This window comes from Cyprinodon tularosa, unplaced genomic scaffold, assembly GCF_016077235.1.
Source record: "Cyprinodon tularosa strain WSP-4 unplaced genomic scaffold, ASM1607723v1 ctg31, whole genome shotgun sequence".
NCBI classification, from domain to species: Eukaryota; Metazoa; Chordata; class Actinopteri; order Cyprinodontiformes; family Cyprinodontidae; genus Cyprinodon; species Cyprinodon tularosa.
Genome location: NW_024039019.1, coordinates 2,192,152 through 2,253,901, shown reverse-complemented (window position 1 = coordinate 2,253,901; position 61,750 = coordinate 2,192,152). Strand labels below are relative to the sequence as shown.

The following is a 61,750-nucleotide window of genomic DNA, read 5'->3' as shown; positions in this document are numbered from 1 at the left end:
TCTCATTGAAAAATATGTCAGCTGTGCTTTTGACAGTGTCGTCATAAAAAAAGTTCACAAGAAGAATCTGCACATAAACTATAATTTTTCTTTTTTTTATTCATTGAACAATAACCATGTACCATCTGTAGAGTCCATACTCAAACATTTTTATTCCAAAAAAAGGGCTAACCTGTACACACATACACATTCACACACATATGTAAACTTTATAAATCAATCTGGAAGCAAGCCGCAGCTTCACTTTTGTTGTAAAGACAAAAAAATAAAAATAAATAAATAACATTTTTAAAAGCCTGGTTTTCTAAAAAGTATGGAGAAGGCTATGCAAGGAAAGGGGTCCAGGCAGTGAAGAGAATATGATAGATCTGTAATTCACACGTAGAGAAATACACCAACACTTCAACAGCTATGCCAAAATATTACGTACAGCACTCTAAAATAGATTACCAAGAAACTGTGAATCTGAGTACGTGCAAAAGTAAACACACTGAGTCTTTCACAAAACTCCCACACACAATGTTAATCTTTTACATGGTATACAATGAATCATTAATGTTTATATTGATTACACAAGCATGTTTTGTCCTTCTCAGTCCATCATATTGTGACAAAGTGCGATGTAACCTCATCCCATGCACCAACTTTCATTTTTCATCCTTTAGCTCCCATTAAGGAATATTGGATCTCCATGTCAAGATTAAGCAAACTTATTCAGGAATCTACACAGAAGAGGAAAAATATGCTAAAAGCTGTAAATGTCAAGCAGCGGAGTAGGTTTGGTGGAGCTGAAGCCCAGACTGATCATTATATACAGTGAAAAAATATTTCCCTCCCCACAGTTTTTTTTTTCCTTTTTATTTTTTACTCTTAAATATTTTAGATGCCCAAGCTAATTTTAATCTCTAAGAACCTGATTGAAAACAAAAAGCAGGGTTTAAATGATGGGTTTATTACCAAAGGAATGAAAGTATCAAAAGCATCCTGGTCCTGTTTAAAAAATAATTAACCCTTTTGTTACATCATGATAAACAGCAGTAAACCAGCAGTTTTACTTCACTCTAACAGGCTACACCTAACAGAATAGAACAGAGTAGAAACTTTGCGTAAATTTGACTTTTATCTGACACCAGGGATGACAGAATCTTGCCCCTTGCACACATAAAGTGTTTTATATATTTACTTCTGGTTGTGATGGCAACATTCACATGAAAGGATTCTGCTTGAATTGGAATAGTAGGTTAAAGTCAAATAAGATGCGAAGGCTCTGAGAAATTACTTCTCCTTGGCTTTACATTTCTCATATTCAGGTGTTCAAAAAAAAAAAAAGGTGAGAAACATAGGTGAAGCCCTTGAGAGTTGGTGAAGACTTAAAGGAATAATACACCCAAAACATGATTAGCCTTCATTTTCTACTCACCCCCATGCTGAACAACACTCTGGAGTACTTTTTTGATATCTCATATGCATCTGGAGATCTGGGAGGCTTCTTGCTGTCTGCTGACATTCAAATAATGGAGGTCTATGGTGCCCGAGACAGAAAGGTCCATAAAAGTCCACAAAAAACGTGTCAATATTCCTCCATACTGCTCGTCCAATGTATTCCAAGTGTCCTGAGTGGGTAGCGTCCAGAATTTACTCGAAACGAAGTCATTTAGAATGTTTTTAGAGCATAAACAGCAGTGTATAGGATTTCCTAAAAGCGCGTTCACGAGTCTACGGAAACCGCGGCAGACCAAGCCAGATGAAAGTGCGCATTCAGCTCGGCAAAGAACTCATGCTCTTCCTCAACACTGAAGTCCTCAGACATTTTTCTTTCGTTGTTTCTTTCTTTGCACAGGTAAACAGCACATTTCTTCTTCTACGCTTGCATTATTGGCAGAGCAGACGCTGAAGCGCACTTTCATCTGGTTTGCTCTGCCGGCTTCCGTAGCGTCATGAACGCGCCGGCGCGCGCTTTCAGGAAATCCTATACACTACTGTTTATGCTCTAAAAACATTCTAAATGACTTCGTTTCGAGTACATTCTGGATGCTACCCACTCAGGACACTCGGAATACATTGGACGAGCAGTATGGAGGAATATTGACACGTTTTTTGTGGACTTTTATGGACCTTTCTGCCTCGGGCGCCATGGACCTCCATTATTTGAATGTCAGCAGACAGCAAGAAGCCTCCCAGATCTCCAGAGGCATTTGAGATATCAAAAAAGTACTCCAGAGTGTTGTTCAGCATTGGGGTGAGTAGAAAATGAAGGCTAATCATGTTTTGGGTGTACTATTCCTTTAAGATGGATAAGCGGCTCAGAGGCAACATGGAGGTTGACGCTTTTCTTTCACGAGCAAGTTAATGTTTGCTTATGTTAACCGATGGTTAGCTGGTACCCTAACGTGGCATGGGTGCATTGTTGCAAGTTTGTTCGGTTCTTTTGCAAGCAACCTAGTGTGAAATTACTCTGATGTGTTATTAGTTTTTCACTAACAATGATTTTCTTCATTAATCAAAACTTGGAAATTACTTATCTGCGTTTAACTCATCCAAGGGAACTGACGTGTTTCACAAAAAGATTGTTCCACTGAATAATAGTATTATATAGAAACAATAAGAGGCTTTTAATGAACAATTGATATACCGTGAAAGGCTCCCAACTTGACATTTTTCCTCTCAGCTTACGGTTGGTAGTTGGCAGACCTGGCAACCTGCTGACCAACAGTACAATTGAAGATTGGAACGAGAGTGGTGACTGTGCCACGTGTGGGTGGGGAGGATTTACAGTTGTAGATATCTACTTAAAGGAGCCATCTAAAAAATAGCAGTAGGCAAACCTTTGAAGGATTTAAACAAATACGTAAAAGAAAAAAGTTAAGTAAAGAAAGGCCATGTTAAAGCCTGGACCTAAAATTTATTAGAATTAAGTAGCATGAGCTTAATCAGGTCTGACAGCCCTTCCTCACCAGCAATTTAAAAGACTCATAAGCACTGCAAACTCTTGCAGAGTTATTGTCACTGGTGGTGGTTAGATAGCAAGTTATTAGGTTTAGGTGCCAATTACTTTTTCATTGGTTTTAAAAGCATTTTCCTTTAACATGTAAGTAAAACCATCATTATAAAAACTACTTTTTATATTATCTTGGTGTGATATTAAAAAATATTTTCAGATCTAAAACACAAGTGACAAAATTAGAGGAAACATGTAAGGGGGTAAATACATTTTCACAGTACTGTATATATCTTCTACAAATTAAAGTACTTAAGAGCACAAAAAGAAAAAGTAGATAAGAGTAGTTTCAGAGGCTAAAGCTAGCTTTCACAGCATTATCAGTGGTAACAAAGTCCCAAAGTCCTTAAATACATAATTATTTAGATTTTGTGCCGTATCAATAATACTGATGATACAAATAGTTAGAAATCTTGTGAAAATTGACAAAAACAGTGAGAAACCTGTAAACTGTAAAAACAAGAAGAGGGGTCATGTCTTTACTTTTGCCTTGCATTTAGAACCCCGGCACATGGCAGTACGCCTCTAAGGAGGACAGCAGGATGTAGATGAACCAGAGGGAGATGAAAAAAAAGAAAGTGAGTAGCTTGGCTGTCCGTGGGCCCCCGAGCTCACCGCCTGAAACACTGGGGCGCCTGCGGTAGAGCAGCACGAGCACACACACCAGCGCCATGATGGTGAAGAGGGTGACGGAGAAGGCTAGCGAGCCAGGGTTCACCTTGAATGTCTGACCTTTCGTGTTCCAGTAAACAGCGGCGATGGTCCATGCCACCCCGATGCCCAGGAATACATTCACAGCATTGCTGCCTGTCACATTCCCAATAGAGGCGTCGGCATACTGGTCCTGAATGGCAGCCACTTTACTTGCAAATGTGTCTGTAAAACGAGAAACATGTCAACTTTTTCTATACAGTAGAGAGAGATTGGATGCAAAAATCGGGCTGGAAGAAATTTTACACTTAAATTACCAACTTAAAGTGAACAATGTCAAATGTGGGATAATGGTAACTGATCAGAACAAAAGTACTGGACTACTAGGCTATAAGGTTATTCAATCTGCGACCACAAAAAGTCCTGCAAAAATTAGAGTTGTTAAATCAGATCCTCATTAGGAAACTGACCATCCTCTGATGGTCAGGTGACACAGAACATTATTTGATGACACATCACAGTTCACATTCTTTGGAAAGAGGTACAGTAGAACAGTTCATTTTAATTACCACACTGTTTAAATAATGTTGAAGACTTTCAAGCCGCAAATAGGGAGAGGTTCTGCTAGAATCCTAATTAGATTTATGAAAAGACTGAGGGGAAATAGGGGGATAAACCAGCCATAAATGTAATGTTCCTGCCTCTGAAGCTGGTGCATGCAATCCCATGACATCCCTCCCTGCTACCTCTGCTGCCCTGGCAACCAGGACTTAGCTGTTACACCTGATGCATCTCCTATTATCAGATGTTGCTACACCTTTAATGAACATTACAAATTCCTGGCTCTCCCAATGGATACATTTTTGATTTGTGAAAGCGATGGGTAGACCATCCAGCAATCCTTGTTTTGACCTCCTGATCTCAACCTGTCTTGTTCGTGTTTTTCTATTGCCTGCCTTAACCCTGTCAGATACCGCTGTTGGCCTCTGATCTTTGCGCATTGACTTTGTGACCTAATTCTTGACCAAGTCTGTTTGCCTCTGGCCCTATTTGGATCTTTCTATCAAATCGTGTATGAGCCAAGCCTGGACTTTGGACCTGCCTCTGTCCCTCTGGAAACCTCTGCCTGGTTAGTGTGCCTCAGAGGCTCTCGCTTGAACTCCAGGTTCCCCTTTCGATTAGCCCTCCTGGAAGCCTCTGCTTCTAGGTGCACACCCCTGAACTGACTGCAGGTCCCCTGCTAGCCTTAGCCCTGTATGGCCCCATTAAGATTTGGATCTGTCGATCAATCATCTGAAAACATCCAAACAGAGTCACTAGGATAAATCTTCCAGCTTCTGAGACAGTATGTGGCTTTAATTCAGTGCACTTCAAAACTACTGAGTTGTTATCAGCCCCAAACCCTCCTCTCAGCGATTCCAGTTTCAGTCACTTCCAGTTACTGCAACATTTCTTTACTTTAACTTTTTAATTTCATGCTTACTACTTGTGTTGGCTGAATTATCTATCGGTGTGTCATTCTCAAGACTCTGTCCAGGCATTACAAAAGACAATGTACCTTTTGCCGACTCTTGAGTGGAGTGTCTGTGTTAAAAAATACTGTTTCCAAGTAAGAGACTTGTTTTACAGAGTAAGTTTACCTTGACACTGATGACCGTTCTGATTCACCTGCCTAGCTCTTCCCAGTCCTCATTACCGTTCATCTTATCCACCTGCTTCAGCCCATATTTAACCAGCCATCTACCAGTCACCAGTGCCAGATTATAAGCCTTTTCTGATAGTTTTCTAGCGTACCTGAGTGTTTCTGATTGCCTGATCTTGACCAGTTCTGCCTCTAAACCTCTGAGCCTGACCGTTCCCATTCTGATCTGTTCACCTGACCTGTCCCTGGACTCCTGCTGGATTCTGCCTGTGTACCGAACCTGAAACTGATTCCTGACACCATCCTGGATTTCCTTTCAGTACCTTTTCGGATCTATAATCTCCTGGCCCTGACTCCTGAACACATCCTCGACACCGGCTTTGGCTTTGCCCGCTGGATTTTACTGCTTTCCTTTGTCTGCTCAGTTCTGATCTCCTGCCTGTCCTCCGGACTGTCAGGGCACGGACTGAACTTTAAGACCAGGCAGTTGACTCACATGTTCGTTATAATCCTCCACAGATAGACATGGTCTCTAACCTGTGTTCTCCTCCTGCAAAGGTTGAACGTTGTTCACTGCAGTTCTGTCTTAAATAAACATTTTGTGAAACCTAATTGTCTCTTCCCCTCAAAAACTGGGTCATCTTGTTCTCAGCCTGATATAATCTACTCTAAGGTGTCACTGAAACTTCTGTCAGTCAGACTAGTTCAGCTTCTGCCTTTGTTACCCACCTGTCTGCTCTACAGTCTCTAAGAGAGGGCCTAGACTAATCTTTCTAGATGTGTGTAAAGTAATGCCTCTTCAGTGTTGTTCCTTCCTCACGCAGTTGGAGATACACTTTGAGTTGCAACCTTCCACCTTCCCCTTGAAATGTTCCAAGGTAGCTTCAGTTATATCATTTCTATATGGCAAAAGCCAAAGGTTGGGCCCACCTGACTGGCAGAGAAATAAAACACTCTGTTATTCTTACAATGCTTTTTGCCAGAGAGCTTGTTTGGGTGTTCAATTCAATCCTATCCAGTCAAGAGTCTTCTAGGAGGTTATTTACCATTAGACAGAATGGGCATGCTTTGACAGGTTATTGACTTTTAAATTTTTTTTTAACAATTTATTATATAATTGATTGTTGTACACTGACGGCAGACAGTAATTGGAACAATGAGACTTGGATGGATGTTTTTATCCAAGGGCTCAGAGGATAGGAAAAAGGATCAGCTGGCTACTTATGACATGCCCACATGTCGATGGGGCATGTAATAAGTATGTGAATGATTTGGCTACAAGAAATGATGCAAGATAAAGAGCTTGGTAAGGGACGTTGAAAAGAAGTCTTCCTGTTTCTATGGTTTCTTCTCCTTGCAACTACTCTCAGCAGGAGTGTGGATTTCAGGAGGTGCTTATGAAACTGGGATGCAGCAGACTGCCCACTAAGGACTGAATAAAGGTAAATGTCTGATTCTACTGTGGAGCTAAGGGGCGCACAAAGACAAGATGCACACTGAAAGGAGCAGGCTTAGGAGACAGCAGTGCAGGATCAATTCCTCCCCCATCGATTCTAGAGTTTAGTCAAACCTCAATATGGCTCCTTTTCTGTGGTATTGTTTATTGAATCTGTAGCCTATATGGAGTTCACAGATGAAAGATTTCCTTTCAACCTTAAAATCACAATTCCTGCATAGAGCCTATGTGTTTCTCAGTTGGATGTAACATCATTAATTTATCTAATTTATAATTATAAATTCCCAATTCTAAGCTTTTATAGGAGCCTTCCTTCCTTCCTTCCTTCCTTCCTTCCTTCCTTCCTTCCTTCCTTCCTTCCTTCCTTCCTTCCTTCCTTCCTTCCTTCCTTCCTTCCTTCCTTCCTTCCTTCCTTCCTTCCTTCCTTCCTTCCTTCCTTCCTTCCTTCCTTCCTTCCTTCCTTCCAAGGCAATGTTGCTTCCATTGCTATCATTGCCTTGTTGCCTCTTCAAAGGCACAACATTTTTCTAGGTTTTTGTTCAGTTGTGACCCCATCGTGGAGGAGAACATCTCTTTTGTATACACTCTATATGCTTAAACCTTCGGACTGTTGTAACAGAAGGTTGTCCACACTAAGGCTGTTTCTTGCTTGGCATGAGGAATTGCTGCCGATGGCAGAATGCTGTAACACATTTATTTAGGACTAGTGAGTTCTGCAAATCAATGACTCAAAGACATTTTCTGGGTTCCTTACCTGCAAACATGTCCTAATTAATATGTCTGGAGGATTTTATTAGATTGGCTCTCTTAAGTGCTTTGAGATTAGCTGCTGTTTGTCAAGGAAAACTAATATTGAGATGACAACACAAAGACTAAAAAGCCAAAATATCTACTTTTCATGTTCATGAACTTTGATTAAATCCTATTATTAATCTGTAGGGTCCAACTGATCATTTTTAGTTGAAAATGTCAAGTTCTTTTACCAGTACACTGAAATGTTTTTTTTTAGAAAAATAAAGTGACTAAGGGAGGATCGTATGTTGTTTTGTGATGGACTGCAACCTGGGGTCTACCCTGCCTCTCGTCCATGAGCAGTGAGGATAAGTATAAATATGTTAAGCAGCCATTTAAATAGGAGTGTTTTTTTCTCCAGTTAAAGTGCTGTTTACATCCACCTTGACAAGTGAGTAATTTATTTAAGTCCAGAGGGAGCTATGTACTCTATAGCGGTTTGATTCAGTTCATCTGTAGCTAGATTAAAAAAAAAAAAACTTAATGTTCCTATAGAGCAGTGCTGAGTGACAGCATAGAGTCCTCCCTGTTTTTGTTTGGTCTCACTTTTTAAAGTTGGGTCACATTATATTGTACACTTAATTAATCACATAAATCAAACAGACAGGGTTATACCACATATTCATTGGTGATCTTATCTAATTCTTTTAAACACTGTAATGTGCATCATCTCATCTATTGAGATGGCTTCACCAGAACACCTCTTGTGGTTAATTTGTATTATTTTATCTAAGACTTGTCTTCTGAAAATGGCTGATGTGTTGTTGTTGCTTTAATGTGCAACTTTAAATTGTCTAATTACTAATAAGGCTATAACAAAAGACAAAGTATCTGCTTTCTGCTGGTTGACTGCACTTTTTGTCAGATTAATAGCAGCTAGCTATTTGCATTGGAACTTTGAACTGTCTTGCAACTGAAATGTGTCATACTGCATAAATAGTTGTCTTGCGTGCCTTATCTGATGGCGAGATTACAAAAAACTTAATGAAACAAATTGTACACGGTGAATGTACAAATGAGGATTATATTAGTCTTTAATGTTTTAATATGTATTTAATGGATGTTTTCCCATTTCAGAAGTTATTTGATGTAGCTTTTGCTTAATGGAGGGAGATTCTCTCTTATCTCTCTCTACTTCCATTGGGAAATGTTATCAAAAGTACACCATATATTACTTATACCAGGGTTAATTTTAGGGCAATCCTTGTAATTTATAGATTAGGATTAACCTGGATTCTTACAGGGCTTTATTTAATGACATTTGGGAATGCTGTAATATTGCTTCTAAGACTATACAGTATTACAGCAAATGTTAAAGATATCAGCTTTGTTCAGAATTATTTAAAATTGTCAACTTATTTTATTTTGCACTCATCTCCAAAGCTGAGGACAAAAAGCAGAGTCACCATAAAAAGCCTATCAAAACTTCATTTAGACGCTTTTGTGCTTCAAAGATTTAGGAAATTGTAAGTTGGTTATACAAGCTGACCGTACAAGTGGAACTGTGCTTTCCTTTGTTTACAGCTTGTTAGGGTGCTAAGCAAGAGCTTTGGAGGTAATTCCTCTGACAGCTCAAAAGGAGTTGAGGTTATATAAGTCTCTTCAAGCACCTGTTTCTACACCACAGGCAAAAAAAAACCCCTGAGAGAATAAACAGCAGCTCTTTGGTGTGAGACGATTGTCAGCACTGACACCCACCTGGAACAGAGGTGCCAAGAGCAACAAACACCACAGCGGTGACCGAGTCTTTCAGACCAACGGTGCATCCGAAATGTGAGGCCAGATCGCCCGTCACAGCTGTCAGAACGCCGATAAGAGAAATGGAGACAAAGAAGCAGGCCCAGCCGTTCCAGTACTCAGTTGGAGGGACAAAAGCAAAGAGAACTTTCCAGAAAACTGTCAGGAAGTGCATGATGTAATCGAAGCAGGAGGGCAATCGTTCTTCCCCACTCTCCTCTTCATCATCATCACCTAATAAAAAGAGATAAACAAAAAGCCAAAGATGGCACAAAACATTTTTTTTACTTTCATTGATCTAGTCTTTTTAATACCTTATAGACATAGGTTTAAGCCTACAAGCAGGTAAATATTTCCTAACAAGAAAAACACAATTTAGATGGAAATAGCAGACTGACAATGTTATTTATAAAAAAACTCTCTGCTGCACCATCTAATGAGTGTTTGGCATTAAAACTGAGAATGCAGATCTTCATAACCGGTTCAGGCCTAAGAAGAATAAACTACATTAAGGAGGGTCTCTGTAATAATGTCCATACCAAGTAAATAAACTTTACAATAGCTTAACTACTTTTTTTCATTTTTAATACAGGATAATGTTACTTGTGTGCAGAATTTCCCCATTGTGGGCCAATAAAGGGATTTTTCTATTCAATAACTGCACACAAATTAAAGGTGCAGTTTGTGGATTTTCTTTTTCCGGGCTGATCATCAAAATAAGTGGTCCTCCTAATTGTCAATCATTCTGCTGATATTTTTATTTAAGGCAGTCCTACGTGCTCGTCCCCATAGGGAGCTATTTTTTCTGCACATGCGCACATTCAGGCGTATATTTGTGGTGAGCTACAGTTTCAGCCAGTCATTGCTGCTCGCCTTTCTCACCGCGGTTCTTTGAAAATGGTTGAGGGTCATAAGAGAAAAATTGTCTATGAAGTGTATGAGAAGAAGAGAAAGGCCTCAGAAAAGAGAAGCAAGACCAGAGTGCTTGTGGGAGATTCTTTGACGTGATGGAATACACTGAAAACACAGGTCGGGTTTCCCACTGATGCCTCGGTTACGAAGTTTCTAATCAACAGGTAAAGTTTGGGATGCAATTTTCCATTCTTATCTAAAATTCTTGTTAAAGTAGTTGCCAAACAACTGTGTGAGCACTTACACCATAATGAACTTTTTGAAGAGTTTCAGTCTGGCTTTAGAGCTCATCATAGCACTGAAACAGCTCTGGTAAAAGTCACTAATGATATTCTCATGGCCTTAGATAATGGACTTGTATCTATACTTGTCCTAAGACCTCAGTGCTGCATTAGATCCAGTTGATCATAATATTCTTTTACAAAGACTTGAATATTTTATAGGAATTAAAGGAACAGCACTAGACTGGTTTAAATCGTATCTATCTGATCGATTTCACTTTGTTCACATTAATGACAAATCTTTATCTTGCTCAAAGGTTACCTGTGGAGTACCACAGCGATCAGTGCTAGAACCAATTCTCTTTACTATATAAATGCTCCCAAATGGTAGAATTATTAGACAGCATAGGATTAATATCCACTGTTATGCTGACGATATTCAGCTGCATGTGTCTATAAATCCAGATGAAGTTAACCCGTTACATAGATTACAGGCATGTCTCGAAGACATAAAAACCTGGATTACTCTCAACTTTGTGCTCCTGAAAGCAGACAAAGCAGAAGTTATAGTCTTTGGACCAGAGTCTTTAAAAAATAAGCTGATTCGTCAGTCACTTCTTTTGGATGACATTAAATTGATCTCAGATAACAAAGTAAAAAATCTTGGTGTTATTTTCGTTCAAGACCTGTCATTTAAATCCCATATCAAAGAGCTTTATAGAATTTCCTTCTTACATCTGTGGAATATTGAAAAAATTAGAAATATCCTGTCCAGAGGTGATGCTAATAAACTAGTCAATGCATTTGTTACTTCAAGGCTGGACTATTGTAATTCTTTACTATCAGGAAGTCCACAAACTGTAGTTAAAAGCCTTCAGCTGATCCAAAATGCTGCAGCCAGAGTTCTGATGAAAATTAAAAAGAGAGATCATATCTCTCCTATCTTGGCTTCTCTTCATTGTCCTCCTGTTAAATCCAGAATAGAATTTAAAATACTCCTTCTCACATTTAAAGCCTTAAATGGCCAAGCTCCATCTGATATCAGAGATCTGATTGTTCCTTATGTTCCTAACAGATCACTTTGCTCTCTGCAGGTTTACAAGTGGTTCCTAGAATTTCTAGAAGTAAAATTAAGTTATCGGGCTCCTCTCCTGTGGAACCAACTAACAGTTTAAGTCTGTGAGGAAGACACCCTGTCTACTTTTAAGACTAGGCTTAAAACTTTCCTTTTTGATAAAGCTTATAGTTAGAGTGGCTCAGGTTATTCTGAGCTATCTCTATAGTTATGCTGATATAGGCTTAGACTGCTAGAGGACATAGGGACCCCTTTTTCAACATTCTGCTTAATTCTATTTCTATTATCCCACTGCAGAAATAGTTTAATCTTTAAAATTATTCTCTCTGATTTTCTCATAGTAGTTTCATCTGCTCTGTTCCTGTTTGGCTGTGACTCCATCCTGGAGAGAAATATCAGCTGTGCTGCTCCCATCAACACCTTTGTTTATAGATGTTCGAGATCGGCCAATGAGCAGAAGTTGACTCTCTAGGACACACCCCCTCCCCATTTGCCTAATGAGGCAGAAATGCATACAGAAATGTAAAAAGGGCTAGCAGAAATAAATAGCGGTGAAGAAATATCTAGGGTAAAAAAATACAAAGGAAGAATAAAACACAAAAATATTATAACATGCACATAAATAAATACTTAAAAATATAAGTAATTAAAAATAAAGTTGAAAATTATAAAGGACAAAAAAGAAATAAGCTAAATATTACAAAAGCAAGTAAATAAAGAAGCTAATTAAAAGAGTTATATACATTATGTCTCACTGTATAATTTAATTTCTACTTACATTTATTTGTTAATTGTATTTTTGGTGGCAATTAATTGTATGCTTATTTATTTATTGAGCATTTATTTATTTCTATATTTATTTTTATATATGGCAGAGTCAGTCCTCCATATGGCAACCCCAACCAGGTGATTTGTTGTTCCAATTGGAGCGTACTTTATAACCTGAAGAACAAGCAGTTCACCTTTAAACCAGAGGGTGGCAGTAGTGACACTCTCAGGTGGAACATTATAACTAACTTAATTTTTCAGTTGCTAGGATATCAAAATAAACTGATAACATAATTACAGTAATATTTTAAATAGCCACATAAATATACTAAAGTTGAGGAAATAAACAGAATTTTCACTCTTTTCAGAATCAAATGTTGTTCTTTATGAGGAAGAAGCAAGCGTCATCAAGTAGTCTTCTATAAAATCAGCGATAAAGCAACACTTCTGACTCTATTCCATGTTTATATAATATACAGAATATAACCAATTTAGACAACATGCATGTATAAATATGTGTGAAGATGTATTAGTGAGGACTTCATGAAAATCTAGTCTGTCTTCATTGATCTATTTGGTGAACATGGATGTTTTGCTCATTCAGTTTCCTGTTGGTAGAGTGTGTAGAATGACTAAACTGCTTTTGGTTCCCATCAGTTTTCGGCCACCCCTCAGTGCACGTTGGTCCCTGCCAGCCACCCCTATGAAAATGTTCTTGCTCCGCCACTGCTTAATGTGGTTTGAAAACAAAAACTGCAGACCTGCATTTAGCTTTATTACTTATACCTGGATTGATGTAGCCACACATGTGGAATATTAAATGCTCAAGGAATAAACATTTTATTAAAAGGTTCTGAGTATTTCATTCAGACAAGTCTTAACAAAGTTAAGACTGGTTTTAAAATTGTCTGCTGATTTTCAAAACTCAAACTGTTTTTGATTAAACAGAGCCATGTGGGTCCTGCTGTTTTCCAAGCAGACCTGATCACTCTTAACATACCACATACAGCAGGATTGTATCCCAGATAATTGAGGGAGGGGAAGATTATCTTGCTGTCTGAACCCAGCTTTACAGCAACTGGTTTAAAACTTGTCAACTTTTATGATCCCCTTAGAAGGAGCAGAATCAAGATTTGGATATGAAATCAATACAAGTAATCTGAATCAAAATTGTAATCATTCAAGTTTAAACTGTATACTGTAAAGATGTCAATGTCAAATAGGGGTGTGCAAAATAATCGTCATGGCGATGCATCGCGATTCTAATTTTTGTGATCTGCTGCATCGATTCTTGATGCCAAGTATCGATTCTTAATTAACAAAAAGAAATAAATAAAATACAAGAATGGTTGGCACACATCAGCCAAAAACAAGTGGAATACAACTTTCAGTCCAGTAGACGTCGCTGCGGATACTGCAACGAGTCATTCATAAACAAAACATGGAGACTGAAAAAATTAGCCCAGCTCCATCACATTCCGAATCAGATGTTTGGATGCATTTTTGCTTTAAAAAACAAAGAATTTAAAAACGAAATTGATTTGACACACTTAATTTGCGAAATGGGAAATGTCAAACATTTAAATGTTTCCATTTCATTGGTGTAAAGGACCAGTGAGACCATGCAAACGGCACTTTTATTTTAAGTTTTATAAATCCTAAGCACTTTTTGTCAGTGTGTCCACTCCAGTAACAGTAATATTTGTGTCCAGTATTTGTTTTCATGGCAATACCTTCAAAAGTTGTTTCAATAAATACAGCTATGTATGAATTAAGTTGCGTTCAGTTATGTATCAATTGAAAACACTATCCAGAGGATACAAAGCCGCTGGTAATAGCTGTATTTTTTTCTTACTGTGTTCAGTGAAAATATTGCGATGCATCGCAATATTTCACGGATTGTGATGCATCGTGATAGAATCGCATCGTGGCATGTGAATCATGATTGGAATCGAATCGTGAATTCTTTGGCAATACCCACCCCTAATGTCAAATTAAAGTAGCATTTGGACCTTACTGGAACTATTAGTCATCGGTGGGTAGCAGGAAGTAAGTGATTAGGAGACATTGAGCCTCAGCAATTAAACCAACTCGTCGTTCACACAAACAAATAGATGCTGCAAGATGTTAGTCACTATCCTTTTTTAAAACCATTGTACGTTGAGAACAAAACAAGCAAGAGTTCACAGTAATTACAGTTAGAATGTGACAGAAATCATTTATTTCTCTCTGCCAGGGGTGAAAACCCCATTTTATTTTGAAGAGGTACAAACAGGAAGGTTTTGGAGAGGGTTAAATCATCATGTTAAATAATGTGATTAAAAGTATTAATAGTAGTTACAGCACTGTTCATTATTAGTCCATATTTTACCTGCATGCATGTTTTTCTATGTTCAGCCAGCAATGTCAACAATCTTTACATCTAATGATTTATTTGCGGAATGCTCCAATTTGCACTACAAAGTAGTCAATTAAAGTAGCTTCACAAGAAATTTAAGCTTAGAAAAAGTTCCAAAAATATAAAGGAAATCTTTGAAACACTAAAGCAAAATGTCTGTTAAGTGCACTAACCCCCCTTCACAGAATCTACGGTAAGCATTACCGTTGGTGTCATTGAAGTCAATGAACTATATAGGAACAAATCTAGATGTCAGTAAAGTGCTAATGTATTTAGCTTCTATCTGACATTAACGTCCTGATAGACATTTTAAATCATCTTTTTCCTCCATCCTTAACCTCTCATCTATTTTTTCCTCTGTTTTAAATGTCATCATTCTCTCTGTTCTCATAAATCTCTCTCTGGGAACAGTTTCATCACCTCTGTTTTGTGTATTGTTTTATCCAGCATTTAATTTCATTTTAATTCAACATTACTTTTTTTTTTTTGCATGATGTTGCATTTAAGAGTTACTCAAAATGAATCTTGATCATGAGAGTGTTGCTTCTTTTATTTACTCCCCTCTCTAGCTCTTATGTTTAAAGGGATTATCTTAAAAAAAAAATAAGTTAACTAATATAGTAACTATGATTCCAATTTCTAGAATTGTTTACCAACTTAAGGTAAAATCATTCGTTATAACCGGTCCTTTCTCTCTGTCAAAATGCTTTGTTGTTGTATTTATTATCACTGACTGTCCTTTAGAATAATGTGAATATGCAGTAAATGCTCCAGTTCTATTCTATACAGTGTCAGTGATCAAAGTTAACAATTGACTTGCCTTTGCATTTTCTATTTCTTAAGGGTGTTCTGTGGAAATCCTTACTGTTTTTTTCTTTTAATCCATTTTCTCATTTGTTTTTGCTATTTTTCACAAGACTATCTCCAACCACAAAGGTATCAATAGAGAGTTAGTGTGGGAGTCCAGGACTTGGATTTGTTGTTGATTTGATTTGTTGTAGAAATTCCAGAGGACATGTGAATATTTCTCCCTTTACTATCGAAATTCAAAGTTATCAAAAGCAAATTTTTTTTTTTAATGCAAAATAGATCCTAATTAAATATACATCCACTGTAATGGTTGTTTTAGTATCCAAATGAGCAAAATCAGGCTTATTTGGACATAAACTGAACCATTAGATGAAGTCCTGTTTATTTGATCTTGGTATGCCTTCAATTTGAGCCATAAATTTGGTTTTTGATATTAACATGGGTATTTGCCCAGGGCGACATTAGAAATGGGCGGCACACAACTAGCTGATTAGACATAATGGAGAGCCTTTTTATCTCTTGCTGGGGTATAGCCAGAGCAGTTTGAACAGCAAAACCTAATACTGTGCATTAACAAACAGTAGTAGTATACATCTATGACTGTTTGAGGTGAATTTTTGACAGTAATCTAGCTAACTATAATTTTAACTTTGATTTCTATGTCAATTTGAAATAGTTTTTTGATCTGATTTCCTTTTGTTTGTTTGTTGTTGTTTTTTTAAGGATCTAACTTCAGTCGCCAAACTTATTATTCGATATTTTGGGGCTTCTTAAGCCAACTGCAGTAATAAATGCTTATAATAACAAAAATATTGATAAAAATAAAAAATGCGTTTCGATAATAAACAGCAGTAAAAAGCAGGAACAGCTACCTCTAATTTTCCTAGTTCTACACTTATCTAGTATGGGTAAATAACTAAAAAAGTAAAAACAGGACCTCTACATGGTGTGATTCACTTTGTTGTCACAGTGCTTTTGTTTGAGAACATTTAAGAGTTACAAAGCTCAACAAATGGCTTTCGAAAGAGCTTCTTACTAAGAGTCACATAAATTGTCCGGGCGGTGTTGGCCATTGCCAGAGCAGCTTTAATGGTGGGACTCATAAGGAATTCAGTGAATAATGCATTTTTAATAAGCTGTCTGCTTCACACAGCTGCATCAGATAAACAGAGATTCGCCAAAGGGCATTCAAACGTTAAACTGAAATGTTTGGGATTTTAATTGAAGAAATGTCACGTTAAAAAACAAAAAGCACAGGAGGCAGCTGGTGAACCCGATCCAGACCACATGTTTCTCCATGTAAAGGGCTGCTCCTCACTGAGAGGCACAGATGTTACAGTAGGTTTCAGGACTGAGCCACTCACCTGCGCTGACAGTTACAGCACTGACAAACTGCTCCCTCCAGCTGCTGCTCCCCACCACCAGGGCCAGGTTGGTCTTCTTGATGAGCTTGTCCACTGTGCTCTGGAGACGACCATGCAGACAGAGAGAGCAGCTTTTACAGGTAGAAGACTCACATTATCAGCATAAGCTTAGCAATTAGTGACACAGGGGACACTGATGAGGGCACTGAGGGTACAGTTACCAGCATCCCTCCTTCCACTGTGGTGCACAGTGAGTCACAGAACCAGATTTAGGATCATCTGGGCTTTATGCCAGGATGAAGCAGGCCCACAGGAAACAGAGCCTGAGAGCTGTGCTGGGAGTCTCAGCGCTGTATCATGTAGCAGCTTAAATGCTCTTAAATAGTCTTCAATGAGAACAACAGCCAATTTACGCTAAGGTATCAGTTTACTCTGCAATACAAACCTGTTAACACAATGTATCCTGTGGCTGTAACGTTAGTAAAAATGGGGCTGATGTCATGGTGATGTAATCAGGGGGGTCTCAGGTTGAATTAACAGGGTGCACAGAATACCAGAAGCTGCAGATATAGATTGTCCACCAATTAAACACCTTCTTTCCATGACTGATCATGCCGTATCTGCATTCTGTGCAATAGCTTTTTTTTATTTGCTTAAGTTGTAAAATCCCATCTTCACATTTCTGCATCAAATTCCATATTCAATCAATCAATCAATCAATCAATCAATCAATCAATCAATCAATCAATCAATCAATCAATCAATCAATCAATCAATCAATCAATCAATCAATCAATCAATCAATCAATCAATCAATCAATCTCTTTATTTAGACACAATTATGGTCCATAAACAGACAAAAACAAGAACAATAATAAAAACAGAAAAATATAAAAATATATATATAAAATAATCAATCACTGACATATAAACTAAAGCGCCAATGATTCCACAAGCTGGAGAAGAATCTCACTGAGCTTTGAACAGGATTGGTCAGAGTCTGAATGATGCTGTTTGCAGAGTCTGTTAATCTACACATACATCTGTGCATAATGTTTCGAAGCACAGCAGCGCAGGTTGGTACATTGACATAAACAAACATCTGACTGGCACTACACCATCGGGGCAATCTAAGCAGCATCCTCATGCCATCATCTTATATACACAACAGTTAAGGATTTTGTATTATTCGATCAGATTTTCTCTTTCCAACTTGTTTAAAGGTTCATGGTTTAAATGAGTAAATATGCAGGCAGGGGAACTAGTTAGCAGCACGAAAATGCTTCATAATTCATCACAGATCTGTGGTTGAGTTTAAATATTTATCATTGCTGTCAAAGAGAAAATATGGTAACTTGATGGAAACTGTGATAACAGTCGGAGGCTTTAACTTTTATGTTGTTTAGGATCTCCGACTGTGTCTGTAGATTTCTTCTTAGAAACTTCTGGCTTTAAATAAATTGAAATCTTTTTAATAAGTGCTTTTGTAAGGGCTGTCAGCTGTGTTGTTTATCAGCCAGTTCAGAATTTAAATAGGAAATCTTGTTTTATGAGATAGTGGTTGAACAATGCTTGTTTTAAGTTACCTTGAACTCGTACGATTCCTCGATGATCACCTCCAGCTTAGTGTGCTCTCCTAGAATGGGGCAGCCCATCTTTGACACGTCCTCTGGTCCCACTGCTGTTTTATTATCATTTGTGTCCCCTGCACAGTGTAACAGATGCAGAAGTTTAACATGTTCTAAATGATGTATCATGAAGAGAATAACTGCATTTTAACAAACACAGCTGGATGCTACCATAAAGTAATATCTTAGTCTCTGGTAGTTTAGACAGGTATTCATAAGATTTTTGAGAAGTTGTGATAGATGACACAACCACAAATTTACCAATACTTAACGGTCCACCTAAACTATCAGGCGGGGCAAGAAGAGTTTTAATTCATAGAAGCACCAACAAAGCATATAGGAAACTCTGGAGGAGCTGCAGAGATCCAATTCTAAAGTAGGAGATTCTATGGGCAGGAAAACTTTTCATGCTACATTTTAAAATGTATTCTTAATTGAAGAGTTGCTTGGTGAGAGAAAGCCACAAGACCTCCAGCCCCTATATGCAAAATGTTAAGTGCTGCAAAGAAACAAAGCAACAAACCATCTGGATATACCATCTTGACCATCAAAGATTGAGATAGAATTGAAAAGGTGTAAGGGCTGACTTCTTCTGCAGAAACAAGGATGCTGCTCAGATTTAATTTGAAGACAGATTAAGCTAATTAAAGGGCAATCCAGGATGATAATGTGGTAGGTACTACAAAAGACTGGAGAGTCACCTTCTAGGAGAACAACAACCCTAGAAAAACAGTTAAAGCAACAATGACCTCTATGTTTGATGAAAGTACCTTCCTGTGTTTGAACGGCCTAGTCAAAGTTCTTCTCTAAACATGAGTATAATCTTAGAGAGAATTTGTAGTTAGATTTCAAGGTTGATGACTTCCCATTTCTGTTTAAAAACGTAAAAAGTTGGTAAAGATGAACTTTAAAAATATTACATGTCTTTCTGAAGCAAAATGTCATTCTACTGTTTTTAGTCCCACTTTTCCCTTTTTCTGTAAAAAAATAAAAATAAAACCCCATAAAATTTTCCTTTCACTTTACAGTTGGTTGGTCACACAAGTTCAAGTAAGATTCATTAAAGTTTCTGGCTGGAATAAGACAAAATGTTGAAAAGTTTGTGTCATATAAATACTTGTGCAAGGGCTTTTCGATGAGGAATAGCCCACAGTTATAAGAAATGATCTGAAGGTGGAAATTTGGTATCGGAATATTTAAGTGAAATGTATTGACATGCTGATGGAAGTGTTGCAGACTAGCACTCTGCAGCAGCCAAAAACACTCCTTCTCTCACCATGTCTCTGTCCAACCTCCAGCAGGATCGGTTCTTCCAAAACAATCGTAAATGTCTTGTTTTTCTCATATTCCTCATCATCAATGATCTTCACATTTAGCAGCTTCCTGGAGATAAAAAGGAAATTAAAATGAAAATTAGAGTGAAAATTTTGCTCTTTAAAAAAAAAAGTATCTGGCAGTGTTAGGATATACTTTTAAACACAGATATCAGGCAGAGTTGATGATTTCCATGATTTACTGTTGGGATTTAGATCTAACTAATGTTTTAGCCTACACAATGAATCATGGATGTGTTAGGTAAGAGGATGGACGCTGAAGAGCGTCCTGTAATGCAGAGCAAAGTCAGAGTTTTTTCTCAGCACTCCACAAGAGGGCGGACTCCTTCCACATCATTAAGTCCATTAAAGCACACATGTAGTGAAATAGCCTACACCCCTCCCACACACTTCAAATCTTAATTTAGATGATCAGATAAGTTTCTCTGTGGAAATAAAAAGCTGCCTCCAAAGAAAACCCATCAAGTAGGAGCAAACTCCAACAGCTAACTCAGAGATATTTTACCTACATCTGAATGCAGCAAAAAAAAAAAAAAACAAGGTGTCAAGCTGTGACCACCATATTTTTTATTCATCCCGCTTCACTCTCCTACGCTGTCACAGTCCGTCTCTCCTCCTCTCTCTCCCTGCATCTCCCTAATGATATGTGGGTGGCTGTCTATTTCTGTCTACGCACATACACTCAGGGTCTGACAATGCGCAGGGAGAGCGCTCGCTTGCAGAACACAAGATTTTTATATTTTAAACTCCAATAATCACGTCATTCGCTGTTTAATGTCAGGCAGAGTCATGCCAGTGGGAGCAAATGAATCGCTGCAAAAGCCTTGAATCCTCACAAAGATATAGAGAGAGAAAAGAAAAGAGTTTATGTACATGGGTAGTTGACTTTGAAGCTTTTCCTGTTTGCCTTCTAAAATAAGATATGATGGTTCACTTGGTATGTTGTCTTCATCTTCCACTAAAATGAGAACTGATGACAATGTTTCTAGTTTGTCAGAGGAAACTTAAAAGTGTAAAGGCATGGTTTAGATCTTTGTCACATAAACTCATCCTGCTGTTTTTTAATATTCCCCAGAAACAATTTTGTTCCAATTTTCATGTAACCATCATGCAGTTGCTTCAGATTTATCAGCTGCACATCAATGGCTTGAATTTCATGTTTTAGTGAATCCCAAAGGCGCTATCAGATTAAGATCTGGTTACTGTGGAGGACACTGTTGCACAGGGAACTCAATGCCATCTCCAGGAAACCAGTTGAACATTACCGGTACTTGAGCCTAACAAATAGGTACCAAAAGATTTACATAAAAATGTGGACATGTCCAGGCTCAATACTTGGCTAAATCAATCACACGGCAGGATGTATTCATGTATTCACGTTTTATAATTCTGACCCCTGCATATAAAGGCTGCAGCTGACACAGAAGACCAGGAAAGGGTAATATCCAGTTTTGGTGACAGTGTGTGAATTGTATCCTTATGGTTTTAGCAGGAAGTAGTAGTTTTTGGTGTGATTCTCTGCTACTATAGAGCCTCTGCTTCAAAGTTCAATGGGTTATACCTTTAGATATGTTTTGCATTTCTTAGTATTAAAACAAATCTTTGGAGCTGTCATTGCTTTTCTTTATTGTTAAACCAGTGTGCATAATTTCCTTTGACATCAAGACATTTTTGTCCAATTAACTGCTTGTTTTTACCATTTTTTTCACAGAATTAATTAGCTTTCAAATGAAAATCTCATTTGTCAATACCAAATACCGTGTTATGTCACTTTATTCTCATTTAGAAACTTTGTATAAATTCAGCGTTGTCTAAATGCATTACGTTTTGTGTGCCTAATTCGCTGATTTGCTCTTAACCATGCAAAGTCAAACAGGTACCTAATAAAGTGGCAACTTTGTGCATGGATCGATACAGAAAGTGAAAAAATGAAAGCTAATGCTAAAAATATGTTGACGACATTTGCTGAATCCATTTTTTTTCCAGCTTTAGGGCCGAGGAGACCAGTAATCGTATTTGGGTAAAATGACTGACTATGAAGTATTACATAGAGCAACATATAGAGGATTTTTTTTTTTATTATTATTACTGCAATGCAGGAAGTTGTCTCTGTAGTTTGCCAGCAAATTGAATCTATACTGGGGAAAACAGAGCTCTAATTTCATGATACCACTGCTGCAGCGTAGGAGCATCTTAAATAAATGCACCAACAGTGAGCAAGTTCAGTAAGATAAAGCAAAAAACCCTTGCACAAATACATAGCACACCTATTGATGGGTTGACACAGAAAATAATGTCAAAGACTTTAATAACTTATATATTTATTTTTACACAGTGAAATATATAATAAAGTGTTTTAAAATAAAATAAATCTGGTGTGGGGGAAAAAAGCTTATTTATAGTTGGGTAGTCAGAATCTTTCCTATTCAGCTTGTTTCATTACATATGTCTTACATTCTGGAGAGCATATCTATATCTATCATATATAATATCTATTTATAGTTATGACTATGAAGAAATAAAGAAGGTTTGTGCATTAATTAGACAAAAGTTCAATGTTCTGTAAAGTGTAGCTGGTATTTGTGTTGGTTTTGTTCTGCCCATAGTCTGTGTTTTTACTGGGACATAGAATTTACTCCGATATCACCTTCTCTTTTTCCCCATAAATAATGGATTTAAATACTCTATTTGCTGAATTATTAAGACATATCAGGCAACAATCAGATACAACATACAGGTTGTGGTGAATACATCTTCATTGGTGCACACAGAGCATCTGCACGGTGCAAAGTTAGATTAAGCAATGTTGTTATTCGCTCTTGCTGCAACATTTAAACTCCATTTAATGTATGAAGCACCATGTCGGGCCTATGACAAGAATATAAGCCATTCGTGAACTGCTGAAATATGTTTGATCGTAGCTGGTGATTAAATTGTGTTCTGCCATGTCAAATTTTTGGAATGACTATGATCTGGATGACAATCTTCACCAGCATAAGAAATAAGGAGAGAGCAGATCTATTTTGAGAGATGAAAATTATTTTAAAACATGACACAAAGCATATTTTTCAAAAAGATCTCACAAACTCAACAGGCATGAAACTAAGAGTAAACTATTCCTCTAAACTAGACTGTAGTTCCATGTTCTTTACCTAGTTTATTATCATTAAATCCTGAGAAGCATCAGATACTTTTCTTTATATAGACTTGAACATATATAATTTTATACAGTTTGGATTTTAATTAAGGAACTGATTAAGGCATGATGCTTTGCTATAAAAATTTAAACTGTAGAAGATAAAGCAAATTTCCACACAAAACCCATCCCAACCGCATCCCTTGTGGTACTTGAATCTGAGCCATTTTGGAGCCAAAAGAGCATTCTCTTTTTAGTGAGTTTAGTCATTCAGTCTGGCTCTCTTAGCATAGCTGGACCTCCCATTTGTAACTCCTGGGAAGGTTTTGTACAGTTTCAAGTTTTTCTCACAGTTTTTCTATAGTGGCTGTCACTGTGGTGGTAAACCCTAGCATAAACGTTCTAAATAATAATAATATGGAATAATATTAATGAAACATCTAAGTATAACTAAAAAAATTAAAGGAAAGAAATCTTTTAACGAGCCGAAACATTTTAAAGCACTGTACAGATATAGTCATATTATTAATAGAATATTATTGAAAAAGTTGTTAATTTGAGAAACTTTTCTACCTTAATGAAATACCATGTATACATCCATTTTTAAATAGATTAAATAAACAAAGACTGATTTTTTTTATATCTGTTAATACAAATAATTTTGCACTTACTTTACTTAGTATTCACAGAGTGTATAAAAAAACGAAATTTCGTTTATACAGCTTTCAGACAGTGAATAAGCAGCAGTTGAGCAGTGAAAAGGAACATTTCTATTCATAAAGTGCAGCAGTGAAAGCGTATTTGAATTAGTAAATTAAAAGATCAATAAAAAGCTAAATTATATATAAATGTAGGGTTATTGAATCATATGTTTGTACCTAAAAAAATATTTTTTATCTGACAAACAAGCATCATCATAGCCATGTTCTGATTTATTATATATGACTGTACAAAATTAAATAAAGATTAGTGGTTCTATTAACATTATATATTTTTGTGATTAAAACTGAGGAAAAAATATATATTTTCTATTATTGCTATTTCAATTGGGTTGTGACCACAAGATCATTTTACTTTGGTTATATTTTCTCAATTAAGAAAAAAATATTTTTCAATTTACAGAGGGAACATTTTGTGAATCTAATAACTAAAAATGTTCAGCATATTCATAAAAAACCTGCACCTCATATCCTTGTTTCCTGATGTGGGTGAGGAGCTTTAACATAAGTCTGTCCAGTTCATCCACGACTTTATTGCGATGTATCACCGTCTGCTGTAGGTAGTTCATCTCTACCTGCCCCTCACCTATAACATGTCACTGTGTCTCAGTAATCCCTAATAGTTTCATGCATTTGTCACACATGTAACCCATCTGGCCTGTGCTCTACGACTGCCCTCTGTTGAACACTGCAGCCTGCTGGCTACGTTTAGAAGTAATAAGAAAACCATCTGGAGTGTTTCATATTGCATAAGATTCTGATAATGAGAAAAAAAGGGCATGCCTTATGTTTTAAATATTTTGCCTGTAATAACAAAAAAAGAGAATCGGTTTCGGCCCCTCAGGCATTACAAGGCTATAGCTGAGACGGTCAATCTGCAGCTGGTACTTCCACAGCAGAGAAGAATGAAACATGGGTCGTCAAAACTGCCTAAGGGATTTTTTTTATTTGGATTTTTTGTCTCCTCAAGTAGTTATGCAATGTGCTTCATCTTCTGCCGTCTTCCAAAGAACTACAGTGAAGTCGTTAGAGGCCAACAAGTTAGTAAGGCTTCATATTGTCGTTTGCTTGAACCTGGCCTGTGGGCAGGCCTGGAGTGGCCAATTGGGAGGACCTGGACAATTCCTGGTGGGCCGGTCTTATTGTTGGGCTGCAAAGACCGTTGATTTTTTTTTTTTTTTTTTTAATGCCAGTGTTCAACCATGAATGGATCACTTGCTCTGCTCCTGCCATCACTGGGCTGCCTCTTTCTACACTGGCAGCTTTTTTTCCTCCCTCACCCTGAGGTAACGTGCAGTCAGGTGGTCAATGGTTTCTGAAAGTTGGAGGGTAAAAGAAGCAAGAACGGCACGAAGAAAACCCAAAAGAAAGAGGAAACCTCTGAAAACAGATGCAGCTAAGTTTACAACAATTGGCAGCTTTTTTAGTAATATCACCTCTGAGGTTCGAAAAGTGCAAAGACTGATAAAATGGGTAAGGCAAGATGTTGAACCTTGCCTGTGAACCATTTAACTTTAAATGATCAAGTCTTTGCATTTTGTGGAGTTTTGTCATAATATTTAATGTTATCTGGCTTAAACCGTAACATGATGCAATGCCACATAAATGGGCATGTTTGTCTAGAAATCCATCAGAGACAGAGGGACTAGATACACAGCAGCACCAAGTAGCCATGAGAGCACAATGCCTGAGTTAGCAGGTAGGATTAGTCATTAAGTAAATGTTAAATTAATCTAATGAAGAGTATGGTGCAGTTCTGTACGCTAAGAAGTATGACCATTTTTTCCCCAAATCTTACTCAGTGTCAGAAGCAAAACCAGTAGTGATGATGGGATTGCTCCTGTTAGTATGGAAGAAACAGCTGCTGTTATAATGTGTGTGAACAAACAGAAGTTCGAAATGCTTTCTATACCCAAGCCATATACGTGCCGGTTATATTCTGTAGCATTAAGCATAATTAGGGCTGCACGGTGCATTAGTGGGTAGGGCTGTTGCCTTACAGCAAGAATTTTATGGGTTTGATCCCTGTCTTTCTGCATGGAGTTTGCATGTTCTCCCCCTGCATATGTGTGTTCTCCTCACACGGTACCAAAAACATCTCTGAGTTCGAGTCTGCGTACTCTGAAGATGAGATTCATCGGCCGATTACGTCAAAGTGCGGTGAAGAGGCCTGTTCTGATTGGAAGACTCCTCGATATGTGGCTGACAAAAGCAGTCTTCTTTTTGCCCGTTTTGAAAGACGGGTCCGGTGTATCCTATGTAATCCGGCTGCTCCGTGCTCAGAGGTAAAGGGGAAATGGCACCGAACAGCGGTAAATATCGGAAGTGTAATTTAATATACTGGTAATACAAGTATGTGAATAATTCCGTCTGAAATGAATGAAAATAATTTTTTTATTGGTTGTTGAGTTAGATATGTGGCAGGTAATGTTTGGTTTATTTGAAGGCCTTCACTGTCCCTGTGTAAATGGGTTTGGCTGTCATTTAAGGACATATTCTAATATCTGCAGTATGGGGACTGTAAATCTGATACAGTACTGCTGGTGAAGCTCCTCAAGAATGTTTTTAACACCCAGAACATCAGTGAGAAGTGATGTAGAGTTATTGTCTAAATAATAAATTTAAAGCCTAATTCTCATCCCAGGAATATGGACAAATTATGAATTAAATCCCCAAAACATTGATCAATTTGGTTTAAGGTATCCTCAGTAATATTCCAGTTCCTAAATGTAAAAATATATTTATTGAAGGAATCAATATAATAGACAAACAATGCCAAAACATCTTTTTAAGAAAAGTGATACAGTAATTATCTCATATCCTTCTCCTATTTAAAGAATACTCCAAAAATAATATCCGTGCATTGAGAACCAAATATCTTAAATTTGCTATTCCGCCAAAATAAAAAGAGATTAATTTCAAAACTTAAAATGACATTTATCCTTCCAACCAATTCATATGCTCCAAATATAAATTCACCGTAGACAGAGTCGTCTAAGTGAGCAAGAAGAGGAATTAACAGAACATTTATTTCTTTATTGTAGTAAAACCCAAACCTTTTAACCATCAGTTCATAACTGGTTACTCTCTAAATCCTTAAACATAAATTTTCTGTCCCCCTCTGCAATGATATTTGATATTATTGCCCAAGATTCTTAATTACCCCTTACATCTTATATTATACATCTCAGTCCCCAAGAAACTTGGACAGTAAGCAAAGTTAGATGCCATAGCAAGAGAGTTCATGATGGTAAGTAAAAATCAAGTTTTAAGTGTACATAGATCTTTGTGAGTATGGAGAATTAACTTTATTCTGAATCTCTCTGTAGCTCAGAGAGGCTGTGGTATGGCTGAACATGTTAGCAGAACAGGATGGATGAGATTATAAATAATGAAAATAACTTTATTTACTATGAATATTAAGTGATTTCAAAATGAAGGAAACATAAAAGGCTTTTGACACCAACTCTGATCCTGTAATAATCCTCAGTACTGCTTGTTTAGTCACATATGAACAATAAGTTATTGAGATAATTACCTCTCTCCTCCTATGGGGCTTTATTTGAGCACAGTTATTGACAATAAGAATAAAAAATATATCTATTAAGTCTATTACCTTTATGTTAAAAAGGATGATTTTCAAATATTGTAAATGTCAATGAGAGGTGAGGTGTTTTACAAGTGAAACATCACTAGCAGTAGACCCTAATTCAGAGAAATACAGGAAGCTATTATCACCTATAACATCTCATTAAAAAACTGCCAATGAGTTACTGCAACCTTTAATTTCCCCTTTGGTCTAATAAAGTGTTTTTGAATAGAGTTTTGAATTGTAGCCTTCAATGGTTTAAGCCCTGTTTTTTTAGAAACCAGAGCTGATTATGACCATCCTAAGAAAAATCCAACTGAAGCTTCTGCCCCACATTTTCCTGTATTGCTACGTAGGTTTGCATGTTGGCAACCACATGTGACATAGGTCTTTTTTTATTATGGAAAATTCCTAATAACAATATAAATAATAACTAAAACTTCCAAATGTCTCATTAAAAAAGTTTAACACAAGCCTTACACATTGGAGGTTTGCACATCATACAACGCTGCATTCTGGTCTGATCTGGGCTTTAAGGTTGTGAATATTACACTACATAAATAGCACGGGATTCACCTAAATGACTACTATAATCAGTGTAAAAGCATGATTCCAGTATAGACATCAGTAGTCAGGAGATAATTTTTGGGATTCATCTTTTTGTCTGTTTAAGGAAAGAATACCTAATTAAGATGTGAACTGTTGTTTTTATGTTAAAACTGAATAATTCTTCCTTCCATTTTCCCAAGTCTGCTGTAAAGTAAAGGTCCAACAAGTAAAAAAATCAACAGTATTAGGGGTTATTTTTCTTTTCTTCCCTACTTGCCACAGGAGACTTTGTTACAGCAGTAATGGAGGTTATTAGGAACAGATTGTGCTGCTTAACAGCTAAGTAGTCTTTTCAAACTAGATCTTTGGGTTTTTTCCTATAGCATCTTCTACTAAAAGCCCTATTGAGACCATGAAACAAGTCTAGTAGATTATTATTGAAGCTGAGCAGAGTTATTGGAAAACTAACTTTCTATATATGGAGCAATAAGTCTTTTGTTTCTGTTGTTTTGAACTCCTAGGTTTTATTGCATGTATACAGTGCACGCCCCCATGAGTTTATATTAGATTAGTTTTTGCTTTACTTTAAAAGTGAGAAATCTCTAATAGTTTGAAGTTCTGGTCATAATGCAACATATATTTTTTAAGGTCAACTCAGGGCTTCAATAATAACGCTCCATCACCATAAAAGAAACATTTAAACCATATTCATTTTGGTGGTTTTGTGTCAAAGATGCATAAAAACATTAAAAATGAAAATGTATATTATGTGCTGCCATGCCATTGCATTGGTCTGACAGAAGAAGAGTTAAGATTTTTTTTTTCATACTTCACTTCATGTCTTTGAGATCATCACATAGAGTTTAAAAGATTTGCAAAAAAGTGCTTCTGAATCCTGACTTCGGCTTAAAGGCTTTTTAATAAAACAGATGTCCTATATTTCCCCGTTTTGTTTCCATTGGTCTACACGTCTCATCACTGCTGCCTTGTTTTCACATGATCAGTATTGAATTAGCTTTTAAATGCAAGAGAAAAGGTGGAATGCCTTGTGACAGCCTTGGGAAAATCAACTGACTGGAACTCACATTGCACTGAAAAAAAGATACTTTGTATCAACTTTAAAAATTAATGTAATTTATCAGATGGTTGAAAGTATACATTTTGATTTACTAGAAAAGAAATACACTGCATTCAATCAAAGTTAAACTATAAATTATAAAAGATCATAAACAAATGTTATGCTTTGTCATAACTTAATTTTTCAATTTGGAAAAAAAAGTTATTTTACCAATAAAAAATAAGTATAAATTTACTTTGGAATAAAGTAGCAATACTAGCTTTGACAAGAACCTTTTAATTTAAATGGGCCAAAAAGGAAACCCGGTATAAATCACAATTATATGAATATTTTACTTCCAGTGTCAAAGGGCTAAACATATGTGGCTGCTGCCATGCTGTATGTGAAAAGTTCAAGACCCAATTTAAGCTCTAAAAGATGGAGTAAAGTCTATTTTCTACAAACTGAGCTAGGCACTGAAACTTCAAATTAAATAAAACTCCTTAAAATAAACATAAAAAGGTTATAAACAAATTAAAGAAAAATGTATTTAAAATATTTTTGAGGTCCTAACCAAAAAAAAAAAACTGTTAAAGGAAGATAAAAAAACACTGAAGTGAATACAAGTTACGCTGAAAGAAAGATGAATATGCGGACTAAATTTGATGGTGGAACACCTCAAGGTCACTTTGAACCTAATTCTGATCACATGCAAAGCTGCAAAAGCTTCCTTATATCAAGACCATCTTCACTGCAAAGAAAAGAACAAATCTTTCGCTCTCAGGTGGTAATAGAAGAAATATCAGAGGGTCTTGAATAGTAGCAGCAAACAGAAATCCTGAATAGTTAATAAGATATTGCATTTTGAATTAAACTATGAATCGCATCTGTGTGAAGCTGTGCCACAAAGCCAAAAAGTGCAGGGTAATTACCTGGAGAGTTAAAATTAGATAGCTGTGTGCTCACACTATGAGAATGGCTGCCTCACATTAGCGCTGCTTAAATGAAGCAGAGCGTTTCTTCTCCCTTAATGAGACTGGAAGAAACATGATTTGTGAGCTGCAAGCAGCTGCCCTGCACCTTTTAGTCAACCTTTACTGTGCCGCTTCCATATTATCTGTTTGCTAAGAAAAGGTTTACAGCTTTATTGATCAAGACTACATTGGATGTGAGCAATACAGACCATCTCAACTTTGAAGAAGTGAAACCCGCCACATTTCTTTCATCTTTGCTTATGTAATTGCTCCGATTACCGACTTCAGCCCTGACTAGAGTGTATGGCTGCACATTCTGAGGTGGCACACAAAAACTAGATGCAAGCTTATGCTGCATGCAAGCTTCAAAGTGTCTATGCAGATTATTAAAGTAATCCACAAATAAGAATCTAAATGGTTTTCCATGTCGCAGTCTGTTTATTTCAGTTTGGAGGTTTGTGTCTGTACAAAATAATCTATTTTATGCAGAGACGCATTCAGATGATAAATTTTATTTCTCTAAAATCATCCTGGCTCATGATCAAAAGCTCAGAAACTTGGCTATTTTCCTTCTCCTCTTTGTGTTCAAATGTCGACATACACAGAAAAGAACACGCAGAAAGCCTGAGACACACATGCAGAGGGGAGGGGCCCCGGAGGCCTGCTGCTTAGTGTCTTCTCTTTGTCCCGATGGCTTTGGAAAATATCGGGTAAGAAAAGCCAGCTCTGTTTGAAACATGAACTTTGGCAGCCTGCTGAGCAGCAAGCACCACAGACTCACATTTACAGCAGAGAAAATGCAACTCTCTTCCCACATTGAGTAACTTAAACAATTAGATATGAACCCAAAATACAGTTGGATCTCATAATCCAGTGACAGGCTGTTTTTCCAACAGGAAAGACTTAACCATATACAGGTGCTGGTCATAAAATTAGAATATCATGAAAAAGTAGATTGATTTCAGTAATTCCATTTAAAAAGTGAAACTTGTATATTATATTCATACATTACATACAAACTCATATATTTCAGATGTTTATTTTGTTTAATTTTGATGATTACAAATGACAACAAATGAAAATCTCAAATTCATCATATCAGAAAATTAGAATATTGTGAAAAGGTTCAAAATTGATGGCCCCTGGTGCCACACTCTAATCAGCTAATTAACTCAAACCACCTGCAAAAGCCTTTAAATGGTCTTTCAGTCTAGTTCTATAGGCTACACAATCATGGGGAAGACTGCTGACTTGACAGTTGTCCAAAAGACGACCATCGACACCTTGCACAAGGAGGGCAAGACACAAAAGGTCATCGCTAAAGAGGCTGGCTGTTCACAGAGCTCAGTGTCCAAGCACATTAATAGAGAGGCGAAGGGAAGGAAAAGATGTGGTCGAAAAAAGTGTACAAGCAAGAGAGATAACCGCACCCTGGAGAGGATTGTGAAACAAAACCCATTCAAAAATGTGGGGGAGATTCACAAAGAGTGGACTGCAGCTGGAGTGAGTGCTTCAAGAACCACCACACACAGACGTATGAAAGACATGGGTTTCTGCTGTCGCATTCCTTGTGTCAAGCCACTCTTGAACCACAGACAGCGTCAGAAGCGTCTTGCCTGGGCTAAAGAGAAACAGGACTGGACTGCTGGTGAGTGGTCCAAAGTCATGTTCTCTGATGAAAGTAAATTTTGCATTTCCTTTGGAAATCAAGGTCCCAGAGTCTGGAGGAAAAGAAGAGAGGCACTTCATCCACGTTGCTTGAAGTCCAGTGTAAAGTTTCCACAGTCAGTGATGGTTTGGGGTGCCATGTCATCTGCTGGTGTTGGTCCATTGTGTTTTCTGAGGTCCAGGGTCAACGCAGCCACATACCAGGAAGTTTTAGAGCACTTCATGCTTCCTGCAGCTGACCAACTTTTTGGAGATGCAGATTTCATTTTCCAACAGGACTTGGCACCTGCACACAGTGCCAAAGCTACCAGTACCTGGTTGAAGGACCATGGTATCCCTGTTCTTAATTGGCCAGCAAACTCTCCTGACCTTAACCCCATAGAAAATCTATGGGGTATTGTGAAGAAGAAGATGCAATACACCAGACCCAACAATTCAGAAGAGCTAAAAGCCACTATTAGAGCAACCTGGGCTATCATAACACCTGAGCAGTGCCACAGACTGATCGACTCCATGCCACGCCGCATTGCTGCAGTAATACAGGCCAAAGGAGGCCCAACTAAATACTGAGTGCTGTACATGCTCATACTTTTCATGTTCATACTTTTCAGTTGGCCAACATTTCTATAAATCCTTTGTTTTTATTGGTCTTCAGTAATATTCTAATTTTCTGATATGATGAATTTGAGATTTTCATTTGTTGTCATTTGTAATCATCAAAATTAAACAAAACAAACATCTGAAATATATGAGTTTGTATGTAATGTATGAATATAATATACAAGTTTCACTTTTTAAATGGAATTACTGAAATCAATCTACTTTTTCATGATATTCTAATTTTATGACCAGCACCTGTAGTTGCAGGAAAACAATGCATGCAGACATTTCATGAAAAGAACCAAGCCGAAGGGCTTACAGCAACCATCTCTACCCTTTAAACCACTCTGCTTATCACAAACCTAACATCTTTTGGCTTTTCTTTTCACAAGATACTGTAGCTGAAGGTCAATGAGAACCGATGGGGAGAACCTGTGAAAATCAATATCCCAGTCTTGCCACCTTCTCAGTCAGATGTAGCTTTGCACTGAGCCATTCAGACACATGAAAATGCTTTGATATGACTCTTTTCATCCCAGCTCTGACTGCATGTTAAGTACCATCCAGCCAATCAGCATAATACTACCACCACCATGTTTTCGATAGAAAACATGCTATATTTTGAGTTGGTCAAATTTCGGAGTATTGTATAGGTCTCCCTGTGCAAACATCAAAATTTGTGGTTGAAATGTGACAGAATGTCAAAATTATCATTGAGTTTAAATACAGTAAATCAGTCCATTGTCTGTCACGCTTATCACTGCTGGAGTTGCGAGGGGTGCTGTTGCCTATCTCCAGCTGGCAATGTGTGAAAGGCAGGGTACAACCTGGACAGGTCAAATTTAGAATAGCCAATTAACCTAAAAGTCACTGTTTTTGGACTGTGGGAGGAAGCCAGACTACCTGGAGAGAACCCATGGATGCTCAGGGGAAAACATACAAACTCCACGCATAAAGACCCCGGGCCGGGAATCAAACCCAGAACCTTCTATCTGCAAGGCGGCAGTTCTACCCGGTGTGACACTTTGAAGCCCCCAGTAAATACTTATAAACAGTAAAGCTATTAATTCCTGTTCATTCCCCTTTTGTTATTTACTGAAGGGAAAACTCACATTTTCTGGACATCAGCTTCTTCTCTCTCCTAATCAAGATCTTGTTCCTTAATGGGGGAAGCTTCATTAGACCAGGCTCTTGATATTTGGGGATTTTAATCATAGATTTCCACTCATGATCAAAGTACATTCGCCTTGGTGCTTGCCTGTGCGTCCTCGCTTTGCCTTTTAATCTGAGGAGCATAGGAAAAGCTGAGCACAGCTTGGGCATTTCCCCTGACATATGCAACTTGAATTCTTCTCATGAGCTTCTGATGGCAAACTGTCCTTCACTGCTTGATCTTGCACTCCGTCATCTTTCCAACTGCTGAAGTAAGCATGACTCCAACATAAATAAGGCTTATGCCTGTGTCTCTGCAGGCTTGCTGTAGCCTGATGATCGTGGTTCAGTAGTTGAAGATTTAATCCTTAGCTCATCTTCATGTTTGATTTCAGATACAAGCTGCCTAACTCTAATCTTACATTGTTATACACTCCTGACTCATTATCTGCAGCCTCTGAAACCGTCTGCAGTGTGCTCAGAACTTCTGGGACTCTCTCGATCCCTCATCAGCATCTTTAATTGCTTTGGATGCCAAAGAAGTTCCTTTTTAATTTGCCTTTGGAGTGGCATTTTATTTGATGTTTCAGGTTTAAAGTGGATTCAGAGCACAAGTATGCCCTTGATTGCGAACCCGAAGTATAGTGCAAATTGTAAGCAAATAAAAAGGTACAATCATACAGCGTAAGCTGTGCATATTTCATCTCCATTGCGAGGCGAAGAAGAGGAATTAGGTGAGCTCTGTTTTCTCTCTGACACCATGTATTCACCTGGCTTCCCTCCCACTCGAGCCGACCCACACCATCCACCTACACACGGCCCCTAAACTCTCCTCGCTCAGACGCATTCTATTCTTTTCTTTTGTCCTCCAGTGAGCTGTAACTTGCTCTGATATGAGCTTGACATGTTTGAAGTTCCTGTTTCTATTTAAAATTAGAAAAAAACAGAGAAAGAGTTTTTTGCTTGTGCAGTCATAAACAGTACACATGTAGTTACAGTTAAACAGTTTGTTTCTTACTGTCTGACATTAAAGGTATAGAGGACAATCTTTTATTTCTGGGTGGATCATCTAAATAAGTGGTCCTCCTAATTGTAAATCATTCTGGTGATATGTTTACGTAAGGCAGTCCTACGTGCTCATCCCGTTACTGTAGCTATCTTTTTCTGCGCATGTGCACTTTCAGGCATATATCTGTGGTGAGCTATGGTCATTTAAGCTCACCTTTCTTAGCATGGTTCTTTGAAAATGGCAGAGGGTCGTAAGTTAAAAAGTGACTACGAAGTGTATGAAAAGAAAAGAAAGGCCTCAGAAGAGGCAGATATATACCGGAATGCTTTGCGTTGAGAGCTCTCCTTGCAAAGCATTATGGGGCCTGCTATCGTCGTAGGCTGTTGTTACTCAACAGCCGCGACTAACAACAAAGATGGCGCAGGCACCGTACAGTGGAGAAGTTACATGACCAACGGGGAGCAAAAGGTAGTGATCATCTGTCCAAACGGTAAGTTAACTGAGTTCACTATAAAGTACATTATATAGTCCCAGCTCTATATAGTGATTAAGGGATTTATGGGTTAGGGCGGATGTTCTGACACAGTAAGCTTGCATGAGCTATAGCATGTGCATTTTTTGGCGGGTCTTTTAAAAGATTTGCAAAATCCTCCACAATACCTTTATATGTGATCCAATTTTCCATTTTCAGTCAGTGTGGATTACCAAAAGAAAAATCTCTTAAATATGCTCTAGAGTAGTTAAATAATTGTCTTTACTTTCTACCAATCTGCAGGCAGCCTCATTAACAACACCCATGCCCCCCATGGACAATGCCTCCTAGGATATAAAATGACGTTAATTTGATGCTATATGTCATTGTTACATTTATAAAATCATATATTAAATTTTTTTTAATGTCAGCTGCCGTGTTTGTATGCATGAAGTTTGTACGGTGTGTATGCATAAAAAAAGCTTTTTCTGATTCTGATTCAAATCTCTAAATTCACATAAACATTTTAAAAGTTCTGAGTATTCATTTACGTACTAACATGTACTTTAATGCCACTCACTCATCTTAGAGGACACCAGTATATACATATATATATCACGACACCTTGGATACAAAGTTAATCAAATATGTTGGAGTCAGTATTTTTGAGATGTTGTTTCAGATATATTATGTTCTTTCTAAGGGAAAGCCTGGGAGCATGAGCCTAACTTAGTTACATTGGTTCTATCAGGCAGAATTAATCAAATTACCAGTATAATATAGTAAGAAGCTAGTGAAGGAATATTCAAACATACAGAGTCAAAAGTGCATCTAATGGAATTCTAAAGAAAATGTTGATTATTTTATGATTTCCAAAACCTCAAACAGCCTTGATTTAGTTCGAATTAATTTCAGTGAGGAAGAAAAAGCCATGTGTATTTTTATTATATGGTTTTAACTGTAGCACTGGGCCAACCCAGACACTTAAAGCTGGAGAACATCAGACCCAAAGCTCGCTTGTTGCACAATCTTTCTGTGTGATCCTCTGTTCTTATCTCTTGTTGGATTAATCACACAGGTATTATCTCACGCACCTGTTTGTGATGCTTCTTCAACCCTCCCTGTCTCTGAGAGTCACTTTTCCTGATTTTCATCCTTCCTATTTTCACATGCTCTTCCTTTGTTTTCTGCAGGGACGTCTATCATGCAGGATCACAATGAAACATCAGACACTCAGCGGAAATCCCAACGGGCTGCCTTTTTAATTCTCTGTTCGTTCACAGAGTGCTCTTTCTCTGCCTCTAATTCTTCTTCTTCTACATCTGCCACACTGTTTCATTATCTGTGGCACAACTATATCCTCTTATCCTCCCACCTCTCCCCCCCCTGAAAGATCTAAATTTCTCCAAGCTAAGGTATCTGTGACTCATAAAAATAGCCACTGCATCCGTTACCAGAATAGGCTTTGTAAAATAATCTGCAAGGACTGTTTAGCTTAACTAATGTGTGGGCTGTGATGTTTAATGAATTGATGTGGAGCAACAGTATTGAGAAAAATAAAGGAATTTGTGCTCACATGGTCTCATCGTTCTGAAACTCCAGCTTTCCGGAGACCTCTTCATAGTCCTCCCCAGCTTTGGCGGTGCCCTCGACGGTATGGTAAGGCACAGCCACCTTCCCCCGGGCCCCGGACGTCCTGTGCACCTTTACCTGCATGTTGCCGACGCTCTCGCTCACCCTGGTGGAGCTGCTCTCAAACGTGAAAATGCCAGCATGGTCGTCATCGTAGATGGTGACTGTGGCGACTGGAGCGTTCCCTAGGGCGGCCTTCGGAGGAACGTGTGAGGAGATGCCAACGGTGCTGTTGCTGGAGGTGATGGAGTTGGGCTCCAGGATGGAGACCTCAGCCCGGTGGACAATACGGGGATTACTGAGGCGCACGTAGAAGTGCTCATCCTCCTCAAAGATGTCATCGTCTATGACTCCTACGGTGAAGTCTTTGGTAGTCTCGCCAGGCTTGAAGACCAACGTGCCCTCAGCAAACTCGTAGTCTGAGCCTGCAGTGGCTGTGGCATCCTCAGTCCTGTAGTCCACCTGTGTGCCACAGTGAAGAAACTTCATTAAATATTTAGTGAGTGGAGCTTGAGCAAAATGCTGAATTGTTAATATTTAATTAGTTAAGCAGTTATGGCTGGTTTTAAAATAACGCTGATAGTTTAGAAGATTTTGACATCAAAACTAATTCGCTTTCTGCAACTACATATCTATAACTATAGCCTGCAGTTAATCTGCCTTAGTATGCTGTGAACCAATACTTGCTTGAATTTGTAAAAATCCTTAACCTCAGTCATACTATCAGGAGATAATCTTTTGGTATTAATTTTTGATGCTTGCTACTCATTCTCAACTGGCTAAATTAATACCACCCAGAAAACATGGTAATCTGACCAGAAGTCCCTCACCCAGCTATACTGAAACTGTTTAATGAATTGTGGCAGACATAAAATAGTCTTATATTTCAAAGCATCTGTAAAGGCAAAATTTTTAACAGTTGCTCCGTGGACAGCTGCATCTATGCAGATCCTCCGGAACTGCTTTGGTTGTCTTTGCTGCTTTTCTGATTAAAGCTCTTCTCTCCAACCTGTCAGTTTGGGTGGGAGGAAAAGTTAGCAGTTGGTTGTTTCTTCATGAGGCTGATTGTTTAATAATGCTCTCTAGACAAAACTCTTAGGCCTTCACAGTTTACCTGGATTCATAGTGAGCTTGCACTGAACACCGGAGGATTTAAAGCAATAAGTAGAACCAGGATGCCAACTGGTTGCACACTTTGGTGAGCCTTAGCTAATGAGGCAAAGAATCCTAAACTGAACCCAGAACATTGCCATAATAAGATTACCTCTCTCTCTCTTCCATTAAGACACAATATTCTAACATATAAAATACTAATAAAGGCAGAGTGATATGTGTGGTTTTAAGAGGACATTAATCTGAAAGACTCTAGGTCACTGGCTGTGGATTCTTACCTTAACTGTGCAGCCAGCCTCTCCTCCATGGCGACTGACCGTCAACTTCAGGGAACCACAGTTCTCAAAGCACTGGTAGTGAGAGGGGTCAAACTGCAGGTAAATGGTGTTGGGATCTTCCTCCTGCCCGCTAGCCTCATGACAGCTCACCACCTTCCTGGCCTGGTCAGCAGCATGTTTTTTCAGAATGTTCCCTGCTCCAATCATCATGCGTGTGGCCTGAATACGATAGAAGGCCCGGCTCTTCTGCTGCTGGACCAGCACTTGGTAGTTGGCCATCTCTATCAGCTGCTCCATATCTTTGTCTGGATGCCTTTGTTTTAAATCTTTCAGGGTGCGTGCCATCTCCCGACGAGCCTCCTCCTCCTGGTCTTGCTCTGCGCTCATGCCTCCACCCTCCTCCACCCCCTCCAACATCCCATCCAGAGCATCCTTGTTGTGTGAGTTCGCACCCTGTCCATCCATCTCCAGGTCCATTTTAGTAAACATGGCATCACCTTCAGATTCAATGATGATGCCACGGGTCTTGTCTGCCCGGTAACGTTTGTGGACGTACTTGTAGAAGAGCAGGCGGCGGTCTGCAATCCAGGCTTGCAGAACACAGATGGGGAAGAATAGGAAGGTAAGGACTGCCTCCCAAACCTCTACCTCTCCAGGAGAGAACACAGACAGGATGAGGTACAGCCAGATGTAAGCAAACACGCTCCAGGCAGCAGTGACAAAGAACACCCTCAGGTGTTTTATCTTGCGGGTCTCACTTTCTGGCACCACGTGGACACAAATGGCGATAATGATGAACATGTTGAATGCTGCACTGCCCACGATGGTGCTAGGCCCCAGAGATCCAGCTTCAAAGTTATGACCGACTACTTCAATAACAGAGAGCAGGATCTCTGGTGCTGAGGAACCCAGAGCCATCAAGGTCAGGTTCGATACGGTCTCATTCCATATGCGCACAGTGGTCGTCGTCGTTTCACCATTCGCCTTTTTGATGGTGATCTCCTTTTCTTGAGAGGTGATGACCTCGATAGACGACATGAAACGGTCTGCGATGATGGACATACCTAGGAACATGTATATGAGAGCCGCAAAGTATACAATGGCGCGGGCCACCTTGTCGCCGACCGCAGGGTTCTGTGGGTTCCACATTGGCAGCACCACTCCCTCCGAACAATTGTCCTCGCTGGAGCAGTTTTTCGGGGCGTCGCTGATGTCTTCATGGCTCGAGCTGCCGTGGGAGAGATGAGTGACTCCAGGAAGAAGAACCAATAAAAAGGTGATAAACATCCATGGAGTGGCGGGCCGGAGTAAAATTATGGAGCACTTGTGTGAAGACATGATCATATTTGGAGTCATCTAATGTTGGATTGGTAATATGTCACATTTGAAAGTCCTTAGACAGTACCTCTGCAAGAAAACAGAAAACACATTTTTTTATGGTTTTTAGGAAAGGCTTTAGATAAACTTGTTTTCATGGTTGGAATTAATTACATTTTGGGGGGATTTTTAAATATACAAAGTGCAAAAATGTGCATGTGCAATAAGTGGAAGTGTTGTAGTTGATCAATAAAGGTTGCTTATGAAAAGAATAAGACCTGCAAATCGCTTTGGAATGTGTTCTATGGAAATGAACTGACTGAGTGAGGAAGTTTAAACGTGAATGCAAAAGAACATGAAAATAAGTAAGCTTTGTCAAAGTGCTACAAAGCTAAGAAGAGAAAAAAGCAAAAATAACTAAACTTAGAGTTAAATATAAAATACAAAAAAAAATGTAAAAAAAAAAAAATGGGAAAGTAGTCTTTGTCTGTTTATTGCCTCTACCATCACCCCCCAACAGAGAAGCAGTCACAGTCATATTTAAAGCAGATTAGGCTCTAAACTCCTAAATTTGATCTCCAACAGCTCATCTCAACGGCTGGCTGATGTAATATACTGCAAAACAATGTAGGCCCATGATAATTCAATAAAACAAGACTCTGCTCTACTGTACGGATGTTCTCTGGTGACTGGAAATATTTGACTAGTTTTCATGTCATAGTAGTGTCACGATTCTGTCATTTTTTTTGCTTTGGTTTAATTGTGTAATGATTGCCTCCCATCCGGATGAATTAATTTCTGTTGGTCTATTCTATTTCTTGTTATTTCTGATAAATATGTTTACATGCACAGATAATCTCTCTCCATCAACTGTCATTGTTCTACACTGATCCAGTTAAATAAATTGTTTCAATTGGTGACAAGTTATTGAATCCAGTTGATCAAACGTATGTTTTCAAGTTTATAAGTATAAGATATAAATGTATTTGGGCAAACTTAATTCAATTACCTGAGATCAATTGAAACAATTCATTTACATTTGATAAGCAGTTTCTTTTTACCAAATACCAAAATTGTTTTTAAGTTTCAGATTTGTTTCAGTTGGATTATTAGAATATGATTCACATATCAATGAAGCCATGAACACAAAAATAGCTTTGGAAGTGCTTCCTGCTCAATTTAATATGTACATTTTCCCCTTCTTTGGATATCAGCTCTTGAGGTATATTTTATGTTACAGCCAAAGAGAGTAGTTAATGTGGCCTAAAAGGAGAATGGTAAATCATTGTAGTTTGGCTGAAATAAATCCAGTCCTTGAGTCCCTGTGTTTTAATTAGATGTAGGTGTAGACTGACTTGGCCATGCTAATCATGCTTTGATTCATTGTAGCTCAGGCTCTGTATTTCTTATTGTTTTTCAGTTGAAAGCTGAAGCCCAAATTCAGTATCAAATCTTTTGTAGTCTTTAGTTTATTTATTTTTTCTTCCAGAGCAGTCATTAGCTTCACCCACATGCTGTTAGTTTTCTGCCAGAAATACAATTTTCCATCTGAGATAGAAAGCAAAATTTTTGGTTCTATCTGTCCAGATCACCATTTCCTACATGTCTGGTTTCTACATGAGTGGTTGCATAGTTTAAATTTAACTTCATAGCAGTGTATTTACTTTCTCTTCTTGCAACTGTCTCATATAGAGAATCTGTGGCAATTGCATAGTTGATAGTTCTGAAAAAGTCCTCCAACATTGTTGTGGATCTCTGCAGCTCATGCAGAGAACCACAACCCTCTACACAAAATAAAAATAATGTGGAAGAATTTGCAGGTGTAGAATGACAATTAAACTGAATGTTTCTTTTAGTTTTAGGATTACTGCTACATAGTAAAGTTCCCCATTATTAAAGCAATCAGAGTCATGCTTTTTATATGAAAATCATATGAGATCCAACAGTTTGCTGGGTCCAGGCACAGGGAGGCAAAAAACTTTGGCACCTACTGAAGGTTGACTCACTGCTTTTGAGCAATCCAGTTAGACTCCTACACATATAATGTAGCCATTGTGTGCAGAGAAGCTGCAAAAATGTTAAAACCTGCACATGTAGTATCAAGGGGGAAAGTGACTAAGTCCACTGCACACTCCACAGTTAGATAAGGATCCCGAAATAATCCTTCTTGGTATTAAGAGAAAACAAGAAAAGAGGTTTGGTCCCTGGACAAGCTTATACATTATTATTTAAAAGGAAAACAATCCCTGCAGCTCTTGAAAACTGCATGAAAAGGACAGCTTAATGCTAAAGCGTAGTAAACACCTCTGGTTATGTGCTTTAAATAACCAATATCAGGGGAGACCTTAAAATAATCCTACAGTGGCTTTCTTGGCAGGCTCTAACAGCTTTGAGTGAACAATTCAGGCTACGGCGTCAATACTACCCAGGGAATTAACATCTGCAGCGGTGTGAGTAGTGAGAAACAGCCGAAGAAATGTCAATTAATTTAACCCGCCGCCTCCTAATCAAAGATTTAGGGCCATCTCCATCCCAAAATAGGTTTTTCTATCAACAGCAGAGAAGATGCACATTGCTTTATGTAGAGACAGGCTCTCATTGGCATGCAGCAGAGGAGAGCAGCATCCTGCACTCTGACCTGACTAACAGGAGAGCATGTTTCCCTTCAAGATTTCATTTCTCAGGTGTGACAAAGACAAACACAGATGCACAAATAAAGATCTTTTTTGGTGGCAATGCATAAAAAAACAGCAGCATTTGTGCATCTTCGTGCAACAGCTTAACAATGTCTATCTGCTTATCAGGGAATGTCAAAAGGAATGGATTCAGCACCATGGACAGAGGTTGCAAATCAAAAAAACAGTAAAATTTCTCCAGTCACTTAAAATGAGCTGCAGATGCATAAAATCAAATGCAACCTCTTTCAGCTGGCACACAAGCCTTCACAAATGTGTGAGTGGGTGACGTTTCTATGGCAAAAGCAAGCTTTCCAACTGGTAGTGATGCTGAAATGAAACACTTCTTTTGACTCCAGTACCGAGGCAGAGAGAGTCTATGTGTTCCAACAATGCTCCTCACAAAATCCCCCAGAGCAAGAGATAATTCAAGCTTGTTTCTTGTTTTACTGGATTTTTCTCAAGTCAACACAATTGCATGTAATAAAAAACGCAGTCCTTCTTGCATTTTGTTGATTTTAACAAAGAAATACCAAATACCAATTTGAATCCCAGCTCTACGGAAAACCAGGATTTACATCATGGTTAAAAGTATTGGTGAATCCACAGGATATGACAGAAAGATCTCATTAAAAAAATATTAATTTCAGCTTTTAAAATAACAGTTTGATTAAAAACAAATAGAACCCAGGTTAAACAGTGATTATTTCATCCTTGAACATTTTTCCAATCTGCCAAGCAGAGGTTCAAAGGTCAGCAAATAAAATGCTTGTGCATAATGAGTCATGTTGATGCCTGCAGGCTGCTGTTTAGAGTCTATTTGAGTACATGTGTGTTTGTATTGAGTCACAGTAAGAATTGACGGTTTTCCTAAATGTCATCTCTGCTATTCAGGGAAAAGGAAGTCACTAGTAACAAAAAGAAGAAAAACAAAATAGCCGTTACAAGATTTATAAAACATCTACAGGTGTGAACCCCAGGTAGAGATATGTTGAAAGTTTTTAAATGAAGTAAATGTTTTGACCCAAGCTTAGAGCTGCATAGAGTGACATCTTGGATTCATTTCTCTATCAATCAGCAGATACCGTCCAGATGCAAACTTGTTGTCTAGGTGGGATACTAGAAAACAGCTTTCTCTCCTGACATCAGAAATGTGGAAGTCGGATGTGCTGCAGAACCTATTTTACTGGAAAATGTGCATCTTCTGTGCTTCAGGAAAGCCCCATTTAATGGGGAACAATGCAGTGGAAACTTGATCTACACAGAACCTAAAGATCCATATAAACGATCAAAGGAAAACCTAACAGCTTAGAAACTATAAACAAAATAACAAAACAAATTATATGCTGAGTAAAATTTTGTCATGGTTTTGGTTCTGTTTAAGTTTTATCTTTGAGTTTTCATTGGTTTTATTTCCATTTTGTGTTATTCTAGTTATTTTTAATTGTATTAGTGTTCTTAGATATTTCTTGCTTGCCCTCTATTGCCCTCTTGTTTCACTCTTTCTTCCCCTAGCTTCATCTGCCCACACCTTCTCCCAATCTGCTGATTAGTCTGGTCTTTGTTTCTGTGTCTCTTATATACACCGACCTGCTCAGTCACTGCTGGTTCATCATCATTTATTTGCCCTTGTTGTGAGTATTCTTGGTTTTCAGTATTTTTGGATTTTGTGGATTATGTTTGTGGATTTTTGCTTCTGTTACCCTTTTTGTTATTAAATCTGCAAGAAACCATTTCAGCTTCAGTCTCTACATTTGGGTCCTCTTCAAATCTTAACCCAACCTGACACATTTAGCTAGAAGAGACTTAAAAAAACAACAACCGTGAAAAGTCTTGCAAATGTTGCATGTCCATGTCCAAACTTGAAGGCAACTATTAAGCCATTTAAAAAAAAAAAAACTTAAAATTTTAAAAAATATAGCCTTACAAATATCATGTCATACTTAAAAAAATACATAAATCATTAAATTGAGACCATAATTCATCAGGATAGGTAGTAACTGTTTGTTTTCTATTTTTGTGGTTTTTAAATGCATATTAAATAGATTCATCAAGGCTACTTGGTAAATTGATCTGTTTGAAAATAAAAAAATAAAATCTAAGTTGAATTTGATTTGATTTGAGCAGTATCTGAACTCTTTTTTTCAGATACTGAGATTTTAATACCTGTGTGCTTCGGTCAGATTAGATTTTGATCAAGCTTTTAAGCAACAAATCCTCTTTGTGGATCTGAAGTAAAGTATCACACTGTTAGGTGTGGTGTAGGACCTGTGATGCTTCGGGATTGTTTCTCTTCCAAATGTTGTGAAACTTTGTTAGGCTGCATGGTGCAGTAAAACCTGTTATATGAGAAACACATGAAGCGTAACTGAAAATTCAATCTGGAAGACTCTTATCAGCTTCACCTGGACCACCCGTGATGTCCCTTGCTCAGACTTCAGCCAATCAATGCTGGGAACCTTCCTTCTCCGAAGCCAATCATCCTTCAAGATCCCCTTCATCTAGCTGCCTAACCGCCCTCTAAAATGCCAGCAATCTTTCACTCATCTCCTCCCTCATCCTCAGACTGTTTTCAGTCCCACTCAGCTTTTGGCTTCTCCTACCACCAGTGTCTGGGGACCAAGCACCAAATAACTTATTGCCTTAATGTCAATAAAGCTTTTCTAATTGCAAATTTTCTCTGAACGAGTCTCTCCAGGTTGAATTAGACCCCCCACCCAAAAAAAAAAAAAAAAAAAAAAAATCACTTTTCAATTCTTTGGTAAAACATTACTTCAAAACAAATGGTCAAATAATAACTTAAATGGTGTTTTTGTTTACCCACACAACCATTTGTTGTGACCATCAGAGTCCCCAGAGCTACATTCTATAAATAACATTGAGAAGAGCAAAGGATAAAATACTATAGACTAACTAGAGGATAAACACAGATACAGATGTGATATTCATGATGTTCTACCCAGCTGAATACATTTCCCAAAGTAAAAAAGAAACAGGGCGTTCCAAATTCTCCAATTTTCCAACTGCAAAGCTGGAATAAAAGATGGATTTGTTTGTTACCAGGGGGTGCTAATGCAATTATCGGCATCTGTACATGATTTCCCGAACCGCGCAGTCAAAGGAAAATGAAATGCAGTTTCAGGAAACATTCTCCACTGGCTTTTGATAACAGGGGCAATGATAGAAAAAAGGAGGGTGAAAAAAAGAAAAAAAAAACAGTTCCATGTAGAGATTTGCTTTATTTCGTTGTATTATATTCCATTTTATTACTACATTACTCACCTGGATGCAGATGTCAGCGAATCAGCCCAGTGTAGAAGTTGTTGCCTCAGGAGATAAACTTCTCCCTCATGCTGCTCTGTGGAAACACAATTCATCTGTAATTAACAAATTGTAGGGAATGGTTGCACAACGCTTGTGTATTGATCAAATATTTCTTATGGAGTTTTATTGTGATTATTTAAAAACTTAAATTCATCCAACAGATTTAAAAGAAAATAAAAACACAAAAATATAAAAACCATTAATTGCACATTAACGACGGGTAAAAATGCGAAGTGACAACAGAGATCTACAACAGTTAGATTGGAGGCAGAGACAAGACGATGATCTCCCCAGAAGCCAAACAGAGCGGTCCGATCGGTGCGCACAGATGTGGCACGGATACTCACAGAAAGCCCAGAAAGCCAGCTGGATCCTGGTCGCACTGTGTCCAATCCGCACCACCCCAGCGCTGAAAGGAAAGACAGCCTGTGTGCCATCCACAGAGCGGTCTGGTCTAACGCTCCTGGCTTGTTGCGCTGGTGTCTTGGTAATGACGCGTCGCTTCCCACTCTGTTTCCTCGATATTTTCCTGACAGTTACCCTACCTCAGCAAACTTAAGGCAGTCAGATCACTTCTTCCCATTTATTTGCTTTCTTCATCACCATTATTAAACCTAGCCTGAAGCTAAATGTTTAATTTTCATTCCTAAATTCACAAATTCAGTCTTTTTCTTCCACACTACGTGCGATGGTTGGTGCGTAAAAATAATAAAATAAATTCCTGGCTCTATCCTCTTTCACTCTGCTAGAATATGAAAGATGTTCTTCAAATTATTCAGTTTAGTTAAAAAAAGAAGAAATAAAGGAACACATATTTTCCTTTTAAAATCCGGAAAAAATAATCTGAGTGGGGGGGAAACCCTTCGCGCTTCTGTCTGAGCTGGATAACGCAAAGGAGAACCAAGGACCGCACAGAGTAGGCGTGAATGGATGGAGAAGAATCGAGAGGACGCAGACCACACGGAGCAGGACAAGATGCATCAAGCGGAGTGATGGTGGCAGACAGAGGGAAGGAGTTGTGGTGCGATGCAAATAGAAAGCTTGTCTTACTGTTGCAGTGTGGGCAGGGTTGGCACAAGAAGCGATGAGCGAGGGAAAAAAAAGGCAGTAACACTGCAGAAACAGGGGAGGAGACGTTCACAAGCGGCGCTACATGCAAGGCTGGTCGTCCTGACTGCGCATCAGGATGAATGAATGGGAATTTCACTGTAAAAAAAAAAAAATTAACACCATTACACCCACCGTGTTTGTAGACCAGTTAACCTGGTGGGGAAAACTGGAAAGTGTTCTTTAGAGCCCCCAGATGTTGATGCTTTATCTGCTGTGGATGTTTTTGTCTGAGGGTTGAATACAGCGCAGATAAAACGAAGTCTCAATCCCGTCCCTAAATTAACACCCAAAACTCATTTTCTCCACACAAAAAAAATACAAAAACTGACTTTCTGTGCAGAAGAGGCGCCATAAGGTGTAGAAACAAAATAAACTTGACCAAATAATGATTTTTTTTCTATAAAAATGCAAAGAGAATGTTCATTTTTATTTATTTTATTTCATCAGAATTCAATCAGTCTTATCTGATTAAAAATTAATCTAAAGTATTTAAATATATTGGATATACAGCATGTGGCTGGGCTAACTGTAGTTCTTTTTTACTATTTGGAGCCTAACAACCATTAGCTCCATTAGTAATTATCGACTAGATGGTTTTAGTTTGTCTGAAAAAAGGTTTTAAAAGGTTGATGATACAGTTTTCCTACTCTAGATGTATACCTGCAGGATCCTAATTGTATATAAGACCAAACTCTCTCTTGTCAATAAATTTAAATAGCTGCCTAAAATAAGCTGGTTTGATTACTTGCATTATTTTAATAAAACTAAATCTAATTGGTTATAACAGATTACAAATAACAGAGTTCAAGGAGTAAAGCTTGAATAAGCTTGTTTTCGTTATGTACACTGCTGCCCCCAGAAGGTGCTTACGCCTCAAGGCTTATTCCCAGTTCTTTTTGCCTGTAGTAATCACTCTTTAAATAACCGTTCTTGTTAAACAGATTACAACTTTAACATTATTTAATTGGAGTTTAGCAGCAAAATGGTTTGGTGAGATTTACAAAGCTGTGGCTCATTGTTGTCGTCAGCTTCAAAAGCATTGTGCACAGAAAAACATTTCCTGTTTGTTCTCACCCTTCAGTAATATGTCCCTCAACTCTCTGATAGGGTTTGTCATTATTTAATGTCCAGTCCATGCTTTAAGTGGCCTGCTGCTCTTACTGCCACAGTGTTGTGACTTACACAGTAAAGACAACTACTTTTATTCTTACAAAAAGGAATTGGTGCTTTAACTCTTGCAGAATTTTAAACACAACATGACAATGTTTACCTCATAGGATCATAGGCTTACTAGGGGTAAGAACAATAACAAAGTAGGTATTTTAAGGTTTAATAAGCCTTCTCATGAATGATGATAATTATTCCTAACATTTACTACAGGTTTGAGAGGTAGTTTGAAAAACAAAACATGGTTTGGAAAAACGGTTGAATTGCATCTAAAATGACAATAAAGTGATGGCAAGAGAGTTAGACATTAGCAGTAAAATGCTTTGTGTCTTGATTAAAAAATGAAAAAAGAGGCTTCTGGCTATATTATAAACTTAAAGCTACAGTGTGTAATTTTCAACGACATCTAACGTCCAGACTGCAGGCCGCAGCAACATGAACATCTCCCCCCCACCGCTTCTCCCCCCCAACAGTACGGCGAGCGTTACGGGACAAAATGTCTTCCACGACGTCCGCATCACCTACCCTCTTAAGTGATGAGGTTTGTTTACATAGATAATTTTACAGATAGTATTTCATTAGTCTGTGTGTTCAGTACCGTCTCAGTTCATCTCTCTCAACTTGCCGTAGTTACTTTCGAGCGTAATGGGCGATCTCGCAATCGCTAGTTTGTTGGCTCTGCGCTGCCGTACCGCAAAGATGTCTGCCTCCATGGCTGCGAGACCCACTCCTATGTAATTATAAATAACGAATTCTAAGGCAACGCAAATATTAAGGTTAAGAGGCTGAGCATAGTTTATACATAACATAGTTATGTATAATGTATTACATTTCTGACTGAATATCCCTGTAATTATTACACACTGTAGCTTTAATATTCAATACTGACTCCAGACAGATTCACACAAATGGTTGAATTAGAAAAAAAAAAAATGTTGCTAAATATTTGTAATGAAATGAATAGAGAATGAAAGATGTAAAACAAAACTGCACTTTCCACTTTAAGTCAGTGACTAATGCAATCATTATAAAAGAAAACTGCCATAACAAATGCACAATTAAAGCTTCCTTTATTTTAACAAGTATAGCTAGACAGCATCTGAGGTTAAAAATAAACATTATTATGTTAATTTTTGTTCATACAAAGACAAGAAGACATCAGTTAGCTACATAATAAACACTATTTCCCAACACTGACATTAGTTAAATCAAGAAAACAAGTGATAATTTTAGTAAGTTTGCTTACATGCAACTAGTTAAATGAATGGCAGTACAAAAATTGTAAATTCAGATGAAAAGTACAAACTATCAGGCTCAGAACGAAAGGACCCAGTGTTTGATGCGGAAAGACAGATTTAACAAAACGCTTATTTAAGACGGAACCGCAGAGAAAAGCGTCGTCGTCTAAGGCGGGAACCTTTGTAGGAGGAGAACACAGGTTAGTGACAAGGTCTATCTGGTGATGGATGATAATGAATGTGTGAGTCTCTAACCTGGTCTTACAGTTCAGTCCAAGCCCAGAGGATGAAGTTGGTTCTAGCCGGTAGGCTGCCAACAAGAAGCAACGGGCGCCACCCAGAGAGTCCTACTGTAGACACTTTAGTCCCAGAGGTCGGAGTACAGGCAGGAGATCCGAACCGAGCAGATGAAGGAAGGCAGTATTATCCAGAGGACAAAGCCAAAGCCAGTGTCGAAGACATACTCAGTAGTCAGAGCCAAGATATCAGAGATCTGGAGAGGTGCCAAAGGGAAATTCAGAAGAGTGTCAAGACACAGTTCCATGTTCGGTCAACAGAAATCGCAGAAATCCAGCAGGGTCAGGCAAACAGATCAGAACGGGGACAGGCAGGCTTAGAGGTCCAGAGACAGAACAAATAGATCATGCAATCAGGAACACAAAGAACTCTCAACAAAGGCTTGAATAATCTGGCACTGATGACTGGTTTGAGGGTTGGTTAAAAAGAGGCTGAGACAGGTGGATCAGATGATTGGTAATGAGAACCTTGGTGAGATAAGCAGGTGAAGGAAATTAGTAATCAGACCAGACATCAGCAACAAGATCCTGACATAAACTGATCAAGCTGTTTGCAACGAGTCAGTAAGTTCAGTAACAGTCTAGAACAAAATAACAACAAAAATTTAAGATAACAATATGGCAGAACAATAAAACCCAGCATTACTAATATAGAAACCTATTGGCTCGATAAGAGTAAAATTTTTTTAAGGTTACATTTCTTATAAAGGTACTTAGGATTCACTTGAGCGCTTGTTCTAATTTAGCAAATTTCTCTATATTTATAGCATATTAGCTCCAAACAAAGAACAGAACAGTTCCTAACAGAGCACTTTGCTCTCAAACTGCAGGTTTACTAGTGGTTCCTAGAATTTCTAAAAGTAGAATGGAAGGCAGATATTTTAGTCATCAAGCTCCTCTCCTGTGGAACCAACTTCCAGTTTTAGTCCGTGAGGCAGACACCATGTCTACTTTTAAGGCAAGGCTTAAAACTTTCCTTTTTGATAAAGCTTATAGTTAGAGTGGCTCAGGTTATCCTGAGTTATCTCTATAGTTATGCTGCTATAGCCTTAGAGTTCTGGAGGACACAGGGGTTCCTTTTTCATCTTTCTGCTTCATTCTATCTCTATTCTCCCACTCTACAGAATCTATTAGTTCAATCTCTAACGTTATGCTCTCTCTGCTTTTTCTCTTAGTAGCTTTGCCTCGTCTGTTCCTGTTTGGCTGTGACTCCATCCTGGAGAGAAGTACATTATCAGCTGCGCTGCTGCCATTAACACCTCTGTTTATAGATGTTGCAGATGAGCCTCTTTTTCAGTGTAGTCCTGTGTCTCTGTGACTGGCTCATCCTCTGACATGGGAGGTGGCTCAGAGCTCGTCTGCCTGGCTGTGTGTTTCCTGGACGGTGCCGCCTTTTACAGCTGCTTTTTGTATCTCTGCTACTGTCTCCTTGAACCCCAGTCGGCCTCGGCAGATGGCCGCTCACAATGAGCCTGGTTCTGCTGGAGGTTTGTTCCTGTTAAAAAAGGAGTTTTTCCTCTCCACAGTCACTACAAGCTTAGTGTGAGGGATTGCCTTCGAGTCAATGTAATCAACTGGTTTTCCTAGATAGAAAACTTTGAATCAATTTGACTTTATGATCTGGAGAACTGTAAAGTGCCTTGAGATGACATGTGTTGGTGATATATAAATAAACTGAATTGAAATGAATTGAACAGTCAGTAACTATGCAACCCTATCTATGCCGACGAGACTGTATTAGCGTCAAGCCAGATAAGGGAAATCACACTAGTTCAGAGAATGAAATCCCTGGTTATTGATGGTTAAAAAATCTGGGTAATGGCAAAAAAATCTCTATTAGCTTTTATTTAGGCACTGGAATTATAAATAAACAGTTTGCAGTAAATACATGCAGAGCCGCAATAATGAACTCTAAGTCTGAGGGGCTACTTTAGGTCGAGATCTTCTGAAAACCTAAACCATATGTGACAGGAAGTTCACATTAGATAAAACATCTAAAGCAATTTAGCATAATTGTAATAGACAGTTTAATGCATGTTGCCTTGAACCAGATAATTAAATCAGTGCATTTCGTCAATACAAATACACTGTTTTGTATGTAAGTAAATGATCATGCAGAAAAAAAAAAACAAATAAAATGAAACTTACTAAAACTTACTAAAAACAGCTTCTTCCCCTCTGCCATAAGACTCATGAACACTATATGTCAGACTCCATAACCTGCCCATGCCATTTACACTGCTGTATTGCACACTGCTCTATTTGCACTACCTTGTACATTTTACTTTTTATATATTTTTTTTATTTATCCATATTTTTATCCTAAGTGTATATATTAGTATATTTTTTGCATGCCTTATACCCCAGTGTTTTTAGAGATTTTTATAATTTTATTTACCTATTTCATGTTATATGTTTCATGTTGCACGATTGTACCATAAAAAATTCCTAGTTGTGAACTCCTTCACTAACAATGGCAATAAACCCGATTCTGATTCTGATAAAATCAAACAGATATTTTGGTTCTCCATGGATTCATGACTCAAGTGAAGTTTTCTTGAATTCCACAGTCTCACTTTGGAGCCCCTTTTTCTGCAGATCCACCCGCAGTCATTCATCCCAAGTTCATCAAACCTCTACTTGGGACAGAGATTTAATACTTTAAGTATTAAAAGACATACAATCTCAGTAAAATCTTTACATTATCTAAAATAGAATTTATATAAACAATCTAAACAGATAAATATATCAAATTGCTGTTTGCTTTCAACAGGTAACATTTTCTTGATCTGAATTAGAAAGACAGGGCTGCTCCTCGGATTTCTCAGATAGTAATTTACACAAAAAGATATTAGATAGCTAAAATATGTTCTATTTAATGGAATAAAAACAGAAAAAACATGAACATTATAAAGTCACAACACATACTCATCTCCTGACTCTCTTCATTATTTTGATAAAAAAAACAAAGGTGTGAAGATGGTTAAATAGAGTTCAGTGTAAGGTGACGATTGGTCACTTGGAAATTGTGTTAATATGAGACAAATCCTTTTAAAAGTGGCATTGCATGAGTTTATACTACACCTTAAGAATGAAAGGAAGGGAAACAATTTTTTTAATTGCCAAAGAATCAACAGGAAAAGAAAATGATGAAAGTTTAATGCCATATTTATAATTTTTTAAAACATAATCAAATTATTAACATTCAGAAAATTATTACCAACTTTATCAGCATAAATTAAAAAAAGAAGCTCTTTAGCAAATATCTTATCACTTAAGATCAAACCTTCATATCCTTACATAAAGACTTGAAGTGTACATTTAAAATCAGTCATTTTATGGAGACTCCTAATATCAGACTGTTCAAATGCATTTAATTTATATGTCAAACACATTATTTATGGCTCTTTAGTGTAAAAAGGTCATCATATTTGGATATAAACACCCCAGAATATCTACATCTTTAAAAATCCACCTGCTTTAACTCAAAATATTAGGGCCTACATTTTTAAGCAGCAGTAGCCCACCAGTGGTGCAAGCAATATTGCTGTCATTTAGGCAATATTCATTTAGTTTTATAGGTGCATGATTGCCTGTTATGATTATGAGGGGAAGGCTGGAAGGGATAATTGTGTCAAACCTTGGAGGAAAATAAAGGAGATTAGATTGAGAGCTGCAGGAAAGGGATTGCAGGAGGAATCAGAAGGAGCAGCTGAGCAGAGAGAAGTGCTCCTGCAGAGAGGAGTCAGTTTCAAACTGCATTCTGATGCCAAAGGAAAGGTTTGTACTGTCACCTGTGGTGATGCATCTCTTCAACACATCACAGTGTTTAGAAGAACAGGTGACTGCAAAACACTCAGCTGAATATCTGCATACTCTTAGAATGATCAATGAAAACCAAAAACCTCTTGGACTATCTCTCCCTTATGATCTGAAATACTAAGTGCCTTTTGTGCAGTTGGTTTATTCTGCTTGTAGGTGGGAGCAGATGGTGATGTATGTGCCTTTAGCTTTGGTGAGGAGAAGGTGTTGCTCGGAGTAAATTGATGCAAATGTTTTTTTTTACTGCCTCGTTGCATGAACAGAGTAAAAAAAAAAAGAATTGGCCATTGTATTCTTCATCAGCTTGTTTAAAATCTCCACAGGTGACATAAATAATGTCATGATCTATCAAATTGGTTCAGACTTTAGAAGCACTCTAGCACTCAGCATAGTAAGTAGAGCTTTTACACCATGCATGCTTTGCTGTAACAGCACATTTGGAAGCACATTTCTTGAAAAGTTAGATGCAGTATAGACAAACGCCCCACTGGCCCCAAAATTCTTTGTCATGATCTATGGATATTTGGGTCATCTTTTTCTTTTGGAGTAATTTTCAGCACTTTCTTTTTTGTTACTGGTTCCTGGTAAGGCTCCCAATTTACTGGTCAGTCTATATTCCTACCCTCATCTATGGTCATGAGCTCTGGGTCAGGACCGAAAGAACGAGATCCTGGATACAAGCGGCTGAAATAAGATTTCTCCTTAAAGGGGAACGCCGTATTTTTTATATTGGCCCCTTGATTTTACGTTATTACATCATGTTCTATTCACCGATATGAGTTTTGTGTCATTTGGACCTTTTCCGAAGATATTCGGTTTTGTAATATCCAAGTAACATCTTCTTAGTCTTCCTATGTGCAACAAGTTGAAGGCACAAACTAAACTATGTGTATGACGTGTGTATGACGTCATCCGTGCGCGCCGGCTACCATTCAATTAACCTGTCCGCTGAACTACTGCTAGTTTTACTCACATGCCTGGAAAATGTCTAGTGCTACTACCACAGACGATCTCGCTCTCAAAATGGAATGGAACGATTCAGTTTAGCTAGCCGAATGAATAGAAATGGTAGAGCGTAGCCGCCTGTGGCCCTGGCTGCCTGTCACAACTCCAGTCCGGCGAGCGGATGACGTCATACACACTCTGCCTTGTTTTAAGAAAATGTAAATATAAAAAATAAAACCGCGGATGTCTGGGGGACAGTGATTCACCTACATGTCATGAATGCTGGCGTACCATAAAGAATAAATTATGAACAGTTTAGTTTTTGCTAACAGTTTTGCTTGTTCCTCATAGGAAGACTAGGAAGACGTTACTTGGATTACGAAACCGAATATCTTCAGAACAGCTCCAAATGACACAAAAATCATATGGGTAAGTAGAACATGATGTAATAAAGAAAGAACAAGGGGCCAATGTAAAAGACGGTGTTCCCCTTTAATGTGTCTGGGCTCTCCCTTAGAAATAGGGTGAGGAGCTGAGTCTTCTAGGGAAGAAACAGAGTCGCTGCTCCTCCAGAAAGGAGCCAGTTGAGATGGCTTGGGCATCTGGTTAGGATGCATCCTGGAAGCCTCCCTGGTTGGCCTGGGAACACCTTGGGATTTTCCCCAGCTCGCTCAAGTGGCTGGGGAGAAGGACGTCTGGCCTTCCCCAGTGAAGCTGCTACCCCCGTGACCCGACCCCGGATGAGCGGAAAAAGATAAATGGATGGTTATTGTGTCTGATAATTGTTGTTCATGTTCCAAGATGATGCTTTATTACTTACTTTTGTAGGTGCAGGTTCATGTTGTTATTTATTGTGGTGTTCTGTTTGATGCTTTTCCAGTTTGGTTACATCTGTATGATTTATATTTTAGTTACATCAGGCCCTCATCTGCTTAGTGGCCTTTACAAGTCTCTATTGTTAGGCTGGCTTCACGCTGACTGCATATTTTGTCTTCTCCGTCATCATCAGCAAAATATGCTGTCTTATTTTGAAATATACTGGAGCTGATTTACTCGTTGATTTACTGACTTCCTGTCCTTTGAGAAATTGATGCATTTAGCTCTGTCACTCGTCACAAATAGGCTTGATCCGTTTTTCTGACAGAAAATGGTGACGTTACAGCGCAATAGACCCAGCGGGAATTACTGTGTCGACAATTCTGCTCATGACTCGCCTGTTGGTTTTAATAGCCGCCTCAGTCCTTTTTTTTGCTTGGTTGCTCTCATGCCAGTTATTTGTGAGGTTTTGGACTTTTCCCTAAAACTTTTTAACTCATGGAGCTGCCTTTTTCCTCCTCTCTCTATTGGTGTTAAGCTCTAAGAGCTACATTCTGACACATTGATTGGACGTATCTCTAGACGTGTCCAGTGCAGAATAGAAAGGAAAATTTTAACATATTCAATAAATTAAGTAAAGTCAGATTTAAACACAAATTGTAGCCCCCCTTAAAGCAATAGTAAATAACTTTCAGTTTTGGTTCATTTTGGCTTCCCCCCATGGACAAAAGCTGCAACTTCCAGTGCTGGCACATTCAGCTCACGCATGGACCAATCAGCTGACAAGAAGGCTGGAATCCCAGCAGGAAATACCCCTACGTCATTCAGGGTTTCAATCCAAGCGCGGAAGGGAAATCAACCTCTTTAACTGGGTTTCATCGCCTTCGAGGAGAGGCCTAGCCTAGTAAACTAGCCCCATCTGCCAGCAGCCAAAATAATTTCATCTTCCATTTATCCTGGTTTATCAGGCTAGGAGAGGCCCATATTTCACGTGAAAAACTAAAGAAAGCTAACTGGAAATAGCTTTTGTTTTCCTGCGTCAAAAGTCACAGATCGCAGTGACCCATCGTGCATAGCACCCGTTGAACTGGGTGAGACGGGGATATCTTTAGCTAAACGCTGTTTGGATTTCCCCCCTTTGTAAGGACCTTGATAGCAATCACGGCCTATCTGACTCAACTGATTTTTCCACATGTATCTAAATATATCCATTACAATATTGGCATATTTTTTCAAGAGATTTACTACTTAAATGAAATAAAGTTTCCTTTTTTAGTGTAGATGTAAATTTTCAGCTTGCATTTTGGTCATCACAAAGAATCACAGCTCTTTTATCAATGCAGGGCGAAACATTACAAATATATTACTAGAGATTATCTAAATCAAACTCTAGGGTTCAGATCCAATTAAACCTGTAAAAAGTCCAAACCCTGAGCTGTTAACACCGACTGTTTCAAGTGATTCTGTCTCTGTGATTTCCTGCAGATATTTTTACCACCTGGTTGGCAGATTATGTTTTAATGGGCCAATTATGTTATTATGAAGCAAAGGGGAGTCGTACTGTAGCTCAACACCCGGCGACACATACATTAAGCTCATGGCTGCAGGTTAAGCCGATTTAATTCCATCGGTTAGCTGAAATACATCTTTCTTTATGTAGAGGAGGTGTTGTAAGGAGCGACTGAAATTCCGCCTAGAGAAAAGTGACTCACTTTAAGCAATGACGCACACTTAGATAATTCTTAAAACGGTAATAGTCATTTTTGCAGAACATTCCAACAACAAGACAATTCAAAGTGAATACAGAAGCAAAACATATATAAGAAAGGCACCTTGCAGTGCTATAATGTGGAAAATAGAAGGAAATGAAAGATGTTTTAGTAATTAGTCTGAAGAGCGCTGTGAAAAACAACTCCCAACAAATTTGTTTTTGACCTTGATCTAAAAGAACTTAGTGTTTCTAGCATTTCTACAGATCCTAGCTCTGTTTTTCAAGATGAATAGAACAAACAAACTGAAAGCCGCTTGTCTATGTTTAGTTCTGGCTCTGAGGAAGCAGAGGAGAACTGATCCAGGAGACCTCCTGGTCTGGGAGATTGTAACGACGATGACAAATCTTCAATATATTCTGGTGCTAAGCCATTCAGCCATTTCTTAAACTAACAAAATAGTTTTGAAATCTTCTTTCTGAGATACAGGGAGCTAATGTAAGGAATTTATAACTTGTGTTGTAAAAAAAACTTCATAGTTTTGTTTTATTTAAATATTAAAATGATGTTTTCAAATGATATAATTGAAAATTGCTGATCCTATTGCTTCATTTAATTTTAGAGACTAAAAATGTGAATAAAATTGCTAGAAGATGGTAATTAACAATAATTGTGAGGTTTATGTACTCTTGGGCCCCTTAGTTGCTCCTCTTTTTTCTTTTTTTAAAGAATGCATTATAAAAAATAAAAAAAATGTTAGAACTGTAAATTTACAGTCATTTTTACAATTTTTTCAAGGCTGTAATTTAAAAAAAGATGAAATTTTCTAGAGAGCTGTTCCAAACGAATTTTTTTTTTGTTTTACACTTGTGTAAACAAAGTGACAAATAAAATTTGTCTAAGTGTAAGTCTATTGTGTAACTAAACACTGTAGTCTCACAATGCTAGATTTTTACAAAGCAGAAATATTTTGAAGAGTTTCAACTCTTGTTCATAAACACATCATTTTAGGTGTAAGGGTATCCTTAGACCACATAGATGCAGATTAAGTAAAATATTTTTTTTTTTCTGAATAAAATCCGAAGCCACAATCTATCAAAACAATTCCTAAGCTCTCACATTGGTAAGAAAAAAGGTTTAAAAACTACTATAGGAGTTGATTGTCTTTTTTTCTCTATATGATTTATAAATCAAATGAAAAAAAATTAGTGAGACTGGTTGAACTGAGTTGTTTTTTTATGTCTGTCTGGTTCCATATTTCTTTATGAAACATCCGTTTCTTTGAAACCCAGTCGGTCTCAGCAGAAGGCTGATCACACTGAGCCTGGATCTGCTGGAAGTTTCTGCCTACTAAAATGGAGTATTTCCTTTCTTCTGTGACTGCATACTTAGTTTGAGGGATTGCTGTAGAGTCAACAACACAATGCAAACGAATGTCTAATATTGCCACATTCTCAACCAGGAGGAGGAAATCCTTTAACCAAACCGTCTGGATAATTTGATTGAATTTTCATGGTGCAACACCTTTTGAGAAAAAAACTAAATTATTTTTTTCTAATTAAATATTTTTAATGTAGGAAATCTGTCTGGGGTATATATCATTTCAGACTTATATGTGTTTGAAAGCAACACTTTGACCTCTGGATTCCAAGCGCAATGACCCAACCATGAACAGAGTTTAACACTATATTACCCCACGACGAGAAACAGAATTTATTTATTTCAGACATACAAGTATATAATAAAGACAGTATATGTCCATATAAAATAAATTAAAACAGTCTGAAAAAGGGTGGATTGGCAGAAGCAAGAAGCTTATAATGCCCACCCTGTAATGCAAAAAAGAAAATATTTTTCTAAAACAACTAATAAAATTAAAGAAAATACAAGTATAACACTCATTTAGTAAACTAAAATAAAACTGCTGTGATGGGAATGTTCTCAAAAAGCTTTTAGACCCACATGCAGAATGACACTCAGAGACCAGAGGCCCGTCAATATAAACAATTTATTTCTAAGGACCAGGGAGTTAACTGTACAACTAAAGAGATTTCTGTATATAAGGTTTAGCAGCTTCTGCAAGGAAAGAGGAGCCAATAGGAGCAGCGCTGAATCCAGATGGAGTTAATTAAGGTGTGTGGGAAAAAACAGAGGCTTACAGGTTTTGAGTGTGAAGAGCAAGTAGACGATATCCTGGTAAGAGTGAGCAGAAGGTGTTGCGGTGAGGTCTAGAGATCCTGAGATTTCTATTAACCAGTGAATGGTGATTTAGGTGGTGGATTGCTGGTGTTAGAAAGAGCTTACAGGTGATGACTGAAGATAGGGAGCTGCACCAGCCAACCATTGAAATCCGAGACCCAACATAAACACCTGACTTACACACAGTAAAGCAGTAATAAAAAGTAAAAAAAAAAAAAGTAATAAAAATAATGATAATTTAAATGTGATATTACTCTATAATGATCTCCCTGCTTTGACATTGCTGCAGATCTACATTTGGACTTTTCCACCCAACAAAACATTATTTATAAAGTTATGTTTGTTGTTCTACTAATCTGTCTTTTATAAACCTTTTCACTTTTTCTCATCATTTGGTTTTGGAATATTTAGAGATAGTTGGCTATTTCTTGCTTCATACATGATCAGAGCTGTTTATAGTTTAACTGTGTCAGTGACACTGAATAATCTTGATTGTATAAATAGTTATTTCCACTTTTTAGAACTATGATGAGTAGTTTAACTGACTGTTTTGTTGGTTTATAGTTGTCTACCTGAGTATGTGTGTGCAGTCAGTTAAATATGGTCAAAATAAGGAAGAGCACAGAATATGGATAAAATCTAATCCAACACATGTTTAGCTCTTTGCAAATAAGAAAACATTTTGTTGACGTTTTACTCTAAAAACATTTGATTTCTAATCCAGTCCTCAGTTATCAGTCCTGATTCTGCTGTATTCTTCAGTTTTTGTTTTTTTTAGTTTAAAAACAATAAGACCAATATATGGCCTTGTTGTTTTCTTCCCTACTGTTTTTAGATCCTTGTTGAGAACCGATTATAATCCTTACAAAATACTGATCCAATGCAGCAACTAAATCCTTCTTTAAAATTTTCAAATTCAAATGAAATAGATACATAGATAGATAGATAGATAGATAGATAGATAGATAGATAGATAGATAGATAGATTCAGAAATAGAAATACTGTACTTTACTGCTATGCTAACAGCACTAAATAAAATAAATATAATCTTGTGCAACCATAAAACTTCAGCCCAATAAGTGAACAGAGTTCTTTGTCGATAATTAAAATGCAGCTGTTTTGTGTGTCTTAGAATTTTTTAAAGGAACATCAGTGATCTAAGAGATAACAGGAGACAGGTCACCAGCCCTCTTGACCTTTAAAAACACCTGAAAGCCTTGGAGCTTCTGATAAAATAACTGTCTGATAACAGACTGATTAAAGCATGATTTATATCTTGTCCTGTCTGTGCTTCTCAAGGGTGCAGCAATGCATGCCTCTAACCACATATCACAATTCTGTTTTCTGTCCTTTGTAAGAATTTGAACGATGTAGTATACTTCTTTGACTCAACAGCTTGAGAAGCTAACCCATCATTTCAACTGACCCAGTTATCTAGAGACATCATCAGACAACACATCATAAGGAAAGGTGCATGTAAAACCTTAAAGGCAGAACTACTGTACAGCCTCCCCTTCATTCAAAAGCTTATGTAAAAAAAAAAAAAAATACCCTCTTAACAATGATCAGCCAATTGAATGTATTCCAGTCAGGCATCCCTGCTCACCACGGTACAGAGACTGCCCTTGTCAAGGTGAAAGAACCACGGTGCTGGTATTATTTGACAACTGGGTCTGCCAATAGCACTGGACTGATTTGAATCCCACTTGAACAACAGAGATTTTCTTTGTCAGTATGGGACTTTGCATCAGAAACCATTTGTTTAGAGTTAATGTTGACTGTTCTATAAAAACTGTTATGTGAAAAACGTATAGTTTATGTTTGTAGTCAAAGTTTTTCTTTACTTGCCTTGTTATGCCACCGCAATGTACTTTTCTGTCTATATTTCCTTTTTTTTTTGCACTGGACTTTTTCATGTTACTGAAATGTGTGATACAAATAAACTCACTTTGCCTTACAAGCACAAAACTGTTTCTCCTGCAATATTTCACAGTTTTCACACTACACCCATATTTTCTTGCTGTTCTTGGTATGTATTTACATATTTCTTTAAGAAAAACAAATGCGAAAAGGCCCAGGGGACGGCCCAGGACACGCTGGAGAGACTATGTCCCTCGGCTGGCCTGGGAGCGCCTAGGGCTTCCCCCAACAGAGCTGGAGGAAGTGTCTGCGGAGAGGGAAGTCTGGGAGTCTCTGCTTAGTCTGCTGCCCCCGCGACCCGGTTCCGGATAAAGCGGGAGACGACGACGACGAGACGACGAGTACGAAATGCAAAAATCCTGCTGGGAAACCTAATAACACGGCACCTATGTAAAGGAAGAAAATATTCTAACATAGTTAACTTTGGAAAAAGGTTGGCTTTTGATTCTTCCCTTCCCCAGGTCCACTCGGCGAGCTGCGTGTGGTCACTATGAAAATCAGCAAGGCATGTTGACATCACAGAATTACAGAGTTTAATCCAATATAAGACAATGCATACACTTAGAAATAAGACAATGCACAAGCCTACACCAGAAACTGCAGAACAACAGAGACATACATTCCATTACCTGACATAGGAGGAAAGAAAGCAAAGACGTACAAGACATCTTTGGAGAGTTTGCAAGAGCAAAATCTGATCTGTAACTTCTATTTAGAAAGCTTTATCCTCTTGTATCTAATCCATTCAAAAAGGGCATCTCTGACACTGAGCTTCACCTAATTTACTGCAAACATCTGGGGTCATTTGCTTCTTTGTTTTAACAAGAAAAGGCGGAAAGCTTGTCCTGGCATCTAGCATTCCTAAAGTCATAAAACACAAGATAAGCTCTCACAGACAGCTTGTGGAATGCGAGGGGCCTCACTTTTGACCTTCTGTAAACCAAGCAGAAATCTCTCCTGCAGGCTTAACTGTTATTCACCCCCCAGGAGATACTCATTCTATGGGCTGGTGGTCTAAATACTTATCCATTAGTAGTTTTAAATCATTAACACAGCCTTGTTCAAAATTAAGAAATATGTTCAAGTGAGAGTGTTTACACATGCCATAAGATTAACTGTATTAAAGTCTAAAAAATAATCATTTTTCTTTAACAGTCCCCGTTTTGAGGTCTGAGACATACAGACCTCACAAATAAAATGATTAAGCCTTCTAATAGAGGAACCAAAAAACTATTTAGTATACTAAAAAACTAAAACATTAGCCCAATTTTATAACAGTCCCCTTTTTAAACAGCACCTCCTAGGTCCACTGCCAGGTCATGTGTCTAAAGCTAAACTCCATAATCTAAACTTATCAAATGTATCTTGCGCTGTCCAACAATTTAATACTCACCTGATGAACCACAAAATTTTAACCAGTAAAAACTAAACTAAAAATACATTTCACTTATCAAACATGAAAAATCATAAAACTCAG

General features: G+C 37.9%; 1 protein-coding gene across 1 annotated transcript; it reads right to left on the bottom strand.

Moving 5' to 3' along the window:
• Nucleotides 1-2,422: 2,422 nt before the first annotated feature.
• Nucleotides 2,423-39,140, bottom strand: LOC119788137 (sodium/calcium exchanger 1-like). Its single transcript, XM_038292303.1, has 7 exons — nt 37,735-39,140; nt 36,288-36,805; nt 19,729-19,835; nt 18,411-18,529; nt 16,825-16,924; nt 9,238-9,510; nt 2,423-3,874 (listed from the first exon to the last, which is right to left on the bottom strand). The coding sequence occupies exons 1-7, from the start codon at nt 39,088-39,090 to the stop codon at nt 3,495-3,497; spliced, it is 2,853 nt and encodes a 950-aa protein (XP_038148231.1). The 5' UTR covers nt 39,091-39,140; the 3' UTR covers nt 2,423-3,494.
• Nucleotides 39,141-61,750: the final 22,610 nt, after the last annotated feature.

What these genes read in the sequence shown, in the direction of transcription:
- LOC119788137 (XM_038292303.1), bottom strand. Translation starts at nt 39,090, where the DNA reads ATGACTCCAAATATGATCATGTCTTCACACAAGTGCTCCATAATTTTA. An exon ending in TTTCAGAACGATGAGACCAT is followed by an intron (nt 19,836 to 36,287) that starts GTGAGCACAAAT and finishes TTTTATCTCCAG; the next exon opens with GAAGCTGCTAAATGTGAAGA. An exon ending in TGCTGTAACTGTCAGCGCAG is followed by an intron (nt 9,511 to 16,824) that starts GTGAGTGGCTCA and finishes TCTTTTTATTAG; the next exon opens with GTGATGATGATGAAGAGGAG.